Source organism: Panicum hallii, chromosome 4, assembly GCF_002211085.1.
Source record: "Panicum hallii strain FIL2 chromosome 4, PHallii_v3.1, whole genome shotgun sequence".
NCBI lineage: Eukaryota > Viridiplantae > Streptophyta > Magnoliopsida > Poales > Poaceae > Panicum > Panicum hallii.
In genome coordinates, this window is record NC_038045.1 from 8712188 (window position 1) to 8783368 (window position 71181).

Here is a 71181-nt window from a genome sequence, read left to right on the forward strand (position 1 = left end):
GGGTCGCCTTTCGAGCGCATTATATTCCCGCCGGACTGTTGGAGCGAAAACTTAATGAGTTCCTGGCTCTTACTCAAGGTGCCAATACAGTTCTGCAGTACGCACAGAATTTTAATCATCTGTGTCAGTATGCCGGATATCATGCAGATGATGATGTCAAGAAACAAGACCGTTTCCGCCGGGGCCTTAACACCAAACTCAAGGAACGCCTGAATCTTGTGAGGGCTAATACTTTCAGTGAGTTGGTTAACATGGCCTTAACTCAAGAAGATTGCATCGTGGCGCATTATGCCGAGAAGAAGCGGAAGAACCCTGCTGGACCCTCGAGTGCTCAACCACCGAGGTATCGGGTTGTTTCCAATACGCCGCCCAGAGCACCACAGCGCAATGCCCCAACGGGTAGATTGGTTTTTAGGCCGCCTCAACAGCAAGGAAGGTTTAAACCTCCTGTGCCCCCGCAACAAGCACAACAATTTGGCCAACGGCCAAATATTCAACAAGTGCCACAGAGAGGCAGCAATTATCGCTGCTACAATTGCGGAAGTGCGGATCATTTCATCCGGGATTGTCCGCGGCCCAAGAAACCTAATCCAGGACAAGGTTCTACCCAGGGTAACCAGAATAAGGGCAAGAAGCCGGTGATGCAAGTTCGGCAAGGACGGATTAACTTCACCACTTTGACAGAACTTCCAGATGGAGCTCCCGTCATGTCGGGTACATTTTCTATTCACCACAAACCAGTTGTTACTTTATTTGATTCTGGAGCAACACATAGCTTTATTAGTAACAACTGTGGTACCCGAGTAGGACTTGATTCTTGTCCTATCCATGGGTCATATAAGATCTCTACCCCTGGAGGAAATATTACTTCCAACCGAATAAGTAGATATGTGCCAATTCAGTTAGGTAGCATTGAAATCAAAACTGATTTGATTTTACTAAGTTTGGAAGGTATTGATATCATACTTGGGACAAACTGGATGACTGAACATCGAGTCCGGTTAGATATATCTTCTCGAGTTATCGAAATTGATTCACCATATTGTGGGGCCATTACTCTTGTTTTGCCTCCGCCAGAATGTCTACACCCTTGCACATATGCTATCACAGATGTCAAAGTCAAGGATATTCCGATAGTATGTGAATATCCCGATGTCTTTCCAGACGACTTGCCTGGAATGCCCCCAGATAGAGACATCGAGTTCATCATTGAACTTCAACCGGGCACTGCTCCTATTTCAAAGAGGCCGTATCGCATGCCTCCAAATGAATTAGCAGAACTGAAAATTCAGCTTCAAGATCTTCTTGATAAGGGATATATACGTCCAAGTGCTTCACCTTGGGGTTGTTCTGCTCTCTTTGTCAAGAAGAAAGACGATAGTCTGAGGCTATGTGTCAACTACCGTCCACTCAATGCGGTTACCATCAAAAATAAGTATCCTCTTCCCCGCATTGATATCTTGTTCGATCAACTAGCTGGAGCAAAGGTCTTTTCCAAGATTGACTTACGCTCTGGTTATCATCAGATCAAGATCAGGCCTAGTGACATTCCAAAAATGGCCTTCTCAACCAGATATGGACTTTATGAATATCTGGCTATGTCATTCGGACTTACCAATGCACCGGCATATTTCATGTATCTCATGAATTCTGTATTTATGCCGGAGCTTGATAAATTTGTTGTGGTCTTCATCGATGATATTTTGATCTACTCCAAAACCAAAGAAGACCATGCTAATCATTTACGTGTCGTTCTTCAACGACTACGGGATCATCGCCTTTATGCCAAATTTTCAAAATGTGAATTCTGTCTGGATAGTGTGAAATTTTTGGGACATACTATTTCTAGTCAAGGCATATCGGTTGATCCAACCAAAGTTCAAGAAGTTATGGACTGGAACCCTCCCACTTCAGTCCATCAAATACGAAGTTTCCTTGGATTGGCAGGATATTATCGCCGATTCATTCCAGACTTCTCCAAGATAGCTAAACCCATGACTGAGCTACTTAAGAAAGAAATTAAGTTTCGTTGGGATGATAAGTGTGAGGAAGCATTTCACGCTTTGAGAAAACTTCTGACGACTGCTCCAGTACTAGCTCAGCCAGATAGTACCCAGCCTTTTGATGTCTATTGTGACGCTTCTGGAATTGGCCTTGGTTGTGTCCTTATGCAAAACAACCGGGTTATTGCTTATGCTTCCCGAGCACTTCGGACTCATGAGCAAAATTATCCAACACATGATCTTGAATTGGCAGCAGTTATCCATGCTCTCAAGATCTGGAGACATCATCTTATGGGTGCTAAGTGTAACGTTTACACAGACCATAAGAGCCTCAAGTATATTTTTACTCAAGCTGATCTAAATATGAGGCAAAGGCGTTGGTTGGAGTTAATCAAAGATTATGACCTTGAAGTACACTATCATCCGGGCAAAGCTAATGTGGTTGCGGATGCACTTAGCCGCAAGTCACATTGTCACTGCTTAACCATATCCACCTTTAATGACACTCTTTGCCATCAAATGAGAAGACTCAATCTTGAGATTATTCCCCAAGGTAGTTTAAACTTAATCTCCATTGAGTCTACTCTGCGAGATAAAATCGTCATGTCACAACTACATGATGAGGGTGTCAAAATTATCAAATCCAAGCTATCCCAGGGAGAAGCTAAATATCAGTGTTTTCACACTGATCATCAAGGAGTCCTATGGTTCAACGATCGGATTGTTGTGCCTAAGGATCATCAACTTCGTAAGCAAATCCTCGACGAAGCACATTTGTCCAAATTCTCTATTCATCCTGGTAGCACCAAGATGTATCAAGATCTTCGGCAACATTTTTGGTGGACCAGAATGAAGAGAGAAATTGCCAAATATGTATCCGAGTGTGATACGTGCCAGAGAGTTAAAGCTAGCCACTTAAAAGCCTCTGGTACGCTTCAGCCGTTACCCATACCATCATGGAAATGGGAAGACATTAGCATGGATTTCATTGTTGGTCTTCCCAACACATCTCAAAAACATGACTCCATATGGGTAATCATCGATAGACTCACAAAAACAGCTCATTTTCTTCCGGTGCATACCACTTACTCTGCTAAGAAGTATGCCGAAGTCTATCTGGAACAAATCGTTCGATTGCATGGGGTTCCAAAAACGATCATCTCTGATCAAGGATCCCAATTTATTGCACAATTCTGGGAGCAGTTACAATCAGCTCTAGGGACCAAACTGATTCGAAGCTCTGCATATCATCCCCAGACTGATGGGCAGACTGAGCGAGTTAACCAAATCCTTGAAGACATGCTCCGAGCTTGTATTATTCAGTATGGTGCAAGTTGGAACAAGTGTCTTGCTCTAGCTGAGTTTGCTTACAACAACAATTATCAAGCTAGTCTTCAAATGGCTCCTTTCGAAGCGTTATATGGTCGCAGATGCCGAACTCCTTTGAGTTGGTCAGAGACCGGTGAACGCAAAATCTTCGGACCAGACCTAGTTGTTGAAGCCAAAGATAAGGTTAAGGTTATTCAATCTAATCTTAAAACCGCTCAGTCCAGATAGAAGAGTTATGCAGATAAGAGGAGAAAACCTCTACAATTTCAAATAGGAGATTTTGTCTATCTCCGAGTATCACCTACCAAAGGCGTCCAACGCTTTGGCATAAAGGGGAAGTTAGCACCCCGGTATGTCGGACCCTTTGAAATTCTTAATGTTTGTGGCCCAGTGGCTTACAGACTTCGTCTTCCATCTCAATGGGCGGCTATTCACGATGTCTTCCATGTCTCTCAACTTAAGAAGTGTGTCAAAGTACCCGCGGAAATAGTTGAGACATGTGCCATTGAGATTGAACCTGATTTATCGTACATCGAACAACCTCTTCGAATCCTGGATACTAAGGAAAGATTCACCAGAAGGAGAGCAATTAAGATGTACAAGATCTTATGGGATCATCACACCGAAGAAGAAGCGACTTGGGAGACTGAGTCTTATCTTCAACGGAATTTTCCAGACTTCCTTCAAGCCAATCCCCAAATCTAATTATCCATTTCTGTTCAGCTTCGGAATCTCGGGACGAGATTCTTTTTAAGGGGGGAAGGCTGTAATATCCAGGTAGTTAGACAATTAGATACCAAGTTTGGGTGTATTACATGTAAGCATGTTATAGTGTATACAAGTTGTACAAAGCAATAAGGGTATATTTGTAAATCATGAGTTTTATAAATTCTTATGTGCAAGTGTGTGAAAATGTTCTTAAGTGTCAAATTTCAGATGGCTATAGAAAAGAAAAGAGCAAAAGTCAAATAAAACCTAAGAGAAATAGATTTTGAAAGAAACTAAGGACCTATGTGTAGTTAACACAAACATAAGGGACTTACATGTGAAACGGTAAAAAGATAAAAGTAAAACTTAGTTTTACCTAAGAACTAAAGTGTAAAAAGAGTTAGTAATGATTACTGCAGGAAATCTTGCAAAAAGACCCTAAACATTAAAGCATTTTGTTTGAATTACAAGACAAAGTTTATAATTTGAATTGTGCTCTAAAGTTTAAAATACAACTATATTCTTTGAGATTTTGAACTTGAACCTTAAAGCAGTCTTGTAGGATTTGAAATTCTCTACAACTTTGCTTTAGACACTTTTCTCATTAGGCTTTTGTATCAACGGGAATTCTTCCTTTACAGAGGAGTCCCTGGAAGTTTCTAGATTTGCAAATCAGTCCTTCTGACCCTGTCTGCCTTCTTCATCCTCTGGCACCACTGCTTCGCCTCTGCTCTGCTCCTGCCGCCGCCGCCCACCGCCGGCGCAGCTTCCTGAGCACCACCTCCAGCTGCTACTCGTGCACACACGTCGCCGGAGGGTCTTCTCACCGCCCTAGCCCTTCCCCGTTGTCTCCTTCCTCGCGCGCCACCTCGCCTTCCTCCTGCCGCGGGCTGCCAGCACCACCGGCCACGGCAACCTTCTGCTCCTCCACCGCTGGGTCTAAGTAGCTGCCCCCAACCGCAATGTTGCCTCTCTTCTCACTCTTTTACTTCCTGGTAATCTTTACAAAGCAGCTCGGCTTGCTCCTGTGCGTGGACCAACGGCCGCCGCCCCACCTCCATTGCCGCCGCCCTCTGCTCCACGTCGAGCTTCCCCTTCTGACCTCCCTCTTCCTGAGTTGAGCCTCGGAATCGGGTCCCCTTCTCGCCCTAGAGCTCCTAGACCACGCGCCATTCCCATTCCCCACCCGAGCTCGCCGGAATTCGAGCCGCCGCTCGCCGGAGCTACTGCTCCGTGGGCAGCTCGCCACCGGTCATCTCCAACCTCCCCGAGACCCTCTACAGGTAGCCTTTGACTCACTGGTGCTTCCTCTCCCCTTACCCCTCGCCGCCGACCCCGAGGATCGCCGGATTTTGGCCGGAACAGAGCTCTCCCCGCCGGCCATGGCAGCAGGGACCCGATTGCAAGCATTCTAATTCTTTTAGGGTCCTTTATGCAAAGTTTCAGTCCCTTTCTCTATTTCAAACCAGTGAAGTTCAAAAATGTGTAAGAATTCGTAGAAAAATCAAAAAATACCAAACTTGTTGGGTTAGAATCCTTATGATAAGTTCTACAACTTTTATTTCACAATCAAGTTATGAAAGTGCTTAGTTTGTTCTGTATTCTAAATACAAGTAAAAGGATGTTTTAATTAAATCTTATGATCCATAGCTTTACTGCTGTTAATTTTTGGAGTATATATTGTATCTGAGTTGAGAAGGCTTGTATAAATTTTTGAGGCCTAGATCAGCCCTCTAGCTAGAGTATTTGGTTACTTTTGTTATAAGTTAATAAAAACTTGGCAAATTAATTTCAGAAGTATCTATGCATATTTAGGGATGAAATTTTTACTATAGTTTTGTCTTTATGAGTGTGATATAACATAAAAATTTGAGAAATAGAAACCTAATATAACTTGAGTTATAAATTTCAAGCTTAGATTCCAAGATGAATCATAAATAATAATTAGGATGAATGAAAATTTATGAAACTTTTCTGGAATGCTAGACTTGAGTAGTTTATGATATCCTTAAGTTTTGAACCCTAATTTTAGTATAAAACTCTAGTTATAATTATACCTTGCAATTTCAAATCTTGATCTTGTTTAAGTAAGTAAGTTGTTATTTATTGTATAAAATATCTAGAGTAATGTTATTTCAATTAAACCCACTTAGGGTAACTTTCATAAGTATTAATTTATTTTTACTAATTTACAATTGGTCTAAATTAATTCAAGGCTATCCATAATTAATAATAACCTAAAGTTAAAATGCCATGTTTAGCTAATAAAAGGAGATTGCTAAATGTATGTAGTATTGCTTAAGGTAATCAAATACGCTACTTAAAGGAGTTAGATGGAGTTTGAGGGTAACCCACCTCGGTTGCCTAACGAGATTAGTTAGTTTAGTTAGTACTCGATAAATGACTGCCCAGTGCAGGGTAGTTAAGTTGATTGTTAATATGCAATGCTCTTTATTTAGATTGCAACTTTATCGTGAACTGAACTACAAATGTATGCATCCATTAAACTTCATTTTGCATATCATGTAGAATCGACCACTCTCGCCGACGGGGATTATCAGCTGATCCCGGAACAAGAAGGAGGTTATTCTGAAGACCCCGGGACTCTTGTCGCGGATTTCTCTGAAGCCCCGAACCAAGGTTCGGAAGAAAATAGTTTGACTAACCCCAACCCTACCAACGAAGGCAAGCCCCGGACATAACCCCTACTTTATTACACTGCAACCTATATTATTATTTATGTATATCTTTATGCATTAGGTTCTTAGGAGTTGTTTGGAAACCTTAGTTGCATTGTTCCAGGAACCAATGTATTGAACACTAGAACTTGAGTCCGAATAGCTGCTCTGCTTATAGGACCGGTAGAAGTCGAGTGATTTCCTGTCACTCGCGCGATATATAGGAGTTGTAATGTTTACATTCCTGTTATCACTATAAGGATGACGGACGGGAGTTTTATGAGGTATCATGGTCAAGATGATACCCCGTCTGTTTTGATGAATTTGATAAGGTCGCAGTGTGTGGTAGCGGTGGTTAAGCGTTTGAAAGTACTAGCCACATGCCGTGAAATATGGTAAGCGGTAAGCCTAGTAACCGATCGGCCCGAGGAGTGGACATACCACCCACCACATGTATTTGCTTCTTTTGGTTACTTTGTTCGACGTGTAGGCATACGTGTTGCTGGGCAACCAGGAGTACGGGTTTTGTAGTCGCGCTACAGACGTACGTCCTGCACTTTGGATGTGCTTATGACCTGCAGTCGCTTGTGGTGGCACTGATCCACGAGTCGGAATGAAAGGCAAACGGTTGTTTCGGAACGACCCTGTGGTGTTCCAAGCGTGTGTGTTAGGTTCACCTTGCAAGGCTTGAATCTCGATTCAGAATCGTCCGCCTCTCACGATGTATGAGACTGCTTATTCCCTTTACCACATAGAGTAACAAGAGTAATTATGTGATTATCTAACATGATGTTTGAATAAAGATTCTATCATGTTTGACTAGTTATAGGTGCTTACCTAGAATGGTTAATCAACTAGAATCTGAAAGTTAAAAGTTGAAATTAAGGATTTACTCTTTGTTGCTTTTCAGCTGAAAACCCTACCCAAAGCTAAAAGCCATCATGCGTCTAGTTATGGGCTAAGGTATACCCAATTCTGGGTAAGTCTTGCTGAGTATTAGTATACTCAGCCTTGCTTTTATTGATTTAATCCAGGTAATCTCCCTGATGAGCCAGCTTTCATTACACCGTGGCCCTACCCTTTGCCTGATGGTTGGTCCGTGGAATGGGATCCGTCCCCGGCCAACGCAGATTCCGCCGAGTGATATTATGCCAGGGCTAGCATAATATCTGTAAAGACGACGTGTATAATGGCTACGCTTTTCAAATTCCGCTGCTTTGACTAAAAACTAAAACCTGTCTTGTAATAGTCTCTCCTCTGTGGGAGCTAATGATGTTTTGTACATTGTTGTAATGTAACTGCCTGTGGTGTAAGATATTTTGGCATTGTATCTCTGGACTCACCTTCGTGTGAGGTACCTTGTTGGATCCTGAGTTCGGTGGTTTATCGGGACGTTACCCGACAGACCAATGGTTTTATACCGTTTGAAGTACGAGGTAGCCCTTCGGTGAGGACTCGCGTACTTGAGTCGGTATAATTCAGGTTGGTTCTGCCACAGGCTAGGGCTCGCGGCGCGGGCGCCCGGGGTGCGGGGAAAAAGGGGAGCGCGCGCGCGGGCGGTTACGCTGGGTTGTCGTGGAGCGGGGCGGCGCGCGGGGCTGGCGGATGACGCGAGCGAGCGGGGCCGCGGCGAAAGAGAAAAGGGAAAAAGGAGCGCGGCGAAGGGGAAAGCAGGGGCGCGGCGGTTGGGCTCCCTGTCGCGGAGCGGGCGAGCGGCGACGCGGTCGGAGCGGGGCGCTGCGGGGTGGAGCAGAGCAGCAGGCGGAGCATAGTGCTGCGAGGCAGAGCGGATCAGCGGGCGGAGGGAAGCGGAAGCTTCGGTTCGCGACGGGAGAAAGGAGGAAGGGGAAAAACTGACTGGCGGGGCCCGCTCATCAGCCGTTCCGGGGGAAGGTGAAGGGCCGAGCGTGGGGGCGAGCGACGGACTGGTCTGTGGTGGCCTGGGCCGTGTGGGCCGTGCGGGTTGGGCTCACATCGCGGAAAGGGGAAAGGGGAAAAGGGGAAAACAGCGCTGGGTTGGGCCGGTGCTTGTGCGTGGGCTTCGCTGGGCCGTGCTCGTGGGAGAGAGGGAAATGGTGCTGGCTGGTTCAGGCTGTGGGCCAAAAAGGGGTTTAGGGGGAAAAGAGTTTGAATTTGAATTTGAAGGGTCCATCCAAATCCAAATTCCACACATTGGAACACACAAAATGAACATCAAACAAGAAAATCCAACAACCAATTCAAAACAAGGGAGATTGCGATTAAATCCGAAAAGACTTCAAGTAATCACACTAACATCTAATGGTCCTTAGTTTCAAGTTTAATTTACTAAGATCTCGAGGTAGAGGAAATTTAATCTTATATTTAGGTTCTAACTAAGGCACAACACAAAAAGTTTTTAAAATTCACGATTTTGCACTAATTTAACATTCCAAAAAATCCGGAATGTTACAGGAGATTTCCGTTTTTAGTAGTGTCCGTTTTGGTAATCATATAGTGCACAGTGCTACACAGATTTTTCTGGATTTTTTGGGTTCAGTTTCTGTTGGATAAGTTGTATTAAGATTTGTTTGCTAATTTGTTACAATAAGGAGCTGTCAGCAGGCTGGATCCAGAACGATGCATGTTTTTGGAAGGATGATAATTAAAAAATGTCACTCTAGGCAGATGAGACCTTCTAGAAGCTTTCAAGCAGCTTTATTTGCTAGCGACAGACAGGTCGTCGCAAACGCCAAGCAAAGCAAAAAAGCTAGTGATGATGTGAGCGGCGTATACGACCGTTGCGTTGAACTAGTACCATGCATGATACACAACCGGCACCCTGAGAGATCCTGTCAGTACTCAGCAGTGTGTACTATTGGCATCACAGCCTGCTCGCACGACACATCGGCGAGACGCCTGTGCCAGTCCATCTATCGCAAAGAAAAAAAAGAAACGGGTCTGAAATAATTCTCAATTAGCACACTGATCATAAACATTGACATTGTCTTGGCATCATCATCATCGATCTTAAATCTTGACCTTGACCATACTGCATCAGAGGAAACACCATAAGCTCAGAAGAAACCAAACATGCATCGATGGCGATCTGTTGTTTGTTTGTTCGTTTCGACCGATGCATGTGGTACCTAGAGTTTGTAGACACGAATTAACCGGACGGCGGCGCGACAGGCCATTGCTAACGCACGGCTCATCGGAGGACGTACGCCTCCGGGCAGCCTCCGGCCTCCGGCGCACGCGTCGTTCTCCCACAACCGCCTACCTGTCTCGCTGAGACTGCCCTCGTCATGGGCATGCATCGTCAGACTAGACTAGCTAGCTAGCTAGCAAGGGCCGGCCGTCCGGCCGGGGAAAAATAAAGGTGAAAGGGATCGAGATACGTCCACATGCTTGCCGGCTGAGTTCATGTCACGTGCGCACCAATGGCGGGGACGGTTGAGGCGTCGAGCCGGGCAAATGCTTTCTGGGGCTATTCACAAGCGTTCTAGAAGAGGAGGGAGCGATCAGAGACATGGATCGAGTGGCGGCTACAGGTTCCACAGGAGCGCACCGAACCCCGACGGCACGATGCCGTCCGGCTGCGGCGCCCAGAGCTGGTCGGCAGCGAGCCCGGGCACGACCAGCGGCATGTCGTCGACTTGCGCCGCAATGCCGGCGGCGTGCATCCACGCGGCCGCCGGCTCGTACCATGGGTCGGCGGCGGCGGCCGAGTCGTGGTGGACGTGGAACGACGCCGTCGTCCAGAACAGGTCGTCCGCCGCCAGGGCTTCCTCGTCGATCGATGGCAGCTCCACGATCTCCTCGAGCTCCTCGTCCGGGTCGGCCGCCACCAGCGCCTGTCCCGGGTCCGGCACCTGCTGGTGCGGCGACGGCGGCGGCTCCTGAGGCGCCGCGGGTGGCACTGCCGCGGCGGCCGCGCCCGCGACGGCGGCGGGCACGTCCATAGCGGCGGCGCGCGCGGCCGCGGCCTGCACGTCGCGCGGCGCGGCGGAGGCCGGGCGCGGCAGCGACGCCGCGATCTCCGGGAAGTTGAGCACCGCGGCGGGGCCCTTGACGACCAGCGCGGCGGCATCGTGCGCGCGGGCCGCCATCTCGGCCGTCGGGAAGGTGCCCAGCCAGATGCGGGACTTCTTGCGCGGCTCGCGGATCTCCGACACCCACTTCCCCCACGCCCGCATCCGCACGCCGCGGTAGGCCGGGCGCCGCCCGCCGCCGCCCTTCCCGCCCCTCTTCTCCACGGCGCCGCCCGGCGGCGACGCCGGGCTGCTGGTGACGTCGGAGTCCGGCATTGGCAGTACTGGCGAGTGCGTCGTGCGCGCGCAAACGCAAGTGCTGCGCACGCCTTGGTGCCGTGCCGCGAGCTAGACGGCTGAGGATGGATGGATGTTTGGATGCGAAGCGAAGGGGTGGGTTTTAGTAGTGGTTGGTGGGAGCGCGACGACGGCGACGGTTCAACGAACGGGAAGCTCCCTTCTCCTCCAGCGACGTCCCTGTCGCGGCTATCGTCGTCAGCGAACGCTCCCTCCCTCCCTCCCTCCCTCTCTCTCGCTCTCTAGATTTCTCTGTCCGCGGTGCTCTCTTTTCCGTTGCTACAGGGTGTTCCATTTCATCCATGGATCACCAGTCAATTTCTGCCGGCACAAACAAGAAGACCCGGCACGGCGCAACGGATAAATTCTCAAGCAGACCGTTGCCGTACAAGGATAAAATTGCTTGCGGGATACCACCAGACATGGCCAACAGCTAGCTTGTTGAGCCGTTGCCATTGCTGTAACTTTGTACGAGCATCATGGAATCCTACGAACATCTCCTGAGAACACAGCAATAATTTTTAAACCATATTCAGTAAGTACTCCACTCCACAGTCATATATAGTACTTAGTACAGAATGAAAGCTGATAGTGCAGTAATAACGTACTATTATCCTCATTGGATGAATATAGGGTGCATGGTAAATTCAGTGATGTGATTGGACATCTGTACTACTAATTCTAGAACTGCCCGTAACATTTGCTTTGCCAAGGCCTTCTAACGTTGAGAAAAATGAGGTCCAAAGAACAATGTACCTGAAAGTACATCTGGGCTCTGCTGCCCAGTAATTAATGACCACAGAAGCGTACAATTAGGCCTAGGTCACATTTAAATTTAAAAAATAAAATTAAAGAATTTTCACATGAAACAGTGCGATTCCGGTATGAATTCCATGCAATCCCCGCATTCCAAATGGGGCGCTAAGGGCTACAAGCTACAATCTCTATCCCAAATTATAATTTGTTTTAACTTTTCCAGATATATATATTTTACTACACCTATATGTTCACTATGTCTATTTGCTAAGTATAAAAAATCAAAACAAATTGTAATTTGGAATGGTGAAAGTAGGTTTGATGCGAGTGATCTACAGGGCTACATGCAAATTAAATGGTGATGATTCCATCGCTGTTTTCACAAACTTAATAGTAATTTGTTACCTTCGCTCATTAGCTGACGAAACTTTTGAAGATCTGATTTGACAGCCCGTTAACTGACACGATGACACTGGAAGGGATTTGTGATGGGTCACTCGACGATTGACTTATATGGCTAAGCTACGAGGGGGCCTAGACGTTGTGAATCTCTGCTAGTATCCCGGAGAATTGCCAGGCAGTTAAGACAGAGATACATAATAACTGGAAAACTCATAGGCCGGCCTATATGATAGTTGAAGATCCGTAGCTAACCCTAGTCCCTAAAATAGTTGAAGTAAAGCATGTCTTTCATGACAGCTGAAGATATAGCTAGCTACTTTGAATGTGCAGTCCAATTGATATAGAAGAATTATATTGTGATCTGCAAAATTCGTGTGTTCTAAACAGGGGCTACTACATACTTATTACGACGTAACAATGCACCGGCCAGCCTATGGTAGATCTCGACTGATCTGACGATGCCTATGTTCGTCTAACTATCTATAGGTCCAATAGTGAACTTAATAAGGAGTGTTTGAGTTTCACTTGGAGAAATTATGCATGCATCTGCACTAGGACTACTAGACATCCTAAAAAGAGCCAGCCCAAAATAAAACAACACTACTAGAAAACACGCTAAAGATCCACAAAAGTACTAGTAGGAAGATTACCCTGTACTAATTCTAGCATTAATACTGGATCATTTTCCTTCCGGTACTTTTAAAATGGATGGAAAGATCCAGGGACCTTACCACCCGGTGCTAACAGTCACATTAGTACCGGTTGGTAAGACCACCCAGTACTAATGTGCGGGCCTCTTCCTAGGTTTGATATATACTTTTTGAACAAAAATACTTTGATACCGGATGGAACCTTTACCCGGTACTAAAGATGAGCATTGGTACAGGGTGTTTTACCTAGTGATGAACTTTTAGTCTCGAATTTGTAGTACTGGTTCTACAACCGGTGCCTAAGGCCCTTTCTACCCGGTATTGAAGGCCCGTTTTCCAGTAGTGTAATACACATGTTTCAATGGTCTATAATCTCCATGTCTTTTTTCCTAGAAAGAACTATATCTTGCATTAAAAAGAAGACACAAATTACATCCGCTTTATTTATAACCTAGTCAGAATTTGGTTCTTGTGAAATCACAACAACTTTTTTGCGGGATACCTTAGACAATGAAACATACTGGCTTCAGTTCTAGGAGCTACTTCAGTGACTTGAGGACAGAAAAAATACATCATGCATGCATGGATATTTGAAGATAACGGTCCTGCAACTGTTTGCCAATCATGCATGGATGAATATTTAGCTTTAGCAATTAGAATTGTTTTTATAATGTCTTTTTATTAAACCATCTAAAGCAAAAGCCTTGCTTCCAACAAGTGCAGCAACAATAATGCAAGGTAAACAACACAAGATAAGAAATGGAACTGATGATCTGAGGAATCTGGATGTATGCAAGACACCACACTTACCTAAACCGCAACAAAAGCCTGATCTCCAAAGTTTTTGGGAGCTATATACAATCTACACGCCAACCTTTTACTTGATCGAAACTGTGATTCTACTGCAAATTTGTAGGCTTCAGAATCAAATGCCAGCATTTCTTTCAGTGATGTCGGTGTACAGACTACAGAGCATTCAAGTGTGTGTTAATGTATGTTCCTCGCATAGATGACAGCCAACGTTTCCTTCATCGTCGATCTGCAACGCATCTCTCGATCACTCCTAGTCGATACCCTAATGCGTACGAATTTGCTGCCACGCTTTGTGCACACACCTAAAATGTGTCTCACTATAAACTCATCACGTGTATATATCATCTCTCTGTGAAGTTAGGGTCACCATTGGAAACACTGTTTCCTACTAAGTCCTGATAGACTAGTAGTTATATAGAAGCACATGCTTTGGGATGGTAATAATAATCCCACGTTCAGACAGCTCGGCCTAAACGCGATAGCCCTCTGTCGGCACCTCGGTTGCACATCGCCATCGCCACAGTACTTCCACTCTTTGCACAAGATAACCTCTCATCATATCATTAGCCCTGATCGCCGAGGCCTGTCGATCGATAAAGCCGGGGCCGGGCACTTATCTTATGCGATCAATAATCACGTACCAGTAAATAATAAATAGCTCATTTTTTCCGAAAAAATAAATAGCTCATTTGTAGCAGTGACAGTACGTCCTTGAGATTCCGATCGACGATCGTTATGATTAATCCGACGAAATTTTGATTATAAAGCGCGCAGCATGATTGATCTCACCCTGTTATCTCCTAGCAGCTTCTCTGCGGTATCAAGCCACTGCATTTTTTTTCCTTTTTCTTCTTCTTGTTGTTGACTGCATCCAGGTGTGACCGTGCAATAAGCTCGCTAGAGCTTGCCCTCTCGATCGACTGGCCGCGGCCACTGTGGCTGTGGGGGCTGTACGTGTGCGTGCATGCATAGGTGTGTCGTCAGGAGCTAGCTGTCCTGTGCAGGAACAGGAACAAGTCTGTCTGGCTGTCCTAGGCTGCATTCCATCTCGTCGCAAGACGACGTGCACATCGATGGCTCTGTCGATCTATGGATCACACGTACGGCCACACCTCTAGCCGATCAAATTTTTTTTCGATCATTGCGTGTGCATCCATTGCTTTATCGGAGTCGGAGGATGGCTTTTTATTATTTGATTCGGACATGACTTCACGCACGTAGGGACCAAGGGACGGAGGGGGACATGCATGGGGGCGATAGATCGATCGACCTCGCCACAGTGTTGACCGTCCTCAACTGTCTCCATAAACGTTTGTCTCTTTTTCACCTCAGCTAGGTCACTGTTTGTGTTCTAGTACCATGCTACTAATTTAACGAAGCTAGCTGTCGTCTGATGAGCTGAAACTACTGACTGTGCCTAAATTTGGCCAAGCTATATGTACATGTGTACAAAAGACAACAATGGTCGTGCAAGATTTTGGGTACAGTAAAAAACAATCGAAGCGGACACTAGTAAAAATCCATGGACACTAGCTATTAAGACGCCGACTACGTTTTCCTGCATCGCGGCTTTTCTTTTTAATGGAAATCACGGCTTTTTTTAACAGATCGAGAGAACACACATATATATATACTAGTAGCACGTGCACAGCCAATGAAGTGAGCATTCGTCCCTAGTGTTAGTACCGGCTGCATTTTGAATAGGCATTTAGTACCGGGCTAAAAGAGCAGCCGGTACTAAAGTGCGCCACCGACGCAACGGCTAGTGCCACTTTAGTACCGGCTGGAGGCTCGAGCCGGTACTAAATGGAGAGATCTAGTAACGGCTTGAGCCACCAGCCAGTACTAACATACCTTCGTCTATATATCAGCATATTTCTTCCTCCCCGAGCCCGAGCCATTCATTTGGAGCTCGGGCTTCTTCATCCCCATGGTGTTTGTCACACCCGGTTTAGAAAAAGTAACCAAATCCATCACATATGTGTGCTAGGATCAAGTTCCGCACATATAGCAGACGTCACAAGTGTATACCCGAAACAATGCATTAACGAAATAGAGTATAATAGTACTTTATTACATGACTGATGGTCTTAATCTTAAGCGAATAAATAAACGTTGATAACTAGCAGCGGACTTCAACTTCACAGGCAGATGACTAGGGGATATACGCCTAGTATTCTTCGAAATCTTTAGGGAACTCCGGACAATTATCTTGTTCTGAGCAGCATTGGTTTTAATAAAGCAAGCGTGAGTACACCTATGATTGGTACTCAGCAAGTAGAGTAAATTATATGACATGTAAGGGTATAATCAAGAAAAAACTGACATGGTTTGACTGCGATAAGTATTTTTAGTTGGTCAAGCTTTATTAAGTGAGCATTAACTAAATGTAAGTATATGCCAATCCTTTAAATAAATAAAAGAGATAAGATAACAACAATATAAATAAATAAGAAACATCGATTTAGATCATCTTTAAGTTCAATTATCATGTGAGTGTTCAATCCGCTCTTAACCATGAGCACGGCTAATATATCAGTTTTCACTTTGCAGAGGTTGTACACTTTACCCACAATTCGTGTTTCCCTTGATGCCCAGGTTTGCAAGGCCCTTAAACATTTTCAACGTGAGTGGTAGGGATTCACTACGAGCCCTTTTACAAAGATTACTGAACTTGCAATGGTCCGCTAAGATTTCAGGCCGCATTGGTCATAACCCTCCCTAACGAGGCGGTATCTTAGCCAAGGACCATACACAAAGCCTCCAAGAGGACCGAGCTATACCCCGTCAACGCACTCCCCTCTTGCCCTTTCGGTAAGACCATTACAAGCTAAAGTTTCTAATTAATTAGCCAAGACTAGAGCCATGTAGTATTGTGGTTGCACTATTTTTCTGGGTGGTTCTCCATATTCCGATTAATGCAATGATCTTAATTTGTCACCAATAAAAGTATTTCAGAACATGAGTAAACCAGTGTAGCATGGATTTCAGGTTATCCAACCAAAGTCTAAGTAAAAGCAACTAGCATAGCTACAACATAATTATAATAACCCCAGGTTTAATTAAGGAAGTTTAAAAGAAACTAGGCACATCCTTAGCTTGGGATCCATCATATTCTAGACACATGCATGCAGATAAAGTAAATATGTGTATTTATAATATTATTAGGACTGGAATATGATCAAGGACTACTTGCCTTTATCAAGGAGCTGCCGCTACTCGGGAACGTCTTCAAAGCTCGGCTCTTGCGGACCCTCAAACTGTGCACCGTCTATCGTACCACACAATACATACAAGCAAATAAATACAATAAATAAGAAATAATATACCAAACAGTATAAATAGAGCAAAATAATATTATAAAGCTACTGTATATGTCGCAAGGGTCGCGTGAGCGCAAGAATCGATGAAAGCGGAGTTAAAACGGAGAAGTTATGGCTAAAACATGATTCTAGGGGCCTATTTGTAGAAGATTTGAAACTAGAAGGGCTCAGACCAAAGAAATCGAGGGGTAGATCATAACTAAACCTTAGATCTAGAGTCTAGATCGTAAAATAGAAAGATTTAGGACGGCGGGTTCTATTTTTAGAAAAGACAGGAGACTAAATAAAAGAAAAAGGATCTATTCGTGAATACTTTTGAACTATCGTGGACTGCTGGTTGATTTCTATGAAACTCAAGGGCTAAAGCGTAAAACTACCCCGAGTTGACCGGTATCTGGTTCTATTGACTCGGGTTAGATCTAATCTAACCCGTTGGATCGGGATCTAACGGCGGGGAACAGCTGGCGGCGCGGGGGCGGCGGTGCTAAGCGCCGGCAGCGAGGAGGTGTGGCGGCGAGTGGCGGCGCTTCGCCAGGGTAACGCGTAAACGCGTTCTCGGCCTCGGTTTTAAACGTGGTTTGCACTGGGAGGTTACGGGCGGTACGAGGAATCCATCTAGAGGCTTAGGAGGCAGCGGAAGCGGCCGAAGACGGCGGCCGGCGGTGAGGGGCGGCTCGGGAACGACGGCGAGCAATCTATGAGCAAGGAAAGGCGGGAAAGAGGGAGAGAAATGGCGGGCGAGCATCCTCACCGCAACGCGAAGCTCCTGGAGTGCTTGCTCGACGGCGGGGAGCGGCGGAGCGGCGGCGCGGCGAGCGGCCGGAGCACGGCAATGGCGGCGGCGGAAGAGCTTGGTGCTTTAGGGTTTCTCGGGCGGGAGGCGGCTGCGGCTTGGGGGAAAAGCTAGGGCACAAGCGGTCGCTTAAATAGGGCGGCCGGGCACCTAGGTGTGCGGGCCCGAGCTCCACGCGGCAGGCGTCCGCGCCGGAGGTTGGGGACGACCCTGACGGGCGGGCCCTGCCTGTCAGCGAGAGAAGGAGGGAGAGGAGACAGGCTGCGCAGAGAGACTGGGCTGGGGAAACTGGGCCACGCGCGGGGAAAAAGAAGGGATGGCCAGTGGTTTGCTGGGCTGTGTAGTGAAGAAAGGAAACGAGGAAAAGTTGGGCCGGCTGGGCTGGGCTGCAAGGGAAAAAGGAGAGGAAAAAGAAAAAGAGAAAGTGGGCCGGGCCCAATTAGAAAAAGAGAGAGAGAAAGAATTGTATTCAAATGCATTTGAATTTGAATTTAAAATATAAATTCAAATGGAAGGCAAACAATAAAACAATGCAATGGGGCACGAAATGCACAAAACCTATAGTTTTTTATATTTCTTTTTATGATTTAGTAAATTGCTATTAATTCCCGATAAATGCTCTAAAATAAAAAATTATGAATGAAAACCTTATGGATCCTAAGAGAATTCTAGTTAAATTTATTTAAATTTCTAATTTGAAAATTAGGGTGTTACAGTGTTTTAGAGACGAGATGCTGCCCATTTTTCTTAAGATTGGTGGTGATTTCACGCATCCAAGTTCTTAAAAGGTTAGCAACTTCATTCTCTCATATTTGGTGGTCTTTATGCTTCGTTTCATGCTTTATTCTTAGAGAAATTTGTTATTATTAGAAAAAGTGAGAATGAGCATGATATTTTTGATATTCACACATTCATTTGAGATATATAGCTAGAAGTGATGACTAGAATTTGAATGTGGTTAGCTTGCATGTGGGAAATGTAGAGTGATTTTTTCAATTAATTTCAAGTGATATGTGTGTATATATCATTATGCTAATATTTGTTTTAAATTAATTTCAAGTGACACGTGTATTTCCAAGGACAGCCATTATTGTTATGCTTTGAAGCTAGTGAAATATATAATTAGTGAATGTGAAATATCTAATTTTTTAAAGTAAAAAATTGTATATACTTGGAATTTATTTTGTATTATGAAGGAATTATTTTGACACTTTAATGATGTATTTATTCAGGCTCGTGTTGAAACCATCGAGATGTAAAAAAAAAAATCTTTGTTTCGGAACATGTATGTGTTTTTAACCTTTACCATACGGTGATAACATTGTCATTCGGAGCCAACATAATATTCGCGATATGGTGCGGTGTAAGGACGTGATGATGGAGTACGGTCTTGGTCCCAATGAAGAAATCCTCACCTTTCAGCGAGGTGAGGATGCCACACATTTGGGCCAAAACCGTACTCTTTTATCACGTTCTTGTACCGCACCGTGTCGCGGATATCAATGTTGGTCGCAAATGGCAATGTCATCACCGTAGGGTCAAGGTTAATGATAGATACATGTTCCTAAACAAAGATTTATTTTCTTCTCCATGGTTTTTGCATATAGAGCCTAAATAAATATGTTGAACCTTAATTGCATCCTATATGCTGTGGGATGATGAGTGTTCGCCTCAAACTGGTGTCAAAATAATTTAGGGTTTAGAAATATGAAATGTCGAGTTGAATGTGAATGCAAAGATGTAATTTGAATATAGCCAGTGAGTATGAGCATATTTTCATTGTAATTCTAAGAATTTATTCTGTTATTTACATTTATTTGATAAGTGTAGTGAAATTTGCTTTTGAAAATACTGTAGTTTAGCGCTTCACCCAACATGATGAGTAATTAATGTTTAATCTATAGAAATAGCTTTGCAACATGATGCATTGGAGCGCCGTGCTTTTGCTCGGGTGTCGGTACGCAATTATTTGAGGTGCACCGGCCATTCCTTTGAGTTCCGCCCTTAAGAGCGTTTTGGACTTGTTAGCGGTTGTATTCGTCGTTGGATTAAGAAAGCATTTGATTGCCTCGCCTATGTAATGCAAGGCGCAAAGTTGAGCATAAATTAGATGTCGAATTGCATGGTACGGATGATGATCGCGAATTGATGGCTCGACGTAATGCAAGGCGCGAAGCGTCGGTGATAGCACAAATTGACCATTCGGTGTCGAGAGTTCACGTGGTTTACGAGGCACAGTCAATAGGTTTCATGAGTAGTTTGCATTAGCATGTAGCTTATTCGGAATTTTGGATCTTTTAATTAATCATGTTGTGCAATTGATAATATGTATGATAACGTAGACCTTTTAATTAGTCATAGTGTGTGATGGTTATTTGGATTTTTAATAATGGACCTCTTAATTTATTATTCATGTTGTGTGATGGAGATTTCAAACCATTTAATTATTCATGTTACTGTAATAGTTAAAAATGTGCATCCTTGATTATAATCCCTTATTAAAATTAGTGTGACTGGTGCACCATGGCATGGATAATATGATTGCAGATGGACCGACATTGGATGTATGGTGACCGGTGCACCATGGCATGGATTAATAGCCTAACATATTTTCTCGATGCGGCTGAGGCCTATAGGTCATCGAAAGGTTTCATGTGCTGTCCATGCCGCATTTGCAGAAATAACAAGGACTTCTCTAGAAGAAGCACTCTACACGTCCACCTTATTGAAAGGGGTTTCATGGATAACTATACTCTTTGGACCAAGCACGGTGAACCTGGAGTTCTGATGGAAGATGATGAAGATGCTGATGATGATAAGAACATTCCAGACTTAGCTCACTTGTTTGAAGCGGGTGCCTTTGATGATGAACCAATAGACGAGGCTGAAGAAAATGCCGTAGAAGAGCAACCACATGACGAACTAGGTCAGGTGTTGCTAGATGCATAGAAAGACAGTGAAACTGTGAAGGAGTCAAAGAAGTTTGAGAAGATGTTGGAGGATCACTAAAAGTTGTTGTATCCAGATTGCAAACAGGGTCACGCAAAGTTGGGTATCACATTGGAATTGCTGCAGTTGAAGGTAGCAAATGGTATTACCGATAAGGGATTTGAGGAGCTACTAGGAATCATAAAGAACATGCTTCCCGAGGGTAACGAACTGCCCTCGACAACATATGAAGCAAAAAAGATTGTTTGCCCTCTTGGATTGGACGTACAGAAGATTCACAGTTGTCCTAATGATTGTATTCTCCATCGTGGCGACGAATATGAGAAATTGGATGTTTGTCCTATTTGTGGCGCAAAGCAATATAAGATTGGGAAAAATGATACTGGTGATGTCGACGGGGAGCCTGCCAAGAAAAAAAATACCCGCTAAGGTTATGTGGTATTTCCCTATAACACCACACTTGAAGCGCTTGTTCAGAAATAGGGCACACGCTAAGTTGATGCGGTGGTACAAAGAAGAGCGTAAGCAGGATCAGATGCTGAGACACCCCACAGATGGGTTGCAGTTGAGAAACATGGATATTGAATTCCCAGATTTTGATAACGATGCAAGGAATATATGGTTTGGTTTAAGTATGGATGGAATGAATCCATTCGGCGAGTGGGGTAGCAGTCACAGTACATGGCTTGTGACTCTACATATGTTCAACCTTCCTTCCTAGCTATGCATGAAGCGGAAGTACATCATGATGCCAGTGCTTATCCAAGGCACAAAACAACCTGGCAACAATACTGACATGTACCTAAGACTGTTGGTTGATGAACTTTTACTGTTGTGGAAGGAAGAAGGTGCACGTGTGTGGGATGAGTACAAACAGGAGACTTTCAACCTCCGAGCATTGCTTTTCGTAACCATCAATGATTGGCCTGCACTTGGTAACCTGTCGGAATAGTCGAACAAGGGATACCAGGCCTGCACCCACTGTCGAAGAAACCGACAACTTTTATTTGAAAAATTGTCGGACGGTTGTGTATATGGGCCATTGTTGATTTCTTCCCCTCAATCACCCCTTAAGAGGGAAAGGGAAACACTTTAAGGGGAACCAGAAACTCATGCTAAGCCTATATTCCATGACGGAAAGCATGTTTTCTCGATGATAAAGGATGTGCATGTAGTGTTTGGAAACTGTCGTGGCAGCCAACAAGTTCTGAAGGATGAAAACGGACATGCACCAATGTGGAAAAAGAAGTCTATATTGTCAGTGCTATCTTATTGGAAAGTATTAGAGGTCCGCAACACAATTGACGTGATGCACCTGATGAAGAATCTTTACGTGAACCTGCTCGGTTTTCTGGGTACGTATGGGAAGGCAAAACATACAATCAAAGCAAGGCGTGACCTGAAAGAAATGAAACAACGAGAAGATCTACATCCTAAAAAGAGAGACAATGGACAACGCTACTTGCATCCTGCTAGATACACTCTTAGCACAGAGAAGAAGGAAAGCATGTTTGATTGCTTGAACAGTATAAGGTACCGTCCGGATACTCCCTCGAATATACAAGGAAGAATAAATATAAAAGAGAAGAAGTTCACAAACTTAAAGTCTCATGACTATCACATCTTGATGACACAATTGCTTCCGGTTGCACTTAGGGATATTCTACCGGGGAATGTAAGATTGGTGATCGTGAAGCTATGTGCCTTCCTCAATAAAATTTCGCAGAAGGCACTCGATCCAATAAGCTCATAAAGCTACAGAATAATATGGTCCAATGTCTTGTCAGTTTTGAGATGGTGTTTCCACCTTCATTCTTTAATATTATGATACAACTCCTCGTTCACATTGTGAAAAAGATAAAATTCTGGGCCCTGTATTCCTACACAATATGTTCCCTTTCTAGAGGTACATGGCAGTCCTAAAGAAGTACGTTCGCAATCGTTCTCATCCAGAAGGATGTATCAACAAGGGCTATGCAACAGAGGAGGTCATTAAGTTTTGTGTTGACTTTATTGATGATCTCAGTCAGATTGGGGTCCCCATGTCACACCGTGAAGGGAGATTGAAGGGAAAGGGCTCACTAGGAAAGAAATCTAATATGCATATCCCTAACAACGAAATCTGCAAAGCAAACTTTACCGTTCTACAGAATTCATCCCTGGTGGCTCCATATATGGAGGAGCACATGAATATTGTACGGTCTGAAAACCCGGGCAAGTCTAAGACCTTGATCATACGTCATCACATAGATACCTTTGATGTTTGGCTCAGAATGAAAATTCATGGGTGATGGCACGACTGATGAACAACTTCAATGGTTGGCTAGGGGACCATCAATCACAATCATGCAATACCAAGGGTACGAGATAAATGGGTATACATTTTACACCAGAGCCCAAGATGAAAAGAGCACGAAATAAAATAGTGATGTGCGTATAGATGCAATAGGCAATGATGGTAAAAAGGACAGCTACTATGGTGTCATAGAGGAGACATGAAAACTAGACTATGGACCTTTAAAAATTCCTTTGTTTCGGTGCCAATGGGTGAATCGAGCTGGAGGAGGCGTGATGACAAACCGTTATGGGATGACAATAGTGGACTTCGAAAAGATTGGATATAAAGAAGAACCATTCATCCTAGCCAAGGATGTGACACAAGTGTTCTATGTGAAGGACATGTCAAGCAAATCCAAGAACGATAAGCCAAAACGCCACATAGTTCTTCCAGGAAAAAAGATCATTGGAGTTGAGGACATTTCGGACAAGTCAAAAGATTTTGATCAGTTTGATAACATTCCTCCATTCTTAGTCAATGTTGACCCTAGCATCCTGTTATCCAAAGAGGACGCTCCTTACTTACACCGTGATCACAACCAAGGGACCTTCGTCAAATGGAAGATTCTCAATGTTCCATTAAATAATGATGAGTAGTTTTGTCTAACCGTTATGTTCTATTTGGTGATTTATCTAATGTTTGTTGTCGTATCTTTCGAATAACGATACTGTTCGAACAATGTGGTCAAAATGTTATATATTTGCATTTTTTGAACCTATATTTAGTTTATTAAACAAAAAAAATATTTAAAACACTTATAAAAGGCAATTTGGAATCAATATGTTGAATTAAGTGCATCGAACTATATGTCATGTGACCAAGTGATGTAAACTATACAATACTATAATTTTGCATGATCAAAATATTATATATTTGTATTTTTGTGCGTTTAGTTAATTTATTATACATAAAAGATATCTAAAACACCTATAATGCAAGATATAAAAGAAATTGGAATTTGGCTCTTTAATATCAGGCCGAGGCATCACCCGGTACTAAATTGCCTCCACCAAATTTTCCCACCGGTGGAGGCAGTTTAGTACCCGTACCGCCCAAGGCATTGCCCGGTACTAAACTACAAAGTTTAGCACCGGGCCATGGCTGTGGCAGGTCCTAAACAGCGACTGCGCTAGTTTAGTACTGAGCACAGCCACGACCTGGTCCTAAACGGGCTGCCCTATATAGCGCATAGGACTTATCGACGCCAAATTCCCTCTTGTCTCCATCGTTGACCGCCGCTCCACGTCGGTCCACCTCCCAACCCACCGCGCCTCCACGCCATCGCTCTGTCGTTGCAGGGCCTCCACTCCGCGCGCCGCCGTCGCCGCCTCATCTACTGGCCCGGCGCTGCGCGCGCGCCGCACCTCGTCCCGTCTCGTCCTCGTCAAGGCCGGGCCCCACCATGGCCTGACCTCTCCACCGTGCGCTACCCTGCCTTGGGCCCGGCCTCCGTGCCGCCGTGCCCCAGCCCTCACAGCTAACCTCCGAATGCATCAAGCTGCGCTACCACACTCCACACGCGCCCGCCGCTGCCGGCGGCCTCCACGCGCGGCCGCCGCCTCCACGCCCTTAGTCGCCGATCTGCACCGGCCAGCTCGCCCACCGCGCCCTCGGCCGCCCCTGCGCGTGCCGTCGCATCCCTGTGCCCCCGTAACGTAAGCCCCACGCTGACGTCATCACTAGAATGTGCTGATGTCAGCCTTTTATTTAGTTTTTTTAAAAAAATTTGTATCGTGTGGTAGAAAATTGTACAAAATTATAGAAATTTGTAGAAAATGGTAGAATATTGTAGAAAAATGTATTTATTGTAGAATATTGTAGTAGAAGGTGAAAAATATAGGGAATAGTAGAAAATGATAGAAATTTTTAGAATATTATATAAAATGGTAGAAAATTATAGAATAGTGTAGAATATTGTAGAAGAAGGTGAAAAATTGTAAGGAATAGTAGAAAATTGTAGAAAATTATATGTGATGTAAATTTGTTGCGGTACAACTACATGTATTTATTGTAGAAAATTATTGAATATTGTAGAATATTATAGACATTGCATATTTTGCTCGCACAGGAATCGAAAGAGTCCTAGTGATGACGACGACGAGTTCCTTTATAATATAATTCATGAAGGTACTGATCACCCACCGTCCCTCGAAGATGATGCACCCGAGGATGACGGAAGCCAATATCTCAATGATACTGGCGATGGCGATGATGAGCAGATGGAAATTGCTCAGGAAGAGATTCAAGTCGAGGTATATGAAATTCATGAAGAAGATGGCTATTGCTTTCCAGACGTTCAAGAAAAACTTGAACAAAGACTACGTCAAAAAGGGCCTCACGCCAGACTTTGAGAATAACTACAAGAAGCAACGCCCTTTTTGGGATGAATTCATATAGTACAAGTTGTCTGAGGACAACAAGGAGCAAACAAGATGGAAAAAAGACAATGCGAGCAAGAAGAAGCACTTCCACTGCCTTGGCCAAGGAGGTTATTCTTCGGCGATTCCGAAATGGTAGAAGATGGAAGAAGACCTAATGGTAAGAGGAATCATACCGGTGACTTTCAATTGGCCATTGCGAGCAAAGTATTTCTTCTATGCTTATGGAGGCACACTAAACATGGAAGATGGAATGTTCGTGACTACCAATCGAATAGGAAAGCGGCCGACAGGCTCGATACCATACTAAAGGCCATTGCCGAAGGCTCTTTGAAGCCTGACAGAGAGAAAGACGAGCTGGCACACGCTCTTGGGACACCAGAACACACAAGACGTGTCTGAGGCATGGGCGTAGTTCCATGGAAGCATGGCTTCAGTGCAAATATCGACACTTATTGAAGCCGATGCAGAAGGAAGGCTGAACAGGAAGAGAAGATGCATGTCCTAGAAGAATGAGTAGCTTGATTGAATGTGCAATGGCAGCTAGCCAATGACTACATGAAGCTCCGTCAGCTCCTAATATGGAGAGCAGCCCCGGATCTCAACACCGTAGCAGCGTCGCTTCCACGGAGCTTCCGGCTGGCGGAGACCGAACTGAAATGGTTGTGGACAACCAACAACGTTACCCCATGGATGACATCACCTTGAGGACCCCCTGCGAGGAGCTTCTTTATCAGCAGAGGAAAAAAGATCAAATTAGTGGCTCACAGTATTGCCGAAGTATCTATCCAGGGCGGGATAATTCATGGCGTGTCGATTCCTAAAGGATATGCTAGAGTCATGGTTGACCGGGTCGAGAAAGGATGGGAAGACCTCGACCTTGAGATCCCTGGAGGCGATGTAGAAGAGGAACTACAACATGTGGTCCACACTTAGATCTGTTGGAACAATCGCTACATAAGATTTCCGCAAGGAACTACAAATCTTGCGGCATCAGCTCAGAGCCCAAGGCCAAGATCGTCAACACCAACACCCAGCATGGGCCCGCCATCACCACACGCACAAAGGGACCCCAGCATGGGTCCGCCGTCACCACCCGCACAAAGGGACCCCAACATGGATCCGCAGATACCACCCACTCCAAGGGACCCCAGCATGAGTCCGCCGCCACCTCCTAAGGCGAAGAAGAACCCAGCTAAGAAAAAAGAGAAGCCTCCACCTCCGAAGTTAGCATACGAAATGACTCAGGAGGAATTGAATAAGCATGTGAGAAAGGAGGTTCGAGAACAATTTGCGCCAAGGAAGCCTGAGCCGAAGCAACTAGTGGATCCAGCCGAGCAGAAGTTCTTCGTAACCATATGCCAACCAAGGGAGAAAGAAACACTATCGGACTATGACCACTCAATCACAAAGTCTTATAAGAAGAAGAGTAATCATCGGGGAAAAAATGTTCCCCAGCTTAGAGAACAACCCCAACAATCGATGCCTCCACTCCAAGTGCTTCCAAAAGAGGATGAAGCTATGGCCGAGTTTGTGGCGGAAACGAAACTCATAAAAGCTCAACTCCGAGGGGAGGTTCCAATCCCGATTCACTCAAGGGTAGGAAGAAAACCAAACCATTTGTAATGGGGAACCTCTTATGTGGCCTGAGTTGCTGAACATGCTACCAACGAGAATGCATGGGTTGCATGAATGGTACATGAGAGCCACTGCAGGTGGAGATGTAATGTTCACAACTCGGGTTAAAGATAGTGATTTACATTGGGGGCTAGCTGACATATGGATCGAGTTTGTGAGTCTTTGGTTTCTATACCATGAAGACGCCCTGGACAAGTCCCCCGTTAGTGTATTTCTTATGTAAGTGTTTCCTCTCATTTCTATATTATAGGTCAACTACTTATGTGCTTTCTCATCCCATCTTTTTTTTTGTATCATGCAGGATGAAGGTGAAAGAATGCCGAAGAAAGGTGTACTACCACATCGGCTTCATGGGCTCGGATGTTATAAACGAGAATAGTGTAAACAGATGGCCAAATCAGACTGAGAACAATGTATTCAGGCCCTTGGATAGGCAGCATACTTGTACATTCATTCTGTTGCCGTACAACTTCAAGTGAGTACTTCGATTCTATTTTTATCTCTTCAATTTGATAATAAGTATATCCAGCATTTAATCTGCATATATGTATCAACAGCTATCATTGGATCTTGCTCAGTATCGAGATTGATCGAGCCCGAGTTGTGGTGTTCGACCGGAAGAGGACGCCAATAACATAATATCAAAACTTCATAGACATCCTTCAGAAGGCATGTGCTCGCTTCATCAAAAAGCACATAGGAGTCATAGACACCCCGTGTGATCTTTATATCAAGATAGACTTTCCGGTATGAATACAATTCGCACATCTAGTGTCATTTCTTTAAACACCATGAATATTTCATAACCTATCTATATATAGTGTATGAGACAAGCGGAAGGAAACAACTTATGTGGCTATTAAGTATGTGAGTGGATCCACAAGTTTACCGCCTTATAGAAAATGACGCAAAAAGACTGCGATGTATGTATCAAATTAATAACAATTTCTTGCATTTAATTACGCACATGTATGAATTTTAAATAATGATGTTTGCATGTGACAGCTTTTGAAAATGAAAAAAGACCTCATTGAACCGGAAAGATTCAGGGCAATTCAAGAATCATTTTGTGGATTCCTGACGGATGAGGTGATAAATTCTGCCGGTAAATTTTATGCCAATCATAGGATAAGCGTGGGTCAATTGGATGAAAACAAGGCAGATGATGACCATGAGTGATATTTAAAATACTTGTAATGAAACAACTTATGCAGCTACTTGTAATATTTGATACCAAGTGTAATATTTAAAGTGTATATAAACTGTATATATAATTAATATATATAGTTTTTGCTATGCGAGATATGAATTCGAATATGAATGCTATCTATACGCAGACGGATACGGATAGAATATAAATTAAAACTTAAAAGAAAAGGGAAAGAAAAAATAAGCAAACAATAAAAAAATAAACTTAGTACTGGCTGGTAACACCAATCGGTACTAAACTGCCGCCCCAACCGCTCTGCGTGGCGAGCAGTTTAGTAGGCATTTAGGGCCAGTTTGGTAGAGCTCCAACTGATCCTGATTCTTTGTGGGAGCTGATTCTCTAAGAGAAGTGATTCTGTGGCTGAAGGTGATTCTCTTTGATTCTCTAACATAAACTCTTAAAATCAGGATGGAGAATCACTCCACAGAATCAGAAGAAGCTACTTTTTTTAGCTCCCAGCCTCTTAGTTCATTTCAGAGAATCACTCCACAGAATCAGTAGAGAATCACTTCTCTCTGAAAAACTGTTTGGCAGAACTCTTGCTGGATTCAGCAGAGAATCAGCTTGGGAGCTCTGCCAAACTGGGCCCTTAGTATCGGGTATTGGATCCGGTATTTAAATGCATGCCACTTTAGTACCACTCAGGCTATACTGTACCCGGGGTTCCCTCGGTGCTGATGCTTGGATCTGCAGCTATGGTAATTTTGGTTCCTGGGTTGAGATTATAGAAGAAGCAGCAGGCTGTCGACGCTCCTAAACCTGATCCTGCTGGGCAACAGGGAAGAAGACATGTCATATCAAGAAAGAGATCGAGAACGAGTGCCACGCACGCACGGTTCGCGTGCATGCATGCATTTGGACGCATCCGCGACGCGTCAGGGTAGGGGCACGACACCCCAAGCTGATTAAAAAGCCCCAGCTAATCGATCTTTCAGGATGTCTGAGTACGTGTTTGATCAATTTTGCATGCATGATCACCAGACTAATCACACCACGCGTAGTGGACAAGCAACGCGACAAAGGAAGGAGAAAACCTCTGCAGGCGTCTGGTAGCTAGATCGAGGCGTGCGCATGCATGGCCTGTTTGGTTCCGATTGACCACGTGACGCGCGTGTGGAATGAAATGCAATGCAATGCAAGTAACCCATCCGAGTCTTGATCAACCGTCGACCGGCCGGGCGGCACTCACTGGCACGAAAGCCCACGACATGACCATAATCCACTCGAGTTGCTTGCAGAAAATTAAGCATGAACACGTTAATTGCTTGGTGATGATCGAGCCTCTCGATCGACCCATCGACCAATGGTCATGGGACAGGCACTGTACTGGCCGGCACCGGCAACCAGTCAAGACTGATGAGGAGAAGGTCGAAGAGGCAGCTGGCCAGGGCCCTGGGGCTTTAATTTTCATCCCTTGGCCCAGCAGCTCGACGAGACAGGGTCGATCGGGGACGACGACACGACGTTGCGGCAAGCAACGTATCAAACTCCCAGCGATCTTTTGCTCGTGCCGGCACGGCGGCAAAAGCTGCTCGGCACTGCACCGGGACAGCGAAGGCAAAGGGAGGGTAACAACTTGGACGGTGCCGTTCATCTCGCGTTCGTGTCGCGTGTCGTGCGGCCCTGAATTCCTTGTCGCTCCGTCATCAGCGACCCTATATAGCAAGGCTCCAATGATGTGCGCGCCTCGCAAAAATATTCTAGATCTGATGCTGTCGTCGAAACAGAGGTGGCTACTATAATCTCGTACTACTATCAGTATTATGGCAGTCTCGAGAGAGGGGAGATTCTGAACGATGCAAGTAAGTTACTGTTTGCAGCACAGCCACAGTCCCACAGCCAGTACGTACCAGCAGTTAAGCGTTGCTTACACATCGGTCAAAAACAGTCACCATGGTACACCTGCATCTATAGTATGGATAGGAGCCAAATAAAGGACAAACAGGATGTTCCATGAAAGCAAGCTAGTTCACCTTATGCATGATAAAAAAAAATTGCTTAACTTTTCTTACTTTATCCAATGAAGTCGTACTTGTCCGGTGCCATTAATTCAAAGGAAAACTATTGAGAACCTGCGGCATTTCAAAATAAATCTAGTAAGCTAATTGACTAGATGATTTTGTTACTTGGATGGACTTTTAGTTTCATGATTTGATTTTAGCTTGCTTTGTTTAGAGTCCGGTAGTGTTTGGCTACTACATGTACTATACGCGGATGACGGAGGAACCTTTTTTTCAATAATCTTAAAAGGAAGGCGATATGAATATTCAGTTCACAGCTCCAAAACCTGATTTTCGGATGTGTGCATAGCATACGCCCTGCATGTGTTCTGCCGGAACTACCTTTTTTTTTTGAGAAACCGGGTTAATATGATTCTTAATGTTTACATTCTTACAAAGACGCCCTTGGGAAATAGGAAAATCACAACTCTACCCTTGCAAGAACATCCGGTCGTTCTCGTCGCCGGCGAACAGAGCTTCGTGCAGCTTGAAGCCGTTCCCCTTTTCGACGATGAAACACCATAATTTGTGATTGCCTCCAAAAGTAGTATATCGAAAACATCAACATACCGTAGAAATGCGGAACGTCCTGGCTGAAGATGGCCGTCGGCCATCACCTCGCCGAGAAACCAGAGTCCTGGCGCCTCAAGATCCACCAAGAACTCCGACTCACCAAAGGACGAGACAACCCAACGGGAACTTTACCATCTAAACAGGTAGGAAGCAAAATCCAACCCAATTTCTCAGTAACGAGTTGGTAGGCATAGCTTCCAGATCTATAGCCGACGCCGACATCAACAGAGATGAGGGAGGGACAAGAAAACCCGACGAGATCCCAAGCATGAAGACCTTCAGATCCGGCGAGGTCGCAGCTTGCGCAGTGGCGTTGTCGAAATTAAGCAAAGCAACCCAACCCAAATACCAGCCGTTCTGGTTCCAATATGATGAGAAAGAGTATGGGCCTTTGAAGAGGCTTTAATTGATCGCACTAGCAGCCACAGAATATGGGCCTTCACATAATCTCAACCCCCGTGGCCCATGTACCATTTTCTTCGAAAAAAAGCAGAAAGGCTGTGCAGCTTTAAAACAAAAACACAGAGGCTGTGAGTGTGCCCATTCAGCATAGTCCAAGAAGACCCGTTCACGCTTCACGGCCCAAAGGACATTATGGTCTAACCCGGTCCACAAAAGTAGCACAGAGGTAACAGGTAAAGGCAACACTACTATACTGAATCTTTGATTAACAAAAATATTAGTACACTGAATCTATGCGAAAATGTCTAACAGCGTGAACAGTTGTCTTTCAACTTTCAAGCCTTGAGATGCCACAATTAACTTTAAACAGTTTTTCAAGACAAAATTTGCTTGATGTCATAAATTAGTTTGTCTAACTTAGCCAATGCCTCACCTGTTATAGATTGATTTTTTTTTTCTTCTAACTCTGTCTAAGATTAGGTAGTCAATTTCCTTGCTAGGAAAATGTGATCTGTTTATAGTTTGCCGGATGGGCTGGCTGGCGATGCAGAACACAGTCTGATCCTCTCTCAATTGTGGTGAGTCACCTAATACGGAATGCTTGCTTCCACCATGAGCTAGCGTAGTAGCGCATCCTCTGTTCCGCGACAACTCGAATGAACGTACCAACCGTGCATATTCGTTTTTATACAAGATCAGGAACGACCGTGAAGTTGTAAAAGCAAGTTCGCGGTCAGGTATACGGGTGTCGGGTGTACCAAAACGTGTAAACCTCAACTGATTCATGTGGAGACTTACCTGCTGAGCTTAGAAGGCCCATTCACTTGAAACAACGGGATTTCACAAAGATTCCTGCAAGTAATATATTGTACCATATAGAACTCTTTGAATTCATGCATTTGCTCTAACCATATTCCAAGGATTTGGTGGTATAACAGGGCTGATGGCAGAATGATTCGCTAGTGTTTTTCCATGAGAGGAATGGGGTGCCCTAGTTTAAGTGTTTGTGGAAGGTATTAGACCATCGTAGAGAGAATATACCGCTAATCAGGGTCTGTTTGGATGAGCTAAAGTTGAGTCCTATTATCAGTCACATTTTTGCTAAAGTTTTTAAATTTTGGCTAAAGTTTAGCTCACTCTATTAGCACTCCAATTTGGATGAGATAGTGCTAAACTTTAACACTTTGAAATATTATCACTTGGATCCAAACAGCCCCTTAACACACGCAGAAGATCTCATCCATGCAAATCCTACTCGTCCCAGGACAAGGTGCGTGGGCTGGATGCAATACTCTGTATCTAGCTAGGTTCGTTTCCTATGGGTAGGGACTAAGGACGCACAAACAATCCGATAATAATAATCAAACAAAAGAAAGAATAAAGGCATTTGCAATTTGTGTTTGGTTTTTTATTTATATTCATTCTTTAAAACGGCACTATTCGGTTTTCAAGTTCTAAGAACTAAACAAATTTCCAAAATTGATGTATTACAACCCCACAAGAATAACTCAACAACTATGAACCATACCGCGCATATAATGCCTGCTTTGATCCCATATCGCAGCCCTTAGCTTACTGCCCTTTGTCCCTGCCTCAGCCTGCCTGCCTCACGCCCATGAGTTCACCACTTCAGCACTACTCTCAGCGGGTATTTGGTTCCGGAAACTAAAACTTTAGTACCTATCGTATCGAATTGAATGTTTGTTTACTAATTAGAAGTATTAAATATAGATTAATTACAAAACTAATTGCATAAATGGAGAATAATTTGATAGACAAATCTATGAAGCATAATTATTTTATAATTTGATAATATGATGCTTTAGTAAATATGTGCTAATGATAAATTAATGAGGTTTAATAGATTCGCCTCGCAAATTAGCCTCCATCTGTTTAATTAGTTTTATAATTACCTCATATTTAATCATCCTAATTAGCATTTGAAGATTTAATATGATAAAAACTAAAGTTTAGTCCCTGAAACTAGACACACCTCAATCTCTCACTTACTGCGCGCATGCGTGGCCTCGGTGAACCGACCACCCTCTCCACGCATCCACTTCAAGATTAATTTGGCCACGGCGGCGAGGGGATAGCGAAGGGGAAAGGGTACCTGTTTGTGGCCAAGGAGAACAAGGAGATGGGTCACGTCTGTTTTGCAGTTGGACTCGTAAGCTGGTCTAAACTCCAGAGTACCAATATAATATTTGTATGATAAAATTTAAATCACAGGATGTTATTCTTTTTGAGACGTTGGGAGTAAATTCCAGACTAACCAAACCCAAAATAACTATATTAAATATTTATATATATTTCTTATAGTGTTATTTTTAAAAGCGGAACAAATAATTGAAGCATCTGTATGAACGGGATGCCCAGCCCTACCTGTTGGGCCGGCCGGGGCAGCATTGTCGTGATCACTGTAGCCGCAGAATATCGACCTCCTGGTCGTTAGCTAGCTGGCCTTCCAAACTGTTTGCTCTACCAATGCTTGGGAGCTCACATGGCGCCTGTCGTCCCAAGCAAATCTGCTGCGTACTCGCGCAAGTACGAGTCGGCACTTTCTTTCCACCCACCTTCCATACGTACATTCTGGTACTAATAACTAGCTAGCTACTCCATTAAATCCATCATTCGGTGGTCGCACCCCTATTCTCTTCTCTTCTTCTGGACAAATTCTGTTATCGGTCGAATGCTTGGTTACTGCAAGCACTAGGGTTACTGGGAACTCCAGAGATCTATCTATCTATAGTATATATACAAATAAAGATCGAGACCCTCCTTTTGACCGACCAAGATAGTAGCAGATCGCGAGTCAGCGTCAACGGACCAAATGGCCACGTTTCTTCTCTGTCATGCACTCATTTGAAGCCATTTAAACGCAGCTATTCCTATTTATGCGTCGCCGCCCTGATCGGCTTGCTGTTAGCCGTCGCTACCTCGGTGACGGAGACGATGGCTCTTCCTGTACGTCGTGCTGTCAAAAACTCTTTTTGCACGACGACGATCTCATCGCCGCGGGTCGGCCGCGGCTGCAGGATCTCTCGGATTGCATCGGCCTGACAGAGATCGATGCTCCGGTGGTGAGAGCAATGTGCTCCAGCATTTTCAGTGTCCTGTGCCATGATGCTTCTGCAATCGGCTGTATACTATTTCTTCAATCCCTTCTTTTTCACGTGCCTTTTGGGGTTTCCGTTCTTGCTTATTATTTCAGATGATCGATGACGTGTTCTAGGGTTTCTAGGCACGCATAAGCAACCGTTTCGTTCCGGTCCTGCACTGTGCACGTTCTGCGGGACGAGGAAAACGCAGCCTGCACGCCAGTGCACAGATGGAGCTAAAGACGCTCTTGCCATCTACTCACCTTGGCAAGGGCCAAAGGATCGGAGGAGCAGCTAGCAAGAGGCGAGGCCGTGCAGTAGCGATGCATCTAATGAAGTAGGGTGATCGGTATCGAGTAGGTGGCGAGCGCCGAACGCAATTTAATCGAGCAGCCCCATCGGAGGGACACACCGGTTTAGTGCCGATGGAGGCCCGTCGTCTTTCGCCATGAAAGCAGTCTGCGTTGGAATGGCCGCACCGGTCCATGGTGGTGCTCGGGTTAACGTGCTCACGCCATCGGCTTCATTTGCTCCAGCAGCGTGTGAGGCCATCTGCAGGCACCACCGCACCAGCTTGTGCTACACTACTGTACAAGTTACCTGAATTCTCTGCACTTCAGTTTTCCAGGCATGTCAAACTGCATATGCCGCTTTCGTAACCTGAACGCAGTACGTGTTACTGAATGTCTGAATCGGAACGCTGACAGCTTCAGATGCGTACTTACAGAACTGGTCAGTTTTACTTTTGTAAGTTTCGACAGGTTCAACACCAAATCATTCGACCGTGGATCCTGGGATCGATGATTATTAGTAGTATGATCGAGCTGGATATGGATGGTAGTGGGCATTCAATGGCAGCCAACTACTCTGCAAGCCGGGGAAGGGCGTTCCAGGACCGCACGGTCCGTGCAACAGCGGCGCGGCAGCTGAACGGCAGGTGCCGTGTCCGGTGCCTGTATATAAACCCCAGCAGGTGCAGCGTCCCAGGGCACGCTTGCTCGAGCACGAGCACCCTCTCATCTGCCGGTGCTAGCTCCTCGATCCTCTCTCCCCCACTTCAGCCGGTAGGTCTCTAGCTCTTCTTGAGAAGCAGGAAGAGGGATCGAGGAATCGAGCAAGATGAGCGGCAAGGCTCTCCTTGTCGCCGTGCTCCTGGTGGGCGTCGCCTCCCGGTGCTCCGGCAGCAGGGGCCTGCAGGGGGATCACGTCGCTGAGCAGAAGTGTACGTGTTGATGTGTCTCGTAATTAGCAATCTGACTAGCTTAATTGGTAGTGTAACAAACGTGTGCATGTATATGTGTGTACTCTGCTGATGATCGATCGTGTGCCATGCTGCTGTGTCTACTACTTGTCCAAACAGACGGTGGTGGTGGGTACGGTGGCGGCGGCGGGTATGGAGGTGGCGGCGGCGGAGGTGGTGGCGGTGGGTACGGAGGCGGCGGCTACACGCCCGGCTACTCCGGCACCGGAACCTGCGAGTAAGAAGCTAATAAGAACCAATGCCATGCATGTATATATATAATTAAGCACAAATAAAAGTATTTAATTATTCCAGCTACTGGAAGAGCCACCCGGACGCGATCATCTCGTGCATCGGGTCGCTGGGCAGCATCCTGGGCTCCTTGGGCGACGTGTGCAGCGCCTTCTTCGGGAGCAAGCTGCAGACGCTGCAGGACGCGCTGTGCAACACCCGCACTGACTGCTACGGCGACCTCCTCCGCGAGGGCGCCGCCGCCTACCTCAACTCCGTCGCCACCCAGAAGTACGCCTACACCACGCAGCAGGTCAAGGACTGCATCGCCGTCGCGCTCACCTCCGAGGCCGCCGCCGCCGCGCAGGCCGCCATGTTCAAGAAGGCCAACTACGCCTGCCACTACTGATCGATGACGAACGTAGAAGCTTGCTTCCATCATGTCATCAGCGTAGCATATGTAGTGCTTGTTAAATAAGACGTGTGTGCGTGACTGTGTGTGTCCGATCCCCAGCATCGCCTTCGTCTCTGCGTCGTCGTCTTTCATTCCATGACTCCCGTGAATCCATGATGATGATGCATGATGCCATGCCGTCTCGTTGTCTGCTTCTTCAGTAGTAGTGATGATGCCTGCATCCTTGTCGTTGTTGCTGATGTGATGAGAAATAAGATGTGAGGGTTGGTGGTGAAAACGGTGGTGGTCGTTCTTACGAAATGCATGCGTACGTACTTGATCGCACTGCTCGTTTCTGTCGGCACCGGTGGTTGAGATGTAATCGTGTACATGGCTCCAACTATATAGCAACGTCAGGATTTCCTTTATTTCCTTGTACATGCTTTGCTTTTGCTTGTCAAAATTTACTAGGATTTTTTTGCATGATGAAAAGTTACTACCACGATTCACAGATCTCGGCGTTGACTCTCCCTTTTCATTGGAATATTAGTTTCTTTTTTATTCTTGCAGGTCAAGTTATTCTTTAATTTTCATTGGAATATTAGTTTCTTTGTATGAATGGACATATTGACAGCATAGATCGTTGTAGTAGATCCACCATTAAAATAATTTCGTAATTTGGTATATTTATAGAAATTATTAGTCAAATTTCCACCTTGTAATATATGTTGATGCGATGCCCTAATAAACGGTTATTTTACAGGAGGGAGCAGCACCAAGCAGCTGTCGAGGAAAAGTGGGATATTATATATATGTGTGTGTAAGAGTCAACTCATACATTAATTGCTTAGTGTCACGTTAGAAGAAATAAATATGCGGGCAGCTTCTCTATGACCTAATTTCTTTAATCTTCACTTGGCCTTATGCGATAATATTTTTTTATGGTGCAACACCTTTTTCCCTGCACATTCAACACAATCTAATAAGTTAACACAGATGGTACACCCGTTCTATACGTTTCTCTTTTATTTTATTTTTACTTTTTTGCGAAATTTTTTTAAACCCTTTTTTTTCCAAGGGAACTGCGCTCGTAAGGTCGTTCTACCAGACGAGCCCAAAAGCTGTGACAGTTCGGCTGACACACTCAAGACAGCCCACCCACCACCGAACTGTGTCAATCAGAGAGGCCTCCGAAGTTCCCGTCCCAGTCGTCGATGAAGGCGATAAGCCCAAGGCCACCCAACAGCAGAGAAGCCCACGAGCTGAAGCGACGAAGCACGTCGAGCAATGGCCCAACACAACAACCGCTGCTTGTACAAACGGCACGAACCTCCACACGACACAATCACCACAAGGTACCACTTTGACCAACAACGCACATGTCCAAAGCGGTAACAAAGAGTTCGGAATACAAGCAAAGTGACCATTTTGAGCTCAGTTTATTATTCGATTTCCTATCATATCAAAATAATTATTAAAAAATACTATTCATATTTACCGTTAACTCATGCCTCTGTGTCCGCTGCACTTACTCCTGCAATGTCGTCATGAGATTGAGGAAGGTTAGTGTTGTGGGGAGTAGACCGAGCAAGCTATTCATATTCATGATCATATTTTTATCCAATGCCTCTACTTACCCCCTCGAGCGAATACCAGTTCTATACCCTCCTCATTAACAGTTTACTGCCTGTCATGGTCAATACATCAAGTTGTTGTACTAAAGTAGCAGTTTAGAAGTTGCTGGATCAATCTGCACCTATTTACTAATTTTTCGCACTAAGTTGAGCAGTTTATAAATTGTTAGATTACCTACTTAATAAGTTGTTGTATGGTGAATATAATTTTATTTTTATTTTTTGAAGGAGGGGGAAGTATACGCCGTAGGGTGCCGCTGCTGTGGGCACGAGTTTGTATTGCAGCGCTGGAGGTTTGCATGCTGCGCGCAGGCTCTGATGGGCAGGATTTCTGATACAGGGATAACGGGATAAGATAACGTACGGTACTGTATCCAGCCCCACCGCGGTCAATAATGCCGGACGGACGGACGGCCGCACGCGGGCAGGAAAGCGACGGCTCCAGGCGACACGACAGGTGGCGCCCGGCCACCGCCTGCACCGCGCCGGAGCGCAGCGCGAGCCCCAAAGCCCACGTGTCGACCAGCGGGGAGCGGCTCGCGCCTGCAGCTGCCGCCTGCAGCCCAGGCAGGCGCACGTCCCCGTCGCCGGGCGTCCACGTCCCGGGGCGAGAGTGGCGCGCGTGGACCAACGGCCGAGCAGCACGCCAGCGCGGCGCCCACGCCTTGTCCGGACGCGACGCGAGCGACCGCGGCCGCCGGGCTTGGCTTTGGCTGGCTGTCCCGTCCCGTCGCTACAGAGGCAGGGGGATGCGTGGGAGCTGTACTTGGCTACTTGCCCAAAGCGGCTGCCGGAGTCGGAGGCCGGCGCGCCGCGCGCTCTCCGGCGGTCGGGGCCGAGCGGGGCGGCGGTCGCCATCTGGCAGCTGTAGCCGCGGAGCGCGTCGGGCTTGTTTGTTTGGTCGCCGCATGCCGAGCCGGGCCGCGGGACGTGCGCTCCCCGTTCCTCCACGTACACTCCGGTAAAAATATAGAGCAAAAGCGTTTGCTGATCGGCGAACAGAGTCCGAACAGCGATTGCATCCTTGGCTTTGAACACCGCGTCCCTTTCTCCCCCTTGCGGCCGGAGCCGAATCGAAGACGGTAGAGAAAGAGAAGAGCAGGGCAGCCGGAGCCGCGCCTACCAGACGCACGGTGGATCTCCGGCGTCGCACCCAGACCCAGCCCTGCCCGGAGAAAAAGCGCAAGAGCACGGGGGCCGTCTCAGAAAAAGCGCGCGCTTTTTCCCCACCCACCGGTCGTCGTCGTCTCGGCGGGGGCCCCACGCCGCGAGGGCGGCACGTGTGAGGCCGGGGCGCGGAAGCCTCCCGAGCCCCGGGGCACGCGTCGCGGCGCCACTGGCCGCGCCGCGCTATAACCTGCTCCCCACCCGCGCGCGCCACCGGCGACCACACGTCGCCACGCCACCGCCCCCGCCCCCAACGACCCTTACCTTCTTCGGCCACGCAGGCCGTGCGCCGCTTTGCCTCCGCCATTTCCGCATTTAGAAGCTCCCCCTCCCCCCAGCCCAGATAGTTTCTTCTTCTTTAGCTGCCTGCCAAGATATTAGTGGCGAGATACATATATATTTAAGCAGCGGGGAGGGAGGGAGTGAAGGGGGTTGGGGATGGCGGCGGGCGGCGGCGCGGCGGCGCCGTTCGTGTGGAAGACGTACATGATGGTGGAGGACCCCGGGACGGACGGGGTCATCGGCTGGGGCCGGGGGAACAACAGCTTCGTCGTCGCCGACCCCTTCGTCTTCTCGCAGACGCTGCTGCCCGCGCACTTCAAGCACAACAACTTCTCCAGCTTCGTGCGCCAGCTCAACACCTATGTCAGTCAATCACCACTCCAGCTAATAACTTGATTCATACTGTCTGTGCGTGCATACCATCCATCTCTGTTGTTCACCAAGTTGGAGTTGGATTGGACCCTCCGTGGGTACCCGATGGATCTGTATTTCTGTACTGTACATACCCTCGGTTCGTGAGTGTGTCTGCAGTCTGCGTGTGTGAATCTTATGAGAGGAAAATGAAAAATTGTTTATGTGGCTCATCATGCTGTATGTAGCAACACAACTTTGTAAATGTTTTCTGATGGAGAGAAAAGCAAATTGTAACACATCTGATTAGTTGCAGCAACGATTTTTTTCCAAAAAAAAAAACCTCTTACTTTAGTAAGTAGTAGTGTGTTGATTCGTGGAGATTGATCCTGAAATTTGTCAGCAAACCTGCAGGTAGAAATTTGTGATACTTTTGTCTTGCGTTTCTCCCTACGATTTTCTGCAAGAATCGATTTGTAGCCTAGTTAATGATAGGCGCCATGAACTAACTGTGTTGGATTCCTGCCCTGATTGTGATCTGTTTCCGCTCCACGCAACAGGGCTTCCGCAAGGTTGATCCGGACCGGTGGGAGTTCGCGCACGCGTCGTTCCTGCGCGGCCAGACGCACCTCCTGCGCAACATCGTCCGCCGCGGGAGCAGCGCCGCCGGGGGAGGCGGCGGCGGCGGCGGCGGCGGCGGCAAGAGGAAGGACGCCGCCTCCGTGGAGCCCTCCGCGGAGGACATGGCCATGGTGGCCACGGAGGTGGTGCGCCTCAAGCAGGAGCAGCGCGCCATCGACGACCGGGTGGCCTCCATGTGGCGCCGCGTGCAGGAGACCGAGCGCCGGCCCAAGCAGATGCTCGCCTTCCTCCTCAAGGTCGTCGGTGACCGCGACAGGCTGCACCGCCTCGTCGGCGACGCCGCCTCGCCGGACGCCGCCGGCGGCGATGCGGCCGCCGCAGCGGAGGGCGGCGAGAAGCGGGCCAGGCTGCTGCTCGAGGGCGACGGGTCCTTCGGCCCCGACGCCGTCGACTTCGCCGGGTTCTACAGCAGCGGCGCGCTCGGCGACGTCGCCGTGGATGCCGCCGCGGGGTCCGCCGGCGGCGGCTCGTTCGCGTTCGGCGTCGACACTGGGTACTGAGTGTCATGCCGGCATGCGCGCGCCGCCTGCGCCAGCCGCTTGGCGCCCCTTTTGCGGCTGTGTTCTGCCGATTTCCTTGCCAGTGCGCGCCGGCTGCCGCTTTGGAACGCCGGGGAGCGGCGGCGGGCAGATGATTGGGAGGGGCCTAGAAGTCGACCGATGATAACTATTTCAACCATGTTCCATGGATGTCTATTTGAAGCTTTTGGTGGATCTGATTTTACGGGTTGTGGTGGCTCGAGTCGGTGTCGAGATCATCCAGGCTAAATAAGGTACTACTGTGGCGGAGTGCGACCGTGAAAGTTCCATGAAAGGGTAGGTTTGATGTTGTACATGCATATGCTTATTGTAGTGGCCGAGTCCACAGACTGCAGCCGCACGAGATATTCCAAGCTCTTGTAGATTTGCTGTATCCTAAGATTGTTTGTGTAACAATTGTCGTATTTCTCAGATTCACACGCCACAAGCTTCGGCCTTCTTTGTGTCATGAGATTCTTAAAACACAAGAGTAGGAAAAGACACAGAAAAAAATGTTATTGCATCTTCAATTTTATGGAATGAGAAACACAGGAAATATATAGGAATGTCCGTTTTGGATAGTGCATAGGAAAAACCAGAGAGAGTGACGAATGAAACTTTCTAGTGGTAGAATTTCTCCAAAATTACATGGAACAAGCAATTCCATAGGAATTTAATCTTTCTTTCTAAAGGGCTCTATAGAATACTCCAATAGGATTCAAAATCTTGTAAAATTCCTCCACTTCTCATTTGTTCCAAAAGGGGTCTTAATTTACCTGGAACTTCATTTCATGAGGTGAATACGGCTAAGACTCGAATCCTCCTAAGTAGAATCTCCCACTAGAATCGTTAGCTTATAATCTGCTTGTTTAGGAGCGAGGAATAATGGATCACTACATTCTTAATACGTCGCCTCGTAACTACTAATATTGCATAGTTCACGGTTGGAAAAACTGCCCGAGCTTACCTGCTTCCTTTCCAATTCTTCGTAGGAGTAAACTGAACTCAAATCGACATTTTCAGTTTTCCAAATTTTCAATAGTACGTACGTAGTGCGTACTACTATGAGCTTGATCGACCAAGTCACCAAGATAGCATGTGACACGTGAAATCGTATCTTCTCCGGAAAGCACTCGGCATCCATATCTTGGTCCCCGCACTGTCATGATACCTGTAAGCAGCTGCCGCCATGTGAGCGACGGAAAACAATGATATGTTTCTGCTAGATATCTGAAACAAATTGTGTTTTCTGCTACAATGTCACGGACATGTCGTTGTCAACAAGCTGCACAAGAGATCACTGGTCAAAGACTATCTCAAAACGCCAACAGATAATCTACATGATCTTTCGAAAGAAGTTGGCTTCACTTGTTTAGCTGAAAGCCTGAAAGGCACATCGGGTACGGTCACAGTGCAGCATTTTTTGTGGTTGTGGAGCTCTCAGAAGCCAGAACCTGGAGGAGCTATGTTGCACATATACATCAAGTCATCAACAGTCACATCTTTTTTGCAAGCTCCGAATAGCAAACGTTGGCCTGAACATCAACTAGATTACATAAGCAAAACTGCTTAATGGAACCCACTTAAGTCGCTATAGTACATAAGCTGTCAAGCAGTGACGAAAACGCAGCAAGCAGAGAGATTTTCAGGGGAAGCTAAAACAACTGACCAGATACTGTGATTCAACTAACATAAAAACTTAACTAAAAGGGGGAAATGTAAATAGTATAACTGCCGTCCATTACTATATTTGTCATGCACATGGCTATTTAGGTCCACCTTCCTATAGAGCATGGCCAGCAAAAGGTTGGACGAGGATCACATGGATACTGTACATCCCACTAATCAGGTAAGGAAATAATGTGCAGCTCTGCTTGCTATCGTACTTCTGAGAAATGAGGAAACCGTGTCCCAGGGATACACAGGAGCATTTTCTATCAAAATAAAGCTCAGAGAGATTTACATCATGTACAGGTGCCCGCTGAGGTCTCGCATCCAATTCTACAACCTGAAAAACATCAGTTTGATCAGTCTCAGCATGCAAAGTATAAGGACAGATACAGTACCCTAACTCTAGCAATTCGATCACAAATGCCAATAAGTGCATTAGCAAACTAGATTATTACGTGAACATGTGCGGACGGTTTCGAGACTGCTGAGGGCGCTTCACCGGTGAGATCAGCATATTCCGCAAGGCTGCAGAAGGATTGTTCGTGCCAGCTCCAAAGACAGGCCCAGCTGGTTTGCGGGGTCTAGCATCAACAGGAGGAGCTCCCATGTGAGCAGATCCCCCAGAAACTTCAAATGTATCAGGGTTCGAGTGCCGTTGCCGTGGTGCGGGAGCCCACATGTCCTCTCTCCGCCCTGGAGTGTCAGGGGTAAAAACCAAACCTGCAATAAGTAAATCAGCTGTATTTGTCGAGAACTAGTGAAACTTCTATTAGGCTATTAGCTTCCAGCAACAGAAAAACATGCAGTTAATATTTTACGGGCTGCATAGCAGATAGCCAAACAGCAAATCAAGATAGAGCGCTCAATGATTTGCTTAGATTACCTTGCCTACTGCATAGCAGATAGCCAAACAGCAAATCAAGATAGAGCGCTCAATGATTTGCTTAGATTACCTTGCCTGAGAGGATTACTGTTATCCATCATATTTGGCATGCCCGCAAACAAGTCTTGCTGAGCCCTTGGGAAGACGTTATTGGCAGGCTGGATGGCCGAACGTTTCACAGAGTCATACTCAGTCCTTAGTTTATCATACATCTCATCAAGCTTCCTCTTCTGCCTGGAAAAGAGGGAATATTCTGATACTGCATTCATGTGAGCTAAAACAGATTCAGCTATATTACACTGACCTGGATTTCTCTGCGAATTTCTCTTGAAGCTCTTGCTTATCCTTGGTGAGGTTTTCAATTTCCTGTTCCATCAACTGGCACCTTTTACCCATCTTTTGGTATGCAGCGTGCAGTTCTTCTAGCTTCTCTGTAAACTTTCCCTGCATAAGTTCAATCTTCTGTCTGCACTGACCAACAACATGGTTCATCTTGTACTGCATCTCCAGTTCCTTTTGTCCAATGTAAAACATGACACTTCTGTATGCACTTTTCATGACTGGTTGACATCATGTTAAGGAAAAAAATATGATGATTATCATAATATCCACAAAATACAACATTTGACTGTGCCACTTTTTCATATAAGCAGTATTTGTTGCTTCAGCATATTCCTGCTATGTAACTTTCTTAGGCTACTAGAATTTCGCTCACCATAAATGTTAAATAACTTAATATCTTTCTTAATCCCAAATTAATGGACCACCTGAAGTGTCATTATGCAGAAAAGGCAAAACAAAATAGATGCTACAATAAACTCTGAGATAGTCTCAGTTTGAAGGATACGTATTTGTGGAGAAATCCCAGCCATTGCCATCTGAAATGGGGTCCAATAGTCAGAAGCATGGATCACATGATAAAATCAGATTAATTTCGAGTTTAGTATGTCAAAAACTCACTTACATTTGTCCAATCATCATTCGGATCTACATCCACTGGTTTCATATGGCTGAGCAAAAACAGGTTAACAATATTCAGATTATCTCATCAATCAGTAGAGAAACAAACAGGACTAGGCATATATAGAACATACTCAGAAGTCAAAATCAAATCGCTTGTTTCATTATGTCATTAGGAGTTCCACGGATATGGTAAAACAGGAATTTCAAAGAGGTGTATCACACAAGTAATATAGTTCAGAGGACAATCACTATACTAAGCATAATCTGATAAACATTGACCCTAGTGCACACTACTGACCTTTTCGACAGAACTTGATCACATATTGGACATGCACCATCATTACTCAATATTTTCTTGGCATCCTCAGTACCTGCGCAAATAGTTGACAGTGACCAATCAAATTGAACTAAGGTATTCATTCTCTGCAAAGTTGCAGACGACATATTCTAACTCAAAATAAATAAGAGCGCAGGGTGCTGAAGGATACATAAAAGATGACCACAAGTGGTGGTTATGGCTTGCCCTTCCAATTCCCGCCAGCAAGCATTGCACTTCATTTTTGTAAGTCAAAGATGGCAATACAGATTTACCCAAACCTACATACGTCAAAGGTGAAACACATGTCAGTGAAGTATAATTCATACATATATGAAAATAAAAAGCAAACGTAAAAGAATCTATAACAGCTACAATGGATAACGATCCCAGTAATTTAACTTAGTTAACACTTAAGATGGCAACACAGAATTGTATAAACCTAAAGATGAACATATATGCATTTCAGTAAACCAAGCAAGGAACAGAATCTCAAATTGCACATGAAAAAAGTTCAATTCAACTGAAGTTGATAACAACCATCAAAATAGTAGTTTACATCCTGAACAGACCTATAAGAACGTGTAATTGATGTTTAGCATTTGAGGAGTCAACAGACAACTTATAGCTGTTTCTGTTCCAAACAGTTGACATTGGTAGTCCTAACAAGCATCAATCCAACTCAGCTCACCAACTAAGAATGGGAAAAAAATTCACTTTATCATTGCAAAAGTTATTGTGCTCTGTATATCTATAAACTTAATGCTGCATACGACCTGTAGTTAAACTATAGGTTCAGCAAAGCTTATTCATCCACAGTTACACATACCTCACCAATCTTGCTGAAAAGGCATACTGATGATTAAATTATGCATCCCAAAAGGCAAGGAAAGAAGTGCATGCTAGGTGAAATCCATTTGATAAATTAATCAACAATTTTTTGATGGTGCACTAAAGATTTTGCCACTAGATGACTCACACCGGTGTCAAATGGCAAATATAATGTGGAGTAGGTGGTTTTTATTTTCTTGTTTCTCCACCCATATTTTGGTCATTGTCCAACATTAGAACGATCTCAGTACTGATAACATACTAATATGCGGAGCTTCTACTTTATGTTGGACTACAAGATATGCTTTCTTATGTTCTCCGTTGCCAAATTCAATCAATGCTCACAATAGATCACAACATCTATAGGTTTATTGTGAAACCACTTTCAAGGCTTATTACCGTAGAGCTACAAGGAGGGATAGCCACTCAATCACCGAAGGTACTGCAGAGCGATGCAGAATAAAAATACTAAGACTCCACACACAGACATATTCCACCACCTTCAAAGCTTGTCTTGGAAAATACCAAAGCTATGTCAGTAAACTGCATTTAAAATTTCCACACTCCCCCCCCCCCCCCCCCCCCCCCCCCCCCGCAAATAATTGACATAAAAAAACTTAGGAAGTTAGCATTTCTACACTAAATGGCGCATCCACCCAGAAATTTGATAAAAAAAAACTGCCGAAATAAGCAGAAACTGATGCAGTAATCGTGCTAAATCCAGGCCTATTTCCCTATGGTGCGATCAAACGGAAGCCCTGCAGAGCTGCACAGGCTATGTAATCTCCAACCCTAACCACTTCATAAGCTATTCGCGAACCCTAACCGCTTCCCACACTATCCAATCCTGCTCAGAAAAGGCTACAATCGCGACCAAATCCGCAGAAACATGTCCACAAAAAAAGGGCGCTGATCGATACAGCACGCGGCCCCGCATTCGTTGCGGCGCCAACAGAGAGCGATCGGACGAGGGGCGTTACCTGGCGCGCGCGTGTGCTGCCGCGGCGGGGGAGACGCGCGCGGGCCCCAAACGGAGGGGCGCGCCGGGGTCGCGAGTCGTCGTCGCCGGTGGGTGGGTGTCGAGCGAGGACGCCGCCGCGAGCCTCTGGGCCCCCCGGAGCTAGGGCTGCAGCGCCGTGGAGGGCGCGCGGCGACGGCGAGTAGGCGGAGAGGGGGAGAATTGGGGGATTTTGGGGCAGCGGTGGGGAGTAGTGGCGGCACCGCGTGGTTTTGCCAGGCGTAGTGTTTCGAAAATTTTGGCCGCTGCTCTGCCGCGGAGCGGACCAGCGGAGGAAGTGAGAAACTGAGAACTGAGAAGCGTCCGGCGTGAAGCGTGTGAATGGGCCGGACCGCCGGAGTCTGAGACCATCATGGGCCGGACTTGCGTGTGGGGTTATTGAGATAAGGGCTTGGCTATTCGATATTCGTTAGAACAACGCTACCGTAAAAATTTCATTATCATGTGCTGCAGTAAAAATTTTATGCTCATTTGATTATTTATATTTGAGCAACTAAATTTCAAACTATACAAAAAATTATTTAGTTTCTTAAGCATACATGATCCAATAAATACGAATATTTTACTATAGTTCAATAATATAATGATTAGCCCACTATAAAAATTTCATCATAATTGAACCATGAGAACTGTAGCTATGAATTAATTATAAAAAAGTATATAACTAAAAGTATAATAAATTTTTTACTAAATTATATCATATCATATGTTCACTGCATAGATCTACTCATGTGGAGTAAAAAATAGATTTTCCATTTATATAATTTTTTATTTACTATGATTTTTCAAAGATTCAGCCAAAATAAAAATAAAAGAAAAGGAGCAAAACCAGTGAGAGAAACTAGAGGTCATGTTTCCGGTATTACGAGTTCAAGGAGTCCAGACGGACGGTTCTATTGTCCAGGGAGGAAATACGGATTCACCCCAAAATTCAGGGAGGTAAAAAGAACTTTTTCCTTACAGTACCCGGTGAGTCAGGGCGGGAGCTGGGACAAGCGCGAGCTAGCGCGGTCGGTGTGGGAGCTATACACGACTGGGTGAGAGTAGGTAGTGGTGAGGCTGACGCTGAGTGCAGTCCTAACCAAGAAACTATGTAGTAGTGTCTATGACGTACCATATCATATAGACACCGTCCAAAAAACTATAGCTTCCAACACATAATTTGTAATTTTAGTTATCCTATCCCTACCAATCCCCTTCCTTCCCACTATTTAATTCTATCTTGGTATTTGTGATATCCATCCCAATAGATTTCATATAGTTTCTTATACTTTAATTTTTTGCAAGAAACCATTTCTTGCATGAGGCAGTCCTAACCAAGAAACTATGTAGTAGTGTCTCTGACATGCCATGTCATATAGACACCATCCAAGAAACTATAACTTCCCATGCATAATTTGTAATTGTGGTTATAAAATAATTCCTCCAATGATCTTTCTCATCTCCCTACCAATCCCCTTCCTTCCCGCTCTTTAATTCTATCTTGGTATTTGTGATATCCATCCTAATGGGTTTTATGTAGTTTTTTATACTTTGTTTTTTTGCAAGATACTATTTGTTGCATGAGATCTAGTTTCTTGATCCTTTCCTCTCTCCTCTTTAATTATATTGCCAAATCGGCAAAATGTTCTGCATGGTAGCATATTAAATGCTATGAAAACCATCCTAGTCACTCCTTGGAACTGCCCTGAGACTATTGGAACTGCCTTGAGACCATTAGCTCGGCGGCAGCGCAGGCCTCGACAGCTGGGAGGGTGGCGCCATTGTTGAGAACTGCAGTGCGGGAGTGTGACGCCCTGAAAATTTGCCAAATTAAACTACGCGCTGGAGTGTTCGATCAAAAACCTAATCGTCATCAAAGCCCGGCCAAACCCTAGCCCTAACCCTCTCCGTTTTCCCCGCCATCCTGACAACCGACACGAGCTCGACCGCTGTCCCATCCCGCACCGCTCGGCGGTCCGATGACCACGCGCGACCGCCTCTCCGCGATCAACGCGGACGCGATTCCCCTTTTCTCCTCGCGCGAATGTCGCGCGCGCGTGGCCGACCGGCCGCGGTCGCCGCCGCAATCGGCGCCGACGCGACTCTCTCTCTCTCCTTCTTCTTTTCCTCTTTTTCTCTCCCTCCCATTTCTTTTCTTTTCCCCTTTTCCTTTTTCTCTCTCTTTCTTCCTTTTCTTTCTTCCTTTCCCCTCTTCCCTCCTGCTTGGCTCCTGCACGCGCGCCTGGCCGCACCCCGCCACGCCAGCCGCCGGCCGCCTCCCTCCCCTCGCGCGCACGCGCGCCCCTGTGCTCGGCCGCCCGTGCCCACGCGCGCGCCCGCGCGTGCCCAACGTGCCGCGCCGCCCGCCGTGCCGCCCGTCGCTTGCACGCGCACGGCCAAGCCGCGACGTCGCGCCGCCCGCCGCTGCCGCATCCCACCCTCGCCGCTCGCGCCGTCGCCCTGTGCCGCACAGCGCCCGGCCCCTCCTCCCCCACGAGGTCGACGTCGCCCTCGGCGCCCGCGCCGCACGACGACGACCGCAAGCCGCCGGAGCGCCATTAATGGCGCCCCGCACTGCCCGCCGGCCGCCACCACCCGGGGCCCCTCATCCCCACCGCCTTTTCCCCCTATAAATTGCCCCCGCCCCCCCCCCCCCCCCGCGCAGCTTGCCTCCCCACGGCCTCCACCACCACTCCCAGCTTTCCCCCAAGCCCGCAGCGCTGCCGCCGCCCACAGCTCCACCGCCGCCCGCTGCCCACCGTGGGCGCGCCTCCTCGCTCCACCTCGGCCCAAGGTGAGACCGGGGATGGGATTCCCTTGCTTCCCTCTCCCTCACCCCCCTGCCCCGGGCCGCTCTTGGGCCCTGGCCGGCCGGCGCGGCCGCCGCCGCCGCCCCTGTCCCCCTCCTCTGTTTCGGTCACACGGGAGGAGAGGAGGAAGAAGGGGCATTTTGCCCAAAGCCCCCCCTTCCTGTGTTTCCCCAAAAGAACCCCTACCTCTCTTTAGTCTTTTCCCAAAGAAACCCCTTCAACAATTCTAATTGCAAATAAACCCTCACCCATGAAAACACACTTATAAACAAACCCTTATCTTTTCCAGGATAACCCAAACCTTCCCCAAAATTCCAAATCGAGTCCTTTTCAGAAATTACAAACGAGCCCCTGGACCCCTGTTTAAACCCTGAGCCCTCTTTAACTCATCATTTTATGCGCCAAACGAGCTCCGATCGACCCGAAACTTTACCACGCCCTTTCTAGTATAGTTCTAAGCATGCCAATAAGAAACCATCGAAAAATATTACCCCTACCTCCATAACTAAATTATTTACGATTCAGGCCCGACAATAAAAGCTTTTAGTTCTTTCGATTGATTGTGAGTTTGTTTGTTTGCGCCGTAGGATCCGGAGTGAACGAGGAAGGTCCCGACTATGACCAAGCGAACGAGGACCAGTTCTGCGACCCCGAGCCCGAGGGACAATGCTTCGATCAGGACCTCCCGCAAGGGTTTGATGATGGCAAGTTCAATCCCGCCCTTTGATGCATGTTTCTGTCCTAGTTTTTATAAACACAACCTAGTGGCCTGTTTTATAAAATTACATGGTTTTGCCTGTCGAAAACATGGTAGGATAGCCACCCTTGTTGGTGATAACCACAACTTGACTACTTGGTTTTATAAAGAAAGTGCGTGTGTGTGGGACGGGATAAAATGTGGTTTTGAAAGATGAGTTAGATGGGATGGATGACATTTCTGTGTGAATTGCCGTTGGTGTGCTCGTACCTGTGTGGTAGAGCGAGGAAGGGAGATATCCATCTCGTCACCCCTAAGGACCGAGTTGATGTGTCATCTCACCTAGCTTCCTGTCGTGCAAACCACTTGACCGTTGTATGGGCAACGGCTTAGCATAAACCCCACTAGCTAGTCTGGTAGCCATCAGGAGGGCTGAGAGCAACGGGTGATCAAGGAGAAGGGATAAGCTCTGTGTGACTTATGCCCCGGTTAAACCTCGAAGATAGGTCGAATGACCCCTTGATGGATCCCGTGGTGGTTAGTCAGGTCTAGCTAAGGTGGGTAATGGCTTTGTTGGGATCTGCACCGGCACTAAGGCGTTCGAGCTGTGGTACCCCACCTGTGGGTAAAGTTGCACACCTCTGCAGAGTTAAAATCTATTCGAATAGCCGTGCCCACGGTATTGGGCAAGTTATGGTGTGGTCACATAACTAGTGTTTCTCTCTGGGAATGGTTGAGCTAGTGTGGGTTGTTTGAAAAGTGTCCGGTGGATGTGCTGCGTGCTACGGCGGACGGGGAGTCCGGTAGCGGCTTAAGACTTGGATCCTGTGTGGATCAACACCAAATGCTCTTTGGTAATTAAAAGCTTGTTTTGAAAATTGTTTCTTAAATGAACCCTCGCATGTAACTTAGTTTTCCATAAATGAACCCTAACCTTATCCTTGGACTGTCATGTGCATTGGTTTCTGATTATAACCCCCCTGGGTGTGATTAAACTTGCTGAGTACGTTTGTACTCACCCCATTCTTACTTCTTACAGCAGAAGATCCAGACTACATCCCAGAAGACGTCGAGTAGGGTTTCGTCCTGCACCCAGTCTTGCCTGTGGTTAAGGCCACCGCTGGAGTTCCGCATGGCGCAAGACTCTGATGACCCTCTTTTCGTAGCCAGTGTAGTAGTGTGCGTTTTAGTTGTAATCCTCGCGATAGTGGCGCTTCACTGCCCATTACCGCGTAGAGCTGTTCGGTGATGTACCATCTGATGTAATAAAAGTGTTATCAGCCTTCTGGGACTGATAAAGCATCACTTTTAAGTCTTCCCTGATGGGGGGACGCTTCAGGGAGTGACGGGGTGCACAGAGAACCAAGGTGTAGAATGAGGCCGGGTGGGTGGGCCCCACTCCTAGAGAGTAAAGACCCTAGTGTGGGGTTGGGGGATTTGGAGGGCTCTTTATTTTTTTGTGGGAATAGAGGGTGAGGGTAAGGGTCTGTTGGGTATGTTGGGCCCCACACCTCTCGGATTTCTCCTGCAATATAGGAAAACAAATATACAAGCAATTCAAGATTATTCACCACAACATGAGTGAAATCACTTGTAATATCGAGAGAAAAAAGAAGGCATACAATACTTACCTTAAGGGGGCATCCGAGGAAACGTCTGCAAGTATGTTTGCCTTTCCAGGCGAACAGGCGACAAGGATGCTTACCATGGCGGCAGAGCAGCAGTGATTCATGAACAACTTCTCCCCAATGTGAATCCTCGAGATCATCAGAAACAGAACTGGCCAACGAACGCTACAAACATGAACATATTGTACATGCAATATTCAATGCATTAGCAAGACCAACGAATAGCATCATTCCCAATCACTTCATCCAACCCTAAATCCTATCGAAAGAAAAAAAATCTAACACACTTCATATGATCCAATCGAAACTCTAGAGGGGTCGGACAAGGAAACCTCACCAGATTATTGGGGGGCGACTCGTCGAAAGAAGAATCGGTGGAGGGCTTGTTGGAATCTCCACCGCTCCTTGCTCCGCCACGGCACGCCGTCGACCTCCTCGAAGGAGAGCCCGAACCATCAGACCCGCGGGAGACTGGCCTCGATGACCTCGCCGCGCTGGTGGTTCCCCACCACCTACTCTTGTAGAACACGCAGCAGGTGTAAGGATTAACCGAGCAGCACTCGAACGGATCCATCTGCTGCTCCGCCGCACCCGGCAAACCGACCTCAACTGACCTCAATGGGCTGGGGGGCCGGACACCAGAGGGAGACGGAGTGCGGCTCTGGCTCCGCCTGCCACGCCTCGAGCGGGCCATCCCCACAGCGGCTGAACGGCATCGGCTGGCGACAGAGCAAGCGAGGGAGGAAAGCAATCGCCCGAGAGAAGAGGGGAGAAAGCGGCCGGTGAATGAAACTCGCTCACCGCTAGGGTTTCTAGGAAAATACTTGGGCCGGCGGCGGGTAACTTCATCGATGCGGCCCAAGTGGTGCCCTCACCACCTTAGCCACGAGCAATCAAACAACGGGCCTCCATCTCCACCAATGCTGGACACCAAGTTATCCAGGCAACCAAACGAAATCCAATCTGGATCAGCATTCGCATACATAGCAACCAAACGAACCCATCTGGTCCGATTTAAATAGGCTTGGGTTGCTCGGGCTAGAAATCTAAGCCTGGCTGGCCTAAGCCCAGCAACAAACAGGCCCTAAATTTGAAGTATTAGCTTATCCAGAGAGTTCAATCACAAAAACATAACAATAATACACTCCTAGCGGTTGTACAAAGATCCCGAACCACTCGGCATAGCCACCGCACGATTCATCAACTCTACACCATCAGCCACTGCAACAACACATGAAGCCATTCCGCCAGGGACCAAACACAAAAGATGGAGTACCTCCCAAACCACTACATCACTAGTCCGCCAATCACGGAGGTAGCCACCGCCATGCAGGGGTTATGGGCTGACACAACACCGAGGCGTCCTTGTCGACAATGTCACTCGCATGTAGTCATCAAGAACTCCAGACGCGGCTCTGCATCTGTTAAATTTTGGAGTTTAAGGTATAATAGTAAGGGTATATTGTATACTACAAACAAAACAAAATATATTGAAATGTTTAAATTAGACTAAAGAATCCTATGCACTTGATGAGAAATTGTGAACTAAGAATAACCCTTGGCCATTTGAACTTTTGAAAAGAACTCTCGAAAAAAACTTTGACATAATGCACTATTAATGTTCTCCAAAGTTAATGCGGTAAGCAGCACGCATGAAAAGAGTACAAGACCGTGGTCCCTGATTATCATCAGTTTCCTGCTAATGTAATGCACTTCCTGGCGACAGTCCCAGTTTGTAAATCAGAATGCACCACAACTCTGGGTCTGCATCACCTCTCCAATGCCGAGACCAGTTGTACCTCTCTAGGCAATGGGTTGGAGAGAGCAATGACCAGTTTTTCAGCATTGACGTCACCTGACCCCAGAGGATGACGAAACTCGTCTAGTTCACGCACTGAAAACATAAAGAGTTTCTTGGTTTTCATAAACCCCACAGGCAGCACTACCAAACATGTTAAACACTGTGTGTTTCTCTTGTTGCTGATATACATGCCGACTATGGATTCAAAGCTACCTTTTAAGCTTAATCCCGAAAGTCTCAGAAAGGGCTATATATCCATACCGTTCTAGCAACAACACAACAAAAACAGATGGTGAATATTTCCATTTTCATTTTCACAACAGACAACAGAGCAGGCAGCATGGTGAATACCACTCAGTTTATTACTAGCTTATACAATGATGGTGAGGAATCGACTCCATTAAAGTTATATTGCCATATAATGTTATCCTCCTCCTTAGTAAACGGCGCTAAGTGAACCACTTTATCTCATTTTTGGACTAAGACTTACTAGCACAACGTCTAAACATGCACTTTAGGTTGGTTACATCCCCTATTCTGCCACGTGGTAGTTTGCTCATGAACAAAGGGTGGACACCATAACTGAACTGCTAGGTTAGAGAATCCCAACCAGTTATCTTCCTAGAATTTCACTTTCTTTCCATCCCCAATTTGCCGTCCGCAACTGTTAGCAGCTGACACAACGGCCGTCCGCAAGACCTGCTTGCCTCCGCGTCACGTCCACGCTCGCCACGCCCGCGTCGCTCGCGCTCACCACGAACGGCGTCGCCCGCGTCACCCGCTCCGCACGACGCCTCGCGCTTCGCCTACAATCCCGGCTGCAGTTGCAGCTCGGCTCTATATATAAGCAACACTCCAGTGATCAATGAATCGTGCGGTCAATCCAACTCTTGTTCTCCTTCTCCTCTCGGATTCTCACCTCTTTCATGGTATCAGTGACCGGACGATCACACCTGTTCGCGTCCTTCCGCTGCCTTGGCTTCCTCGCCATCCCACTCTGATTCCTCCGTCTCCACCACCGGCGCCGTCGCCCTACCCCCTGCTCCGACCTCGGTGGTCCAGCAAGTGAACATCCGCTCCCACGTGCGTAGTTCTCGACCTCAATCAATCGAACTACAGCCAGTGGAGGTGCTTCTTCGACTCCATCTGGAACGACATCGGGTGACAACGAGCTGCCGCGCGCCGTCTACCTCGAAGCCGAGTTCCTCACCCTGCAGCAAGGCGACCTGACCGTCACCGACTACACCGCCCGCCTGAAGACCCTCGCCGACAGCCTTCGTGATCTCGGACAACCCGTCTCCGAGCCCAGCTAGGTGCTCAACCTCCTTCACGGATTGCACCCCAAGTACCGCCACATCAAGCTTGTCATCACCTCCAAATTCCCTCCACACACCTTCATGAGCACTCGCTCATATCTCCTGTTGGAGGAACTCTGCGACAAGCACGACTCAGCGGCGGAGGCCGGCCAGGCGTACAACGCCGGCCACAACTCTTCCCCAAGCAACGGCACCACCGAGAACTCCGGTGGATCCGGCTCCTACCGCCACAAGCCGCGCCACAAGAAGCACGGCTCCAACTCCACCTCAGGCGGCGGCAGATCCGGATCGCGAGGAGGCAACAGCAACGCCGGCCAGACTGGCGGTGACCAGCAGCAATAGGGTCCTCCCTCTGGTCAACCATGGGCCGCTGGCTACAACCCATGGACCGGACTCGTGCAAGCCCATGCCCTTCCGCGCGCCAGGAGCCGACGTGCTGGGCCCGCAGCTTTCGTTCCAGCGGCAGCAGGCCATGACAGCCCAGCACCTGCCCAACAGCTCCGGCCAGCTACCTCCAGCGCCTCCAACCTGGGACCAGAATGCCTTCTTCAATGCGCTCTCCACCGCCGGTGCCCAGACCCAAGCTCCGCCAAGCTCCTCTGACTGGTACTTGGACACCGGTGCCTCCACGCACATGTCTAACAGACACCCCCGTCCCAGCTTATCCCTCCACCTCTATCACTGTTGGAAATGGTGCCAGGCTGGCTGTTTCTCACTCAGCCTCCACCTCCATTCCTACAAATTCCTCTCCCCTTCTCTTGAACAATGTCCTTGTTTCTAATTCCCTCGTCAAGAATTTGGTCTCTGTTCGTAAGCTTACTGGAGATAACAATGTATCCATTGAATTTGATCCTCATGGCTTCTCTGTAAAGGATATTCCAACCCGCAAGGTGACGCTCCAATGTGAAAGCACAAGCGACCTCTACCCCCTGCGTTTGCCTCCGCAGCTCGCTCTCAGTGCGTCCTCGGAGGCGGACCTCTGGCACTTGCGGCTTGGACATCCAGGGCATCACATTTTATCTCAGTTAGCTTTTGATTTCCAATGTAATAAGACACACCGACATACCTGCCAATCATGCAGATTAGGCAAACATGTTAGGTTGCCGCTTACCTCCTCCACCACTGTTACTTTCTTTCCCTTCCAGATAATACATGCCGATGTTTGGACATCACCTGTGTTAAGCCTTTCCGGTCACAAATACTATCTCGTTCTTCTGGACGATTACACCCACTAGGTATGGACATTCCCCATGCGACAGAAATCCGACGTCCTCCCCATCTTTCACGATTTTCACACTTACATTGGCACCCAGTGCGGGCTTCGTCTACTTGCTTTGCAGACAGATAACGGGCGCGAGTTCGACTCCACGGCGCTACACTTGTTCCTGGCCAGCCACGGCGTTGCGTTCCGGCTGTCGTGCCCGTACACCTCCCAGCAAAATGGGAAGGCCGAGCAGATACTGAGCACCGTCAACGACTCGTTGCGCACGATGCTCCTCCACAGCGGTGCCCCAGCTTCCTTCTGGGCCGAAGCACTGGCAACCGCAACCTACGTCATCAACCGGCGCCCATGTCGCGCCACCGACTCGATCACCCCATTCGAGCTGCTGTTCAGCGTCGCGCTCGACTACAGCACACTGCGCGTCTTCGGTGCCCTCTGCTTCCCCAACCTCTCGGCCACAATGACGCACAAGCTTTGCCCGCGCTCCACCACACGTGTCTTCCTCGGCTACCCGCCTGACCACCGTGGCTACAAATGCTACGATCTCGTCACAAAACACGTCATCACATCCCACCACGTGGTCTTCGACGAACACCAGTACCCGTTCCGTACTCCCCGCCGACGACACCTCCCCTAGCAACAATCACGCCGTCACCAGCAGACGACGCAATGCCAGCAACCCATGTCGATCCACCCCAACCGGGTCATCCACGACCTCGTGACCGTGCACCGCTCACGCCATGCGAAGCTGCGCCGCTGACCAGTGCCCACGATGTCGCGCCCTCTAACGCCAACGACGCCACATCGTCGGCAACGCCGCCACCGCCACAAACTCCTCCGCCCACACTGCAGCCGTCTCCCCCACCTGAGGCTCGTCATCACCACATGGTCACGCGTGCATGAGCTGGAAGTTCCAAGCCGAACCCAAAGTATGCAATGACGGCGACTACACCCATCATCTCTCTGGTACCATCATCGGTGCGCACCGCCTTAAAGGACCCTCACTGGCTCACCGCCATGCAAGACGAACACAACGCTCTGCTCCGCAACCGGACCTGGACGCTGGTCGATCGTCCTCCAGGCGCACGGGTCATCTCCGCCAAATGGGTGTTCAAGCACAAGCTGAACGCCAACGGCTCCCTCGAGCGATACAAGGCCCGGTGGGTGGTCAGATGCTTTAATCAATGCCTCGACGTCGATTTCGGTGAAACGTTCAGTCCCATCGTCAAACGGGCGACTATACGCACAGTGCTCACGATCATCGCCTCCAGACAGTGGCCGGCACATCAGCTAGACGTCTCCAACGCCTTCCTCCACGGCAACCTGAACGAGCGCGTCTACTGCCAACAGCCCACCGGCTTCACCGACCCTCAACGTTCCGACGCCGTGTGCCTGCTGTCACGCTCGCTCTACGGCCTCCGGCAAGCCCCACGCGCATGGTTCACCAAGTTCTCCGAGTTTGTCACATCCATCGGCTTCTCGCAATCCCGCTCGGACTCGTCCCTGTTTGTGCTCCACTCCTCCACAGGCACAGCGTACCTCCTTCTGTACGTGGACGACATGGTTCTGTCGGCGTCATCCACAGGCCTCCTAGAACATATTGTGGCAAAGCTCAAGTCAGCCTTCGCCGTCAAGGACATGGGCAACCTCAAGTATTTCCTGGGCATCGATGTCAGGCGCACCGCGAACGGCTTCTACCTCTCCTAGGCCAACTACGTTGATGATCTCCTCGAGCGAGCTGGAATGTCGAACCGCAAGCCCGTCGCCACACCAGCCGATACAAGGCCCAAGACCTCGACGACTGACGGCAAGCCGGTCGCTGATGCTAGCTTCTACCGCAGCATGGCCGGCATTGCAATACCTCACCGTCACACGGCCCGACATCGCCTTCGCCATTCAACAGACCTGCCTCCATATGTATTCACCAACGGATGTCCACCTCGCCATGCTCAAACGCATCCTCCGCTACGTCAGGGGGACACCTACTCTCGGCATTGCCCTCCGCGCCACTCCGTCTCCAGAGCTGACCGCATACTCAGACGCGGACTGGGCGGGGTGCCCTGACACCAGACGCTCGACGTCGGGCTTCTCCGTGTTCTACAGCGATGCACTGATCTCCTGGTCGTCCAAGAGATAAACAATAGTTTCCCGGTCTAGCGCCGAGGCCAAGTATCGAGGTGTTGCGAACACCGACGCAGAGTGCTCCTAGCTCCGACATCTCCTCGGAGAACTCCACTGTGGCGTCTCCAAGGCCACGATCGTTTTCTGCGACAACGTATCGACGGTCTACATGACTTGGAATCCAGTCCATCACAAGCGCACGAAGCACATCGAGCTTGACATACACTTCTCCTGGGAAAAGGTGGGCATAGACGAGGTCCACGTTGTCCAAGTGCCAAGCGCACGCCAGCTCGCGGACGTGTTCACCAAGGGTCTGCCAACGGCCCTCTTCTCCGACTTCCGGAACAATCTCTGCGTCGACGTCGCCAACGCCGAGATTGAGGGGGGGGGGGGTGTTAGCAGCTGACACAACGGCCGTCCGCAAGACCCGCTCGCCTCTGCGTCATGTCCGCGCTCGCCACGCCCGCGTCGCTCGCGCTCACCACGAACAGCATCGCCCGCGTCGCCCGCTCCGCACGATGCCTCGCGCTCCGCCTACAATCCCGGCTGCAGTTGCAGCTCGGCTCTGTATATAAGCAACACTTTGGTGATCAATGAATCGTGCGGTCGATCCAACTCTTGTTCTCCTTCTCCTCTCGGATTCTCACTTCTTTCAGCTACATCAAACCTGAGCTTTTTCTGCAGCTGTTGTGAAAGAAATGCTTGACTACGTGGTTGCCATGACAAGATGTAATTCCAGAAGAATCCATAACGGAAAGGACCTAAACACTGCTGCACCTAGCTGTATGATCTGCTCATCTCTTGCTTGATGCCTTTGATCATTGGCCTTTAGCCCTTTAGAGTGGTGGGCAAAAGAATCCAACGTTCTCTGTTTCTGTAAGCTGCAAGATTGTTTTTTTATAGAAAAATCAGAGGCTGTGAAGCGAGAATGCACTCATTGTAGAATTTTTTTGATGTATCTAATACTATTGTGCTTTTTATGTCATAACCAGTTCTAGCTGGATAGATAGAAGCACCTGGATAGAAAGAAGCACATGTAATTCAAGATGGTGGGGTTCCAAAATAGTTTTTTCTATTCATGAGGCTGTCTCCATCAGTCGTATTTTCTTTTGGGGGTGTAGAAAAGAGCTCAGGCTTTAAGATAGAAAGGAATGGCATAAAAGATATGTGTTATGTCAAGCTATAATATGGGCTGGAATCTATTCTTTCTGCTGCTCAATTAGCTCCACATGTTATAGATCAACCAATGGAATTAACATGAGGGAAGGTCAACTAATCATAAAATGTTATATCAAGCTTGATATATCTACCAATGACTAGGGCAGAAAACTTCCGATTTTTCAAAAATCAAACAAATGTAAAAAATAAATACCAAGCTCGATATTTTTAAACTGTATATGCCCTTAAACTTTGCTATGCGAAACTTTATCAGCCTTTCTCTCAAGTCAACCTTTTCTTTGTGAAATATAAGTATATTATTGTTGGATTTTTCTCAGTAACATGTAAAGCATTGGGTTGGAAGCGCAGCATCAAAACCTAAAGTTTGACTTTTATTTGGATGTACAAATTTTTCAACTTCAGCGAGGACTGCCAATAGAAGCTGCCAAAATTATATGGTGGTTTATTAGAAATTCGTAGTTAAGTCACTGGTGATACAATATGGCCTATGATGGAAGAATAGAAATGGAAGTTAGTGGTGGAGGGTGAGATTATTCCTTTAGGATAAACAGAATTGGAATTTGGATGCAAACAGATAATGAAGAGATGCGAAAACGTACAGGTTTGTGCGAAGCCTTTATGGAATGACATGCACCACGGTTTACATAAATAAGAATAACTTCCCTACATGACTTTAACATTAGGCAGCAATCTAATCTAGGTAATTTCACTATGCTTGCTTTCCCTCTATTTTGGTTGGTCGAATGAGAACATGGGGGCTGCAATGCAATGCAGTTTGGCCACTAAGATATGAAGAGATCTGCAAGGTGCACTTCCATGCACTGTTTGACTTGTATAGTTGTGGGGGGACCCAAGACAAACTTTAGCAACTGTGGGGGGGGGGGGGGGGGCAGCGACCAAACAAAATACTAGAAGCAACTCACTAGAAGCAAATGGGCAGATATACATATGCCACTTACACAGATGTGCTCATGTGCACATACCCTGTAAGGAGCAACTTGCAAGATACTAGAAGAGTTCTTCCATGCGTCTCCCCTATGGAATTTGATGACGAATGAATAGATTATGTGGATATGACTGTATTTGACTCACACCATCGTCGTCTGTGATGCTTAGTGAAACCAATGAAAAAAGTTTGAAATCCTGTCAAACAAGTAGAAGAGCATCATTTGGAAAGTTGGGAGATAAGAATGTGCTGAAGCTGTAACTGAAAACGAGAATCACATGGGTGCACAGCTAATTGAGCATCTTCTACGACTCTATAAATAGCTCAAAGACCTTATGATTTGCTCAAGCCATTGGAAGGCCTGATAGCTTTACTAGGTGGTAGCTACTACAACTACGACCGCCACCACACACTCCCACACTCAAATATAGCATGGCAAACGACTCCTTGACGAGGGGGCATATAATCGGGGATGTCTTAGACCCGTTTACTAGCTCGGTGCCTTTAACTGTCATGTATGATGGCAGACCTGTGTTTGATGGGATGGAGTTTCGGGCGTCGGCGGTGTCGGTGAAACCTAGAGTTGAGATTGGAGGTGATGATTTTCGAGTGGCCTATACCCTAGTAAGCCATCACTTCGCAGATCGAGTCCATTGGTGGTGGCCATATATATGGCCAACGTTTCGACTACTTTCTTCTTAATCCAGGGGTGGTTACACCAAATGATGCTCAGGAGCAACTTTCCAAACTCCTGCCAAAGTTTGAAATTGATGGCTAGCTCATTGTGAAGGCTAAAGTAGACTCCTGGTGTGCCCGGCTCGGTTAGGGCGGATATTGATTGGCCCTTTCTGATAAATTGGTTTTATAGTGAGCGAGACACTAACAAAAAAAATGCAGGATTTCTCAGCCCACCCCAAAAATACTGAGGTTTATTTTTAATTCCCTAACATGTTGACCATGTGCTTGTGTTAATGTAAATATATTAGGTTATGGTGGATCCTGATGCTCCTAATCCTAGCAACCCTACCCTGCGGGAATACTTGCATTGGTAGGTTATAGTTCTTTCACTTACTATTCAATCAATTACATAGACAATTCTTCAGCTACTCTGATAGACTAATCTCACACCTTTTTAACTTTTGATAGGATGGTGACTGACATCCCAGCATCAACAGATGATAGCTTTGGTGAGCACATACTCAGTTTCACACTAAGCGAAACATCGTTACGTTGCAACAACTGGATTCATATAAAACAAACTCTCTCTCTCTCTCTCTCTCTGAATAAATAGAGTAGGCAAGCTATTCAAAGCATAGAAAGATATGGGGAATGTTAATGCTAATGTGCCAATGCACTTTTTCTTCATTCTTAGTATGTAGCGTACATCTTCTATGTGATCCTACAAAGCATGTAATACCCTTCTTTAACCTAAGCAACGTTTCTTGTTTTAGTAATTTAACATAATGCACTATTTGAGTTTTCTTACTTTTCAGTTAAATTTGATCATTAAACCTTAACCTTTTGGCTTTATCAATATTTGCGACTTATACTGAAAAGTATTATGAACCTAAAGGAAGTGAAACCTGGTCCGTAGGATAGTGTATACTTTAACATATGCACTGTAACATTTGCCATCCATACTTCAATCAAATAGTAGCACGTTGTACTATCAATCAAATAAAAATAATGCAAAGGAAATTGCTATGTCATAGGTTAACTTATGGCGGACTTTATTTATTTGTTTTAGTATTACAGGTCAAGCTGTAGCGTTTTTGTTAGATAATTTTTACATTCATACAAATGTTATAAGGGTGTATTTCTCTACTTAGTTTTCACATTTGTCCAAAACATGACGCAAATATAGAATCCTTTGCAAGAATATTATTTCTCCAAATGTAACATATCATTTTTAAGGAAACTAGAGTAACATACGTGCACTAAGTTAGGCATGCAACAAAAAATGTAAAGCCATTGGTTGGGGACAAATACAAATATTTCAGAATGTTATGTGATTGCATCTTCAACTTTATGTTGCATATTGAGGACTTTCACCAGTTTCCCAGATATTCCAAGTTTTGTTTGGAAAGTCAATTCTTCACAAAAGATTTGTTTCAAGGAAAATGAATATTTGCACTAATCCATTAAAGGAATAAATAGATTAAGTTATGCCACATTATATCTAAAGTGAACTTTTTCATATTCACAAAGAACTCGTCTTTTTATTCTCTTTCTTATACAACAGTAGTTAAGATTAAACGAGAATCTACATGTGTGGCTGGCCTAATTGAATATTAAAATAGCACGGGCATTTGTTATTCTGGTATCTTAGCATAGATCAATGTTATGTAGAAAGAGAAAATAAGTAAATTTTGAAGGAAAAACCAAAAAGAATATGTTTCTTACCATTCTTTTGAAATCAATGGCAGGCCGAGAGGTTATAACATATGAGAGCCCGAGCCCCACCATGGGCATCCACCGTATCGTCTTGGTGCTGTACCAACAACTGGGGCGGGGCACGGTGTTTGCACCGCAAGTGCGTCAAAACTTCAACTTGCGCAATTTTGCACGCCGTTTCAACCTCGGCAAGCCTGTGGCTGCGATGTACTTCAACTGTCAGCGACAAACAGGCACAGGTGGGAGAAGGTTCACCTGAGTATTTTACTCCTCATGTTCAAGTTGAAGGCAAGCTTGAGCCTACTAGCTACATATGCGTGCTTACCTACTTATGGCCGCATTGTCATACATTATCTGGCACAAAATCTAGAAATAAGATGTAGGCTAGTGTGCCTCTATGAGGGTAATGATGTCTGCTTTTTAATAATCTCATGATAAAAGAGGTTAGTACTGGGTGTACTGATGTGACATTTTTGTCACATCTTGGTAATAAACATATATATGGTTCTCCTTTGATCGTGAACCTTAACAAAATTTTGGATGTGAATTTATGAAATCCAGATTTGGATGTCAACTGCCAGAATTTAGTTTCTTTGGTTTCAATTAAACACGAAAACCATAAAGAAATGTGTTATCTGAGCTTGACTAGGAAACGGAAAGAGAATTATAAATTATCTACATATGATTGTGAAAACTTTGTAACAGAACTATCTTCTAGATGCATCTATATATACGTTTATATGGTACAATCTTCTAAAAGCAAATGAGCTCTTTCGCCAATTTATCAATTTTTTTTACTTGAACAGCAGGGGAGGCTCCTACTTTTTTTTAATATAAGTGCAAGCAAAAAACTGCGGCTGTACAAGAGAATTACAAGGCTTTAAGCCCAAAAAAGACCATACTGACATGCTAGAAATTACTCAGCCAACTGTCTAACAATGTATTCATAGCTTGCGTGGCCTTTAGAACAACTAGGTCCATTTCCTCCTTGAAGTGTAACTAGGGCCATTTACCATTGGCGAAAATGTCATTTTTTACTTTTCATTAAATATGAAATGAGTTAAATGTCGGGCAACAATATGGCCACTGAGACATTCATTTCTTGAGTAATTAGAACCAAATGAGGTTTGCTAAGTGACTGATAACAATTTAGTTTAATAGCTGTGGGAAAAAAGGGTTCTGTAACATTTTGTTGGATTACGACTGTGGTCGTGAGCAGATTTTGTTGCACTTTGTTATCAAAATGTAGCAGGAGCACCTGAGCATTTCCCGGTAACATATTCTACTGAATTTATATTGCTGGTTCCTGAGAAAGTCATAATGATATTTCATCTTTTAAAATATTTCCATCTATATGCACATTGTTATATTATTTTTTCATGATGATGCTTCAAAACTCTACAACAATTGAATATCTCTTCGAAGTCATGTAACCAAACACAAATTTTGCGAAGGCATGCCATCATATCTAGAACAAGTCATATCCATTGGCTGGAGCCCCCCAATATTCCAGTCTATTCACCAATTACCGAAGGATTGTACTACTGATTAAAAAATAAAATATCTCCATCTCAGTCAGAAAATTCAAAAGGTGATACTCACTTAGTTACCAATTTTCTGATAAATTCTTGCAATAAGAATCTAGTGAAGGAGTTCCTTTTTTTCTCTTCCTATTTTTACTTCAGTTTTTTCCTTGCATCAGTTGATGACTCACTGCAATGTAAGGTGATGCATCTATGGAAACTTGAAAAATATCCCGTTCTGCAAATGCTAAAACTTGTAGGAAAAATTATCCGTATTTGAAGGAGATATTTGGTGTATACACATTTCTATCTTCATAATTGCACTCACTAGTGTAACTTAATTCAGAAATTAACTTGTAAACCGGATATATTTAAAGAGAAAAGCATTGATAATAGAAGTCATTATGTAATCACCTCAAAAGCCGACCGGCATTGCATTTCACGTACAATGTGAGTTCGTGTCTGGAGAGTATTCCATACACAGCTTAGAAAAGCACTACCACACGTATGTAATAGCAAAGGATTTGAGGAACTACTAAGATTTCGCCATCTTTATTTATTTTTGTATATATAATTTCAGTAGGACTTCGAACAGGTGTGACTTGATCCATAATTTCATTTCAATCTATTAGCAAACTCATGGATGAGAATTTCATAGGTAGATTTTTTTTCTAATACAAAACTTTCTCACATTTCGTCAAAGGAATCCGGTGACTCTATGCATAGTTCCATGGCCAATGTTGTCATCGGAACACCTTCTCTATGCTTTCTCCACTGCAATCGGGGTTGAAAAGTTGACAAATGGCAAGAGGGTGCGTTCCATATTCTGCTGAACATATGCGCGATGGAAATGAAATTGTTCGTTTTGTCGTGCGTCAAATTGAGGAGTTTGCCGAAGGCATCACTCTTCTAGTGGTGGACTTCCTTGGCCCAACTCCTAATAAGTGCTCCTTCTTTCCTTTGCTGCAGCCTGTATTGTCTGAATCTTTGACTTTGCACAAAGAAACGACTGCGCACAAGATTATTTTGATCTCGATCAAAATTTAGAATGGGATAAAGAATTTCTCCTCTTGGTTTATTTGGGAGTCCTCACATCACTGGTTGGCAAGCAGCAATCAAGCACATACTGTAGGAGAGAATAATCTGACAACTTGTTTTCGATGCATGCTAGCATTTCTGAATTCCCAACAGACAAGTTGCCAGTTCTGAAAAGATCCCGCAGAACTTGGCAACTTGCATGGTCGATGGACAGTGTTGTCATTGAACTACAAGAACTCTAAACGCAGGAGCTCTTAATGTTTCCTGGTTGTCTGTCCATAACATATATCCGATGCTATGCGATATGATGGTTACTGGTCAGTAGTGGGAGCTGCTGAAGATGAAAACAACTCTTTGGGACTTGGGACCTGCAATGGAGATTGGAGAATAACAATGTGCTGCGAGCCACCAGCAAATGCAAATCGCATGTGGCCCTCTGTTGTCGGCCGATTCGCATTTGGCGGCTGTCGAGAAAGCATATCATGGGCAATGAAAGCTGTAGTTGCGGATAGATATCTTTCATGGGATTCTTTGCTCCTGGTAGAGAAGAAGTAGAAAGTAAATCCACATGGATTAAACTGGATTTCACCGCGGTTAGGCAAGCCTTCGGATCCGTTAGCAGCAAATAAATGTGATTAAATTGTCTGGTATTGTTAATGCTTTGCACACATGTATCAGGCTATCAGCCCGGTTCATCCTCTGCTTGCAATCTTTAGAGACAGTGTCTCCACCTTTCTTGAATGGAGAGGAACTGAACAAGCAGTTTTTCTGTAGGAACTATAAACTCCATTAGACCGAGGATGCCACAGAATCGTGGTCAACCAAAGAAAGAACACAGTTTGGAAGAGTCTCTCCATATGAGGATTAGTCTCCACTGAACGAACACATGAGCCCAACTCTGCTAAGGTACCAGCTACCCTTTTTTACAGTCCCTACTCCCTAGGGTTAAACATAAAAATCAATTTTGTAAAGTTCAGGTCCATCAGATCCTTCAGCTCGCGATGGAGTCCACACGCCATGCAGACAGGAGACACTGCTTGCTTGACCATGAGAACATCTGTCGTTTCCGCAATTAAACTCCCCATTCCAGGCTTATGGCTGCGTGAACTCCCCGTGTGCAGGCACTTCAACCAGAACTTCAGAGAAAGTTGATTCAGAAAGTAGTGGTTCCTTAATTTTTTGTAACAAATTGTGTTTTTCATCCCTTAAGTATTGAAAAGTGTGACATTCATTCTTTATGTCTCCAATGGTGCAAATCATTCCCTTAACTAACTAAACTGATGCCCCCATCATCCCATCTCGGTTTAATAATGCTTTTAGTGCCTTCTGACAACAGTTTATGCTAAGTAAATTGTCTAACTTAACTAATCTCTTAGCCATGTCATAAATGCCAAGTTAAAAATATAAAGTCCACCAAAAATATTTGAAAATTTCTATCAATTGGCTTTCCTGTGAAATTTAATCATCATTACAAAATCTTGTCGAATTGAAGTTGAGCATGATGGTCTGCCATCTCGTATGACTCATTGACTCAAGGACGTTGGGCATGTTATGTCGCGACTACCTAGAAAAGATGCATGGCAACAACATGATAACAACGAGTAGCATGACCCGAATGACTCCTATCATCTTGCCTCTAACGCCATCAGGCTGCAGCCAACAAGCTGACAAGGGTGTATATATGGAAATTGCCCTATATATATATATATACAAAAGGAAAAAAGGTGCAAAGGGAAAATGGGAAACAATTTGCGGGAAAGTTAATGAATTCACACTGGACTGTTATTGTGATTGGTTGGACTCAGCATATGACATGATTTAAGTAGTGATTAGTTAGATGGTTACTTGGCCTAAACTGTTGCCAAATGGCACTTAACCATTGTTAAGTCGAAGTGGCAATTATTAATACATAGGTTTAGTTAGTTAAGGGGTTGATTTGCACCAATTAAAATATAAAGATACAAGCTACATTTTTACAATACTTAAGGATCAAAACAATTTTTTTATATAGAAAATATAGTGGTCACCCGAGCTATATATTCATCATGTCAACTAACGGCTCGGCCGGCCCAGATGGTTCAAACTTATTGGGCCAAAGCATGGCCCTCAGCTCTAGATGCAAAACATAATTACACGCTGGTGCGTGGTGGTGATTTCATTGGGGTGGACAACAAGAGAAGCAAGCACGAGCATATCGTTGCCTAAAAAAACACCAAGCATATGAAATATAATTTTGCTCATTCCATATAAAAAGTTAGCTTTATAAGCGCATAACACCACTAGAGAAGTGAGGACTAGTACCGGGCTGGAACACCCGGTTAGTACCGGTCGGGCTGGAACACCCGGTTAGCCACTACCGGTACAGACTGATCGGTACTAAATGGATATGCATTTAGTACCAGTCGAAACGCCCGGTACTAAAGTGCATACTTAGTACTGGTTGGTAAACCCAAGCGGTACTAAACTGCTCGCCACGCAGGGCGGTTGGGGCAGCAGTTTAGTACTGGTTGGTGTTACCAACCGGTACTAAATTTTTTTATTTGCTTATGTTTCTTTTCTTTTTCCTTTTAGTTTTAATTTGTATTCGTATCCGTTTGCGTATACTAGCATTCGTATTTGTATTTGTATCTAGCATAGCAAACACTATATATATATATATTATATACAGTTTATATAGACTTCAAATATTACAAGTACTTTAAATAATAATGCACACTTGGGATCAAATATTACAAGTAGCCACAAAAGTTGTTTTCTTATGTTTTCTTACAAGTACTTAAATGTTACTCTTCTTCTTCATCGTCATCCCTGTTTTCATTAAATAGACCCACGCTTACCCTATGATCGGCACAAAATTCTCCGACAGGATTTATAACCTCATCCAGCAGGAATCCACATAGTGATTCTTGAATTGCCCTGACTCTTTCCGGTTCGATAAGGTCTTCTTTCATTTTTCAAACCTATCACGTACAAATATTATTATTTTAAATTCATACATATACGGAATTAAATGTAAGAAATTGTTATTAATTTGTTACGTACATCAAATTCTTTTCGCATCATTTTTTTGCACCGGTAAAATTGTGGATGAACTCACATACGTAATAGCCACATAAGTTGTTTCCTTACTCCTGTCTCAAGCACTATATAGATAGGTTATGAAATATTCATGGTGTCTAAAGAAATAACACTAGATGTGCGAATTGTATTCATACCGGAAAGTCAAGCTTGATATAAAGATTACACGTCCTGTCAACGCCTACGTGCTTTTTGATGAAGCGAGCCCATGCCTTTTGGAGGATGTCTATAAGATTTTGATATTGTGTTATTGGCGTCCTCTTAGAGTCGAACACCACAACTCGGGCTTGATCAGTCTCGATACAAGATCCAGTAAAACCTGTTCATACACATATACAAATTAAATGTTGGATATACTTATTATCAAATTGAAGGGATGAAAAAAGAGTTGAAGTACTCACTTGAAGCTGTACGACAACATAATGAATGTACAAGTATTCTGTCCATCAAAGACCCTAAATATATTGTTCTTGGTCCGATTTGGCCATTTGTTTACACTATTCTCGTTTATAATATTCGGTTTCATTAAGTCGAGGTGATAGTACCCCCCTTCTTCAGCATTCTTGCACCTTCATCCTACATGATACAAAACAAAAAAGGGGATGAGAAAGCACAGAAGTAGTAGAGCTAGGATATAGAAATGAGAGGAAACACTTACATAAGAAATGCACTGACGAGGGACTTGTCTAGGGCGTCTTGATGGTATAGAAACCAAAGACTTACAAACTCGATCCATACATCAGCTAGCCCCCGATGTAAATGGCTATCTTTAATCCGAGCTGCGATCATTATGTATCCATCTTCAGATGCCTTCAGGTACCATCAATGCAAGTCATACATTCTCGTTGGTAGCATCTTCAGCAACTGAATTGGGATATGATCCTTGCCTCAGAGTTGAGCTTTTGTGAGTTTCATTTCCAGCACAAAGTCAGCCATAGCTTTATCCTCTTTTGAAAGCACTTAGAGTGGAGGTATCGATTGTTGGGATTGTTCTCCGAGCTAAGGAATGGTGGACCGACGAGTACCCTTCTTCTGATAAGACTGTGATTGAGCGGTCGTAGTCCGATAGTTTTTCTTTCTCCCTCGGCTGGCATATGCCTATAAAGAATTTCTGCCCGGCTGGATCCACTAGTTGCTTCGGCTCAGGCTTTCTTGGCTTGAATTGTTCTCGAACCTCCTTTCTCACATGCTCATTCAATTTCTCATCAGTCATTTCATATGCTAACTTCGAAGGTGGATGCTTCTCTTTCTTCTTAGCTGGGTTCTTCGTCGCCTTAGAGGGGGGATGCGAAGCCTTCTTAGGTGGGTTCTTCCTCAGCGGACTCATGTTGGGGTCCTTTGAGCGGCTGGTGACGGCGGATCCATGCTAGGATCCCTTTTTGGATATGGTGAGGCAGATCCATGCTAGGCCCCTTTGTGCGGCTGGTGACGGTGGACCCATGCTGTTTGTTGGCGTTGGCGATCTTGGCCTTGAGTTCTGAGCTGATGCTGTGGAATTTGTGGTTCCTTGCAGAAATCTTATGTGACACTTGTTCCAACAGATCCACGTGTGGAGGGCATGTTGTAGTTCCTCTTCTCCATCGCCTTAAGGGATCTCGAGGTCGAGGTCTTCCCATCCTTTCTCTACTCGGTCAACCATGACTCTAGCATAACCTTCAGGAATCGGCGTGCCATGAATTGTCCCGCCTTGGATAGGTACTTCAGCAATACCGTGAGCCACTACTTTGATCTTTTCCCTTTGCTGGTAAAGAAGCTCGCAGGGGGTCCTCATGGTGATGCCATCCACGGGGTAATGTTGTGGGTTGTCCGCAACCATTTCAGTTCGGTCTCCGGCTGGGTGCTCCGTGGAAGCGACGATGCTACAGCATTGCGCCGGGGCTGCTCTCCATATTAGGAGCTGATGGAGCTTCTTGTTGTCGTTGGCTAGCTGCCATTGCATCTTCAATCAAAGCTACTCGTTCTTCTAGGGCACATATCTTCTCTTCCTGTTCAGCCTTCCTTCTGCATCGGCTTTGATAAGTCTCAATATCTCCACCGAAGCCATGCTTCCATGGAAATACGCTCATGCCTCAGACACGTCCTGTGTGTTCTGGTGTCCCAAGAGAGTATGTCAGCTCATCTTTCTCTCTGTCATGCTTCAAAGTGCCTTCGGCAATGGCCACAAGTGCCGTTTCGAGCCTGTCGATCGCTTCTCTAATACGAGTCGCTAGTCACAAACGATCCATCTTTCATTTTCAGTGTGCCTCCATGAGCATAGAAATAATACTTTTCTCGCAATGGCCAGTTGAAAGTCGCCGGTACGATTCCTCTTGCGATCAGGTCTTCTTCCATCATCTTCTATCATTTTGGAATCGCTGCTGAATAACCTCCTTGCCGAAGATGATGGAAGTGCTGCTTTTTGCTCTCATTTTCTGTGTTCCTTCTTGTTCACTCCTGGCTATCCTCGGACAACTTGTACTGCACGAATGCATCCCAATAATGATGTTGCTTCTTGAGGTTCTCCTCAAAGTTTGGCATGAGGCCCTTTTGGACGTAATCGGTGTTCATGTTTTTCTTGAACGTCTGGAAAGCAATAGCCATCTTATTCATGACCCATTTCTTCAAGACTTCTTCTTTGTCATCTAGAAAACCGAAGTGCATTTTCACCTCTCTCCATAACATTTTCTTCTCTGTGTCGGCGATGACCTCTGCATCATTATCGGTGGCTTTACTTTTCCTCCATAGCTTGTAGCTAATTGGGATATTTTCCCTGACATAATATCCACATTGATTGACCAATATCTTCTTAACTCCCTTGGGAGCCTTTGGTTCACCGTCTGGGTGCACAGTATAATTTAGTCAACACAACATAATTTCCATTCAAACAAACACAAATGTCCCAACAACCAACATGCAACTTAAAAATTCATGCAACAACACAAAAGATCTTTAACCATCCTTTGGTGGGAAAGCAGAATACTCTGACAGTTTTT

The 71181-nt window shown here is 45.9% G+C and overlaps 5 protein-coding genes across 10 annotated transcripts; 3 read left to right on the top strand and 2 right to left on the bottom strand.

The window, feature by feature from the left end:
• Positions 1–10224: 10224 nt before the first annotated feature.
• On the bottom strand, positions 10225–10986 carry LOC112890316 (ethylene-responsive transcription factor ERF038-like). Its single transcript, XM_025957226.1, has one exon. It carries the CDS (start codon positions 10984–10986, stop codon positions 10225–10227), a length of 762 nt encoding a protein of 253 aa, XP_025813011.1.
• Positions 10987–35332: 24346 nt separating this feature from the next.
• Positions 35333–36626, top strand: LOC112890749 (protodermal factor 1-like). The gene is made up of 3 exons (XM_025957599.1): positions 35333–35555; positions 35694–35811; positions 35889–36626. Exons 1-3 carry the CDS (start codon positions 35453–35455, stop codon positions 36211–36213), a joined length of 546 nt encoding a protein of 181 aa, XP_025813384.1. The 5' UTR covers positions 35333–35452; the 3' UTR covers positions 36214–36626.
• Positions 36627–39203: 2577 nt separating this feature from the next.
• Positions 39204–41237, top strand: LOC112890748 (heat stress transcription factor C-2b-like). Its single transcript, XM_025957598.1, has 2 exons — positions 39204–39644; positions 40193–41237. The coding sequence occupies exons 1-2, from the start codon at positions 39438–39440 to the stop codon at positions 40772–40774; spliced, it is 789 nt and encodes a 262-aa protein (XP_025813383.1). The 5' UTR covers positions 39204–39437; the 3' UTR covers positions 40775–41237.
• Positions 41238–42278: 1041 nt separating this feature from the next.
• LOC112889544 (E3 ubiquitin-protein ligase CCNB1IP1 homolog) lies at positions 42279–46719 on the bottom strand. 6 transcript variants are annotated; one of them, XM_025956244.1, is made up of 9 exons: positions 46437–46719; positions 44798–44906; positions 44608–44680; positions 44311–44356; positions 44194–44224; positions 43651–43906; positions 43417–43580; positions 42919–43183; positions 42279–42800 (listed from the first exon to the last, which is right to left on the bottom strand). In XM_025956244.1, exons 2-9 carry the CDS (start codon positions 44865–44867, stop codon positions 42794–42796), a joined length of 912 nt encoding a protein of 303 aa, XP_025812029.1. In that variant the 5' UTR covers positions 44868–44906; positions 46437–46719; the 3' UTR covers positions 42279–42793. The 6 variants fall into 6 exon arrangements, with proteins under 6 accessions (XP_025812029.1, XP_025812031.1, XP_025812028.1 ...); XM_025956246.1 differs by having other exon boundaries at positions 42919–43156; positions 44608–44906; XM_025956243.1 differs by having other exon boundaries at positions 44608–44906.
• A 13805-nt stretch (positions 46720–60524) lies between these two features.
• On the top strand, positions 60525–63084 carry LOC112890110 (protein RICE FLOWERING LOCUS T 1-like). Its single transcript, XM_025956967.1, has 4 exons — positions 60525–60800; positions 61163–61224; positions 61323–61363; positions 62603–63084. Exons 1-4 carry the CDS (start codon positions 60609–60611, stop codon positions 62827–62829), a joined length of 522 nt encoding a protein of 173 aa, XP_025812752.1. The 5' UTR covers positions 60525–60608; the 3' UTR covers positions 62830–63084.
• Positions 63085–71181: the final 8097 nt, after the last annotated feature.

Coding starts and splice junctions, on each gene's coding strand:
- LOC112890316 (XM_025957226.1), bottom strand. CDS start 10,986: ATGCCGGACTCCGACGTCACCAGCAGCCCGGCGTCGCCGCCGGGCGGC.
- LOC112890749 (XM_025957599.1), top strand. CDS start 35,453: ATGAGCGGCAAGGCTCTCCTTGTCGCCGTGCTCCTGGTGGGCGTCGCC. Junction 35,556..35,693: donor TCACGTCGCTGAGCAGAAGT/GTACGTGTTGAT, acceptor TTGTCCAAACAG/ACGGTGGTGGTGGGTACGGT. Junction 35,812..35,888: donor TCCGGCACCGGAACCTGCGA/GTAAGAAGCTAA, acceptor TAATTATTCCAG/CTACTGGAAGAGCCACCCGG.
- LOC112890748 (XM_025957598.1), top strand. CDS start 39,438: ATGGCGGCGGGCGGCGGCGCGGCGGCGCCGTTCGTGTGGAAGACGTAC. Junction 39,645..40,192: donor TGCGCCAGCTCAACACCTAT/GTCAGTCAATCA, acceptor TCCACGCAACAG/GGCTTCCGCAAGGTTGATCC.
- LOC112889544 (XM_025956243.1), bottom strand. CDS start 44,753: ATGTCGTCTGCAACTTTGCAGAGAATGAATACCTTAGTTCAATTTGAT. Junction 44,357..44,607: donor GATCAAGTTCTGTCGAAAAG/GTCAGTAGTGTG, acceptor GTTTTTGCTCAG/CCATATGAAACCAGTGGATG. Junction 44,225..44,310: donor CGAATGATGATTGGACAAAT/GTAAGTGAGTTT, acceptor ACCCCATTTCAG/ATGGCAATGGCTGGGATTTC.
- LOC112890110 (XM_025956967.1), top strand. CDS start 60,609: ATGGCAAACGACTCCTTGACGAGGGGGCATATAATCGGGGATGTCTTA. Junction 60,801..61,162: donor TTCGAGTGGCCTATACCCTA/GTAAGCCATCAC, acceptor TAAATATATTAG/GTTATGGTGGATCCTGATGC. Junction 61,364..62,602: donor ATCAACAGATGATAGCTTTG/GTGAGCACATAC, acceptor AATCAATGGCAG/GCCGAGAGGTTATAACATAT.